We start from the raw sequence: 72,089 nt of genomic DNA on the forward strand, positions 1-72,089 counted from the left end.
CATTATAAATTTTATTGAAATCTACCGAGCGGTTTTTAAGTTACTGTGATCACCAGTTCAAAAAACATAGTTTTGAGAAAAACGCATTTAAAGTTTTTCTAGCCCCGAGTTATTGCCCGAGCACCCTTTGTTATTTACGGAATAACTCGAAAAGTATTTCTCGGATTCACTTCAAATTTTCACACAATATATTTAAGATATCATACTTTAAGAAAATATAAAAAATTCAATTTTTTGAAAATTCTGACAACCCCTAACCCCTTAATCTGGGTTGGGCATAGTGCATTAAATAATTAATGCAATAAGCGGATAATTAAAACACTGGAAAACTGAAGACTTGAAGATAAGAAAACCCTTATTTTAACCTCGACTAAAAAATTAGTGATAGTGTGATTTAGTGGTAGTGAAAAAAGCTCAACTCTGTTCTTAACCAAATATTTTGTACACGAGTCACTCGATCCACCCTAATGGCAATATTTGATGTATCTGCACTTGCTACGCATTGAAAATGCTTTCAATCCAATAATTGCTCAAAGCAATAGCTGCTGATTAATTATTAAATTGTACAGTTAAGTATGCCTGCAGTATAATTATTATTTTAATATGGATTGATTAATTTTTTTTTTCCTTTCATTTGCGTGAAGCGCATCAATAATGGATTACATGAAAGTAATTAGTTTAATAAAGTTTACCTCTTTTATTTTATTCTGAGTCAATATAGGAACTTAAATTTTACCTAGAAAATTATAGAATATTGGACAGTAATCCGAATTGCATTATAAGAAAAAAACTTGCATTGTTAGATGGTGTGTAGAGTTATTATGTGAACTTTTCTTACGAAGAGGTAAAAATTAATGGTGCATTATGATGCGATTGGCAAGATTGCATGTGCCCTAACAACATTAATTTGATCGCAGTGTGATAGAGAAATCCATTTTCGACGTTCATATCTTTCATTTAATTTATTAAAAAATTCTCTATCCAACCGCGATAATGAACATTTTTAGCAGCCTTCGTAATCTAGCAACTATTGACTACAGGGTTGCCCATATTCGACGGACCCGACGGATTTCGATGATTTTTTGAGCCCATTCCAATCCACGAGGCTTGTCCGCAGGCAACAATCTATGCGTCAATTGAATCTTATACGAGAATAAATGCAAATCAATAATTCCTTGTAAAGTGGCCCGAGCAATGCCCAACTGCTGAGAACGGCGATTTTGGGATGTCCTTGGCGACGCCTCTTTTGAGGAGCTTTTTCATGGCAGAAATACACAGAGGTTTGCCATTGCCTGCCGACGGCGACCGCTATTAGAAAAACGTTTTTCCTAATTTTGGTGTTTCACCGAGATTCGAACCTACGTTCTCTCTGTGAATTGCGAATGGTTGTCACGCCAACCCATTCGGCTACGGCGGTCGCCTATATGTATATATATGTACTCGTATATATTGACGATGTGGTCTTTGTCTCTACGTATTACATGCCCGTACTATATTCGGTTATAACCGAATCGGTCCTTATAGCGGGGAGTCTGGTTCTATAATCTGCCAATGAGAGAAGGCTGGCTAAGATGGTACGGATAGGCGATGCGAAGAGACGAAGACCACGTCGTCAAACTTACCGCCATGAACATAATTGACCCAACAATAACTAGAGGAAGGCCATAATCGACCTGGCTAAATACGATACGAAGCGACCTAAGAGAGCAGCACCTTGATGATATCAGGACACAGAACAAAATAACCATGAGCACAAGGAGAGAAAGATTTTGGAAAAAGTTTGAAACTTGGACTTATATGGTTTTTGTATGAGAATGAAATATTAAAACTAAATAAGAAACATTGACTCACTGAAGCTCTGTTTAATTACGCCCTTCTTTAAGAGTGGCAATAAAAATGACGTTGGAAATTATAAGCCTATTTCAATGCTGTCAACTATTTCCAAAATTTTTGAGCACGCGGTCAATGCAAAGCTGAGCTTTGCGGTTAAATCTTTAATTTGCCCTAATCATCATGGGTTTATTGCTAACAGATTTACAGTACCTAATCTGGCTGTTTTTAGTGAATACTGCATTGATTCTTTCTCGGCTGACTTCCAGGTCGACTGTATTTACACTGATTTTTCGGAAGCCTTCAACAAAGTTTCTCATAGAATCTTAGTTTAAGAATTAGCTTATTTTGACTTTCATTCTGCATTTCTGCAGTGGATAACCTCTTATTTAAGCAATAGACGCTGTGTTATAACAATTGATGGTATTTCATATACCCCCTTTGCTGCCACCTCTGGTGTTCCGCAAGGAAATGTCTTGATACCGCTTTTATTTGTGTTATTTATTAATGACATCAAAAGTGGTTTCTCAGCGATCAAGATTCAAGAGGATGCCATTAAACTCCAAGCCGATATGAATAGGCTTTACTTGTGGTGCCAGAATCACGAATTTCAATGAACTTATCTAAGTGCTTTCAAATATCTTACTCGAAAACATCTAACATTTCTGTGCACTAAGTACAGTATCTCGACATGTATCCTGCAGTGTGTTAGCGAGTCTAAGGAGCTTGGCGTTATTTTTGATAACAAATTTTCTTTTAATAACCATATAAATTATATTAAATACTTCAAAATGCTTTTCGATGTTGTGCTCCGTCAGACGGAACGCCAGTAAGTTCTCTGATCCCTATACCATTAAGTTACTCTATACATCTTTTGTTAGATCTCATTTAGAATATGCTGTTTTTATTCGGAGATAGTCAGCAAGCTATCAATAGAATCGAACGTGTCTAAAAAAGTATTTCTCAAATATGCCCTTCGGTCTCTGAATTTTATTGATCCCATGTCATCATATTCTGCTCGTCTCATGCTTACAAGTCTCAAGTCCTTAGACATTCGTAGGCCTATACTATGTCTGTCTTTTACTCATCATATTATTACTGGAGTAATTGACTGTCCCTACTTGTTGGAAAGGATTCGATTTAATGTTTCCCAGTGATCTCTTAGGCACTTCTACACTTTTTATGGGGGAAACTTTAAAACTAAGTATGCCAGTAATGCCTCCATTACTCGTACTTTACGGCAATTAAATTCCGTTCATAATTATGTTGTTCTCGATTTTTCGCTATCAAGAGTAGCATTTTTAAATCTCTTGAATTCTATATTATAAAGCTCGTAAAATTCAGAAAAATGCATGAAATTTTTATTTAAATCGATAGTACAGTCCATGTAATTTAATGTTTGAATTTTAATGTTTATTTCATGCAAATGTTGACCGCGACTGCGCTTCAAATGGTCCCTCCGCTTAGTTCAATTTTGGCATACTCTTTCCAATGTTTCGGCCGGTATCTCACATATAAACGCTTTAATGTTGTCTTCCAATGCGTTAATTGAAGCAGGCTTGTCTGAAAAGTGCTAAAATGAGCTTTAACATAGCCCCATAAAAAATAATCTAAAGGCGTTATATCGCACGATCTGGGTGGCCAATTGACAGGTCCCGAACGTGAAATAAAATGTTCATCGAACTCGCCTCTCAACAAGCCCATTGTTACGCGTGCTGTGTGGCATGTGGCACCGTCTTGCTGAAACCACATGTCATGCGAGTGAAGCTCTTGCATTTTTGGCAAAAAAAATTGGATATCATTTCACGGTAGCGCTCACCATTCACAGTTATGTTACGGTTCGCAGCATCTTTGAAGAAGTACTGTCCAATGATACCTCCAGCCCATAAACCGCAGCAAACTGCGACCTTTTCTGGATACATTGGTAGCTCTTGCAATTCTTCTGGCTGATCTTCACTCCAAAATCGGCAATTCCGCTTATTTACGTACCCATTGATCCAAAAATGAGCTTCGTCGCTGAAAACAATTTTTCAATAAAAAAGTAAATCTTAAACTTTCTTAACAGAACACGCATTTTTATAATACAATTGAATGATTTGCAAGCGTTGTTCATTTGTAAGACGATTCATGGTTCAATTATAGACCAAACTGAAGTTGTTTGACAGTGAAACAAAACACGAAGCGTGCGTCAGCTGTTTAAACCAACTGTTTAAAAAGATAATAGCTAAAAAATCACCCGTTAGTTGTTTTTAAATACATGTAATATATCAGTAGTTTAATTTAAGCAACTATTGTATCATAGTCTGTAAGGATTGTAATTCATAGACTTAATTAAATAAATAAATAAATAAATATTGGGTCTGGGAATAAGTTTCCGCCCTCGTTAAAGAGGTGTCGCTGATACTATTTTTGTGTTCGCTCTAGTAATATACTGGTGATTTGAAAGTGTATATGTGAGGCCTCGATCGCTGTAGTTGGCATTCGTTTGAAGCGCAAATATGCCTTTTTATCTGACGTCAAACATGTCCACGTTCGTCCCGAAAAAAACAGCATTTGCGGGAAGTCATGATTCATTATTACCTTTTAAAAAAAAAGTGCAGCTGAAACGTGTCGTTTATTGGTAAATTGTGATATTTGTAAATAAGTCGTTGTGCTAAAGTTATGAAACGCTTTATATATATTATTGCTTGTATTTAATATATTATTTTTATCATACGAATCAGAACAACACCTGGACTGGAGTTTTTTTTTTTACCTCATCTGCCGTAATTAGTTACAAAGTTGTTAAGCGGAAGCGCCGCCAAAACAAATTTACAACTCATTATGCAAGCGCAATTATATTAAAATAAGATATGTCTGAGCTTTTTTTATTTGATAATTTGCACATTCACACGTACATATGCATGTACTGCACTGGTTTATCGAATTTAAACATTTACTGCCGGCGCCTTAACAGAATAAAAATGTTGTCCAACTCAATGCTGTTATTTATATATACACATGTACGAGGTGTGGCTATTGAGTAACAAGAATGACGTTGCTATAGAAGAAGAAGTACTCAGTTGCCAAAGACAAAAGACAAACGACCGCCTACTGTTTAGCGTGAAGCTTTTCTCTTTCGCATGCAGTAGCTCTCGCTTCTGTAAACACAACAGTGCAGCCATAGCCTTTGCAAGCATTAGAGTTTCATTTGGTTTGTTTTCATTTGGCCATGAAAATGTTAAGTTTAACAATAAAGATGAGGAGGAAGAGTGTTTTTAATCGATATTCAAGGGGGTTCTGCACCTTAACTGGATTCTTGAAAGTCAAACTATTAGTCAACTTTATTGCCTTGACGTTCTTGTCGAACTACGCGAAAAATCGATTTTAAATATGAAAATTCAAGCCATAATTTCTCTAAGAAAATGCATCAGCATTGTCTGCGAAAAAGTTGCTAGCCAAGCACAGCATTTCCGCGTTGGGCCATCTTAGACTTATTCGCTGGGTTTTGGACATTAGGATTTCCGTATGTTTCCTAAGATTAATTATGCAATAAAAGTATTAACATTTAAGTACGTTGAAGCTGTGGAAGTAAGTGAAGTAGGAAGAGGTGAAGTATTAAGCTAGCAGGCAACTGCATTGCCGCACTGTTTCGGATAATGGTAGATTCTCTTAGGGCATTCTAGGTATAGAAGATCGTATATGGCTTATTCTGCTTTTTGATTAGCCGGATAATCGCTTTAACAATTTTTGCCGAGTTTAACAAGGCGCGCCAGTTGTTTCTTTCTCGTGTTAACCGGCGCCAGTTGGTCAGATCAAGTGAAGCCAAGCCCTTCTTCACCTCACTTCCTCTTCCTTTGCTACCACCAGCTGGTACCACATCGAATACTTTCAGAGCCGGAGCGTGTATATCCATTCGGACGACATGACCTAGTAACGGTGCCGCTGGATCTGTATTCGCTGCACTATGTCCATGTCGTCATAAAGCTTATAGCTCATTATTCCATCGCCTACGATACTCGCTGTCACCAATCAAAATTTATGAAGTACAAATAAAATAATTTTCAGCAACATTCTCCATATTCAATAGCCTCACCTCGTACACACGCTAATGCATCTTTACGCACATGCAAACACACGTAAGTTCTTGCCCTGCAGGGAAATCCACAAGTACCGAACTGGCACTAAATTTAGAAGCAACGCATTCCTTCTCTCTTCCTCAAAACCAAATCGTGAGGTCTGCTCTGTCTTTGCTTGAGAAGTGTCAACTGTCCCCCGTTGTAAATTTTTTTCGATAGCTCAAAACTATAATCACTACATAATCCGGATTAAGGCCGTCGTTTGTCAATGCTATGTTATTAGATTTTCCCTGCAGTGTACCACTGCACTTATGTATGAGTAGGTTAGGGTGGAAAACAATATTTTGTCTAGAAGCTGTCTCCTAAATTGGCAGACAAAAATGAAACACCTATGTTTTTTAATAGTTTTAATATTTTTTATTTAATTTAAGTTTGCCCGTTCCAAAACGCTTTGAAATTTGCCATGGAATTCCCCTTGGTAAAACGCAATTTTCTGTAAATTCGGTGAAAATGTTTTAACTTACCTGCAACGACGTCTACAAAATTATACCCTAAGATTTATTTAAAAATATTTATCTAAACTATTTTTTATAGGGACCCTGAAAAAATATATAATATATATTCTTTTTTATAATAATTTTCAACATTTTTAAAGTTTTTGAGAGGCAATTTTTTGGGCTCTCCTAAGGTCTATGCATTTGCGAATATAACTGAGAAATATGTACGATTTCATGTAAACACTTGTTTTGACCGAAAATGCCAATTGGTGAGAATTTTTGCGCTAAGTAAGCGATTTCGTATATGTTTCTCCTTTCCCCTTTTTTGTTATTTGCTTTTGTTCTTTTCTTATTTTTTATTTATTTTTTGTTGCTTGTTTTGTTTCTTTGCAGTCAGTAACTTTTTAAAATACGTTTTAACTTTTGCGCATCGCCATCTGTTTATTGCTGATACAGGAAACTTGTTTCAGAGACAATTACCGTTTTATGCGTCGATAATCCATTTCTGTACAATACACACATACACACATATATACATATGTATAATTAATTAAATACAACAATTTAAGGCTCACACAACAATAACATTCGCATTCTGTGGATTTTTTCCCAAAGCTCTTTCTCCATTACAGTTGTTATTGTGAGTCACACTTTTTAATCGCCAACACGGAAGGAGGAGTAATGACTTTAAGCCAAAACAAAATTCAGTGTACGCACGAGTTTATACGAAGTGTTGCTATTCACTAACAAAAATGACGCTGTAGAACAATTTTTTTTATTTTTTATTTGTATATTAGTATCCTCCTCCTCTGTTCGAGACACTAATGGAAGTGATCTTCAGTCAGCTACTGGAAACTGATTTCTTATTCAAAGCGTCAACGGGCTCATTTCCTCTTAAATGGTGGGAACAGATGGAAGTCGCACAGCTTAAAATCTAGCGAATGAAGTGGTGGGTCTATTACAGGAATGCTGCACTTAGTTAGAAACCTCTCAGTAGATAATTCGGAATGGTGGAAGGCCAGTGAATATGACCAATGCGAAAAACAATAATCCTTCTTATCTCTACTGTTACATTTATCATTTTTTCGACAAAAAACAAAAAAAAAAAAAGAATACCAAGGAAAACTATTGTTTAGATTTCAGAAGGTTTCTTTTTGCACAGATGGCATTCGTGCATGTTCGTGTAGTTCTCCTAGAGACGCACCAGTCTCATTAATTAAGAGGCTATTCGAAATTCAATAGACCAGTTCTCTTTTGCAGGCTCACCAAAGGCCATACAAAACAAGTTATCAACGATTGCGAATACACGGAACTCACACGACACTGGGAGGCAGGAAAATTCAGTACAACGGCAGTCAAAACAATTTCCACTTCCTCGCCAAAGCGTGTCAAGTAAGCTCCTAAAACTGGATAAAGGAGACTTGCGAACTCACTCTGGATACTATACTGGACACTCTAGTCTTCGTTATCATTTCAGGAAACTAGGATAAATAGAAACAAGCGTCTGTAATTTTTGCGTGCTGGGCGTTGAAACACCAGAGTACATCCTCTCCTAATGAGTTGTTCCGATAAGATGAAGACTCAGGCACTTAAGAGATGTGACTCTAAATTTATTGATAATATGAAGCCGAAGCCCTATGAAACGCTTAAACCCATTAGAATCCTTCAATTATAGGCTCCCAGTCCACATCAGAAATCGCAATAAAACTGAGTGAATAACTCCTGAAAGAATTGCCTTTGTGTTACCGGCAAATACTTTTACGTTCAAAAAATCTTTTCCTTTTAAAAAATTTAAAGCGACCAAACAGATCATCGAGTCACCTTACCCACAAATTTCACTATTTTTTAGTCCACTATGTAGCAAGTTGCAATACCCTACTAGCACTGCATGCGATCAATATCGGTAATTCCAGAACGTTCAGAAAATTATTTACATACAATCTCACGGTAACCAATGCCTCTGATGTCCCGCATGGGACGTTAAAAGATCACTGTTTTTCTGTCTCATGCTTGGAAATGAAGCGGGATTTTTGCTTTTAAAGCATTTGTAGCGAGAATAAGGAAACTTGGTCATAGTTGGAATGACAATGATCGTAACACAGTTGGCTTTTAACACAGTTGGCTGGCAGCGTATACTAGAAGCCCTTATGAAATAAGGGGCGCCTAGTTATATTATCAATATAATTGTTTTTCGGGCCGTAAACTGAGATTTAAAACCGGCAAAGGCATTGAGGGGTACAACGTTACAACAGGGGTCCTCCAAGGATCAATTTTAGGCCCACTACTATGGAATCATATGTATGACGGTGTTCTAAGAATTAATATGTCTCCTGGGATAAAATTCATTGGATTCGCGGATGATATTGTGGTGGTAATAGTAGCAAAATTCATCCAAGATATTAAGAGGATCGCCAGCGAATCAGTAAGTAGGAATAAACCTTGATTGACGTTCATGAACATGGAATTAGCTGAACACAAAAGTGGTGTGCTTCTAATAACCAGCAGGAGGCCAGTAGAATTTATGAAACTAATTGTTGTAAATGTATCAATCAAAATATTAAATACCTAGGGAGGATGATTGATAGTCATTTAAACTTTAATAGAATAGAATATGCTGTGAAGAAGGCATCGAATGTGCAGTCTTGTCTGGCTCGAACAATACCAAACAGCGGTGAGCCTAGCCATAGCAAAAGAATACTAAAGTATATATCATAGAAGAGTTTTCAGCTCTATCCTTTCGTACGCGACACCGATCAGCGCTGAAGCATTGAACATAAATGGCTACTCAAGAAAACTAGTAGCCGTCTATCGGCTAAGGGCTTCGCGAACTATCCGTGGGCTCCGTAAAATGTCTGATGGTACTTCCTTTGTCGTTACACAGTGTATTTAGAAAACACCTCCACAGAGTTAGCCATGACAGCTCCCTTAACTGCGCAATCTAAACGGAGGGGGAAAAAGATCTTGATCCACCCCAGAGCGAGAAAATATTGTTCGATAGATTTTATGTTAAAATTAGCTGATAACTGGAAAAGAATCTGCGTACGAGTGGCACATATTCATAATGATCTAAGACGCGCAGAGTTTCGTAGGCATCAAAAGTAACTAGAAGTCTTTGAGCTAGCCAGCCCCGTGAGGTTATAACTTTTTGGCTGTTCCGCGGGTAGACGGGTAGATTGTGGAGCGGTGTTTAGTACATAGGTGTAGCTGTGAATCTACAAGTCGTGCACATTGATATCCGGTATATCAGTATGAGAGTTTCCTAGTCACGGGCGTTATCCCAAAAAAAAAACGATCTGGAGTTGGAGTAAAAATGCTGAATTTATTTTACGCTTTTGCACTACATTTTAAGAGGAGGTACGCGAGAATTATATAAGTCCTGCTTCTTATTATAGAAATCCCTTTTTTCTTGCATAAAATCTTTTTTCACATATATTTCTTAACGGTGACAAAATTAGGAGAGGATTGGGGAGCGAATAATGATTTCCTTCCAAATCGTTAGAAGAAAACTGTGCCTACACTGCGATAGCCAGTTTAATTGAAAACATTTTGAATTTACCGGGAACTAGCGCTTCAGTAGAACGGGTATTTTGAAGCGTCATCAAGTCGTGGATTGATTAACATAACCCGCGAAATAGTTGACCATAGTGGGATTTTCCGTTTTTCCAGTCAAAAATGATGGCACGCCTATATATTTGTATGTACCTCGGTTGCTATGAAATGAAAAATTGCTTTCATATTCTTGTTTTCCCCACACAGATCACAGTATTTCTTGCATTTGCTTTTTAATTTTTATGTGGAAGCAAGTTGTACTTAGAAAAATTACATTTTCTGACTTAGTTGAAGCTCCAGTGAATGATTCAATGCCAGCTGACTCAATAAAGAACCTATGAATATGCATGCATTGGGCGGTGGAGAACTGTATTGGGGAAACACCAGCGCACAAACATACAATGCTCTGCCAATATATGCATGTGGATATGCACATCATAAGCGTGTGCAATTTCCAATGAACCGCTGCTGATCAAGTACGTACTTTTCTTGCTTGGATTGAGAGAAATAAAGGCAAAGGTTGATTAAAATGAAGAGCAATTATGCTTTCGCAAATATCAGCTTGCAGAATTGTGCGAAAAGTAGTGAATTGCAAATATGAGCGCATGCAGGCATATTCACATGCCCATACACATACATATATATGTATGTATGTAAGTATGTCGACTCGCACCAAATTGCACCAGAAATATATTTTACACATATTGAACTTTTTTATTATTTCTCATCAACAAAATAATTAACAAGTCGTTGCTACAAACACTTGCCTGCCATTTCCTTCGTATAGACAGGTTATCGCATTAAAATCAATAACCTGAATACCGGTTAAATTTATTGAAAGCATAGTAAAAAATTCAAAAGTAAACAAGTAACGAACTCATGACTTTCATATGGTGCCCGTAAATGCAAACACAAAGTATTCGTATCTATTTGCATTAGGGTGCCCCTCAAGCAGAAAAAAGTTATACGTTTTGCACCGGAAATATGAAATTTTGGAAAAAAAATCGATACTGTTTTTACATTAGAATTATAAAATTTCGAAAAAAGATTTTTTTTCCACTTCATTACATCTGTCAACTTTTGTCACTTAGTAATTTTTACAATATAGAGTGGGCCATGCAAAATTTGCTTTTTGAATCGGCTATAAAAAAACTAATCCATATTTTTTCAAACTTTTTTTTTATTTTGAAGATTGAACATTGTCATTTATGAATAAGAAATAATATCGTTCAAATGACTGCCACGACTGGTTTTACAGTAGGCCATTCGATCAACCAAATTTTTAAGCACATTTTCGATTGTTTGGGCTCCAAGCATCAATCGTCTCTGGATGGTTCGCATAACATTTGTCATTAACGGCTCGCCACAAAAAATAGTTCAACGGGCTTAAATCAAAAACCGTAGCCAAAAGTTCGAGTGTAACTTTGGCAGTGTGACAAGTTGCACCGTCCTGTTGAGTTAAGTTTCGATGGGCATCATACCATAAACCGTATCAAACTGTCAACTTTTGTGAATGCATTGATGATACTATCTAGTTCTGGTCCGTATATTTCATTAACAGTTAAAATGCTGACGCAGGAACTGACAATTGACACTTCTTAAGCCATCGCCATGTTAACAATATCAGTGACGAGCATTTACAGAAAAAACTTAAAAACAACAGAAGACGAGCTTTTTCAGCCGCAAGCAAAGCAAACTGGTAGAAAGTAGTTCAGAACTAGTGGGCTACAGGGTTTGCATGTATGATAATTTTACTGAATTTTCCTATCATTACTTTTGACACATAAAATCCGCATGCAAACAGACTGAATATTTATATATATTTGTTCTAAAATATATACGTATTTATAAGGCTTATTAAGAACATACAAAACGTTCTCCGCATGCCTCAACCGATTGCTGAGCTTCAAGATACTTTAAGCAACGATTAATTTAAACTGCGATCATCAATATTTATTTTTTAAATTGTTTAGTACAGAAGATATTTATTATTTAGTATAGAAGATGTAAAGCAAAATCCTAACTAAAATTAGAATTTGTAAATTGAATTGAATTAAAGGAGCAAATAGGAAAAAATATATATCGCTGACAGCATTAAAATCTAAGGTACTGAAGAACTTATGCAAGTAAACAGGGCGGAATATCAGGCCGGGGATATTTTACAATTCCTCTTGAATAATTCTATAACATAGGCCTAAAATACATTCAGAGACTTTTTTAATTTTAGGGGGATCATCCCACTACTGGTAAGGAGATTTAAATAAAATTAAAGCACTTCCTTCAAGTGACTTGGGACGCGGCTTTGCTAGATGGACTGAATTATTATTCACTGAGGTGGAACAAAGTTTTAAACTTATTTGAAATGAATCGTTAACTCAGCGAACAGTTTGAGAGCCACTGAATGTATAAACGTCAGCTAGCGCAAGCAAACAGTAAAATAATAATACGAACGTAGAAGAGATAAAAAAACTGGTGGGCGCGCAACAACAAAACGCAGGTGCTTGCAAGAGGCAAAAAATTTTAATGAATTGAAAGTAATGCACCGCAGTTAAGATTATCTTCTTAGAAGTGAAAAATAATTAAGCAAATACTTTTAGTATCTCTGATGCTTTAATTGATAGGAAATTATTTTTAATAATCACAAAATTAGTTTGGCACTTTTTAGCAATAAAAAATGGAAAGGGGAGATGATGATATGTCTCTCGGAGTCTATTCTAGATAGATAGGAGTCTAACCCGTTTTCGTATCAAGAACAAAAATGTGTCAGTGCAACACGCAATTCACGAGACAGCAAAAGCTCTTCATTTGCAATAAGTGGGTGATTGGTCTCCGATTACGCGATTTATGGACGAGAATCGGTAAAGGTGGTTAAGAGCTCTCGATGAGTATCGTTTTTTGAAGTGTCGGTATACCGTCTGATCTAGTGATTGCCATATGTATTTGTGGATTGCGTGTGTCTATTTAAAGAAATGCCTATGAGGGCATACTATCTCCAGCGGATGTTTACGTGTGAGGCTCATTGCAGTGTAGAAGCAAGAAAAGCCAAAGAGGTAAACGTTTACTTTCGAGCACAAGCCATGAATGCCATTACCGGACCCCAACATTGAGAAGTCAACAATTCATGAGATCATAGAAACCCTAGCCGGTGGCTGGGCGAGCTTCAATATATAAAAGTTAGGCAGCAGTGGAGAGTAAACAGCATACTGTGCGGCGCCCTACTAATTCTTCTTCTTTGCTTATAAATATGATCTCACCACGGAGTGACTGTTTTAATTTATTGAATAGCCAGAGGTCACGCGGAACTAAATCAAATGAATATGGTGGCTGTAAAATGGCTTAGGGCAAATTTTCAGAAAAAATTTTCAGGATGGACCATGAATTACATAGGGCTGTGAAAACTTACTTAAAAAAAACATAAAAACCGGACTAGTAAGCTAGAAAGGGCTTTGGCATCCTAAAAACGAATCCGCTCTTGAAAATAAAGTATTTTTATTCACGTCACCCAAAGTGCGTAAATAGCCTTTTTTGAATCATTGCATATTTTTCATAACGGATGATCAGATTGGAGGTACTTTTTCCAATAGGGTTTTTTTTTGACAGATCACGCGTCACTAGTGTCAAACTATATTAAATACATAATTTTTTTCAGTATTCATTCACATTTAATCACGGAAAGACTAACGTCCCAACAAAAAATCGTCCAATTGTATTACGAAAATCGACGTTCAGGCACTCAGGCCAACTTATGGGGTAAATAACCGTCCTACCGAACCCGTAATTCAGCTAGCCATCAGCAAAATTGAGATTAGACCACATACAGCCCGAAGTGAAGATAATTATTCCCCTGTAAATTAGAGAGAGAGCGGCTTCGGTAGTCTAGCGTAAGTGCACTAGCCTGCCATCCCAGAGGTTGTGGGCTCGAATCCCACGTGAAGCACGGTCCTCATACTTTTCTAAAATTCCCTGATTATAAAAAAAATTCTCATTCCTCAAACCCAAAAAGTTATCCTTTCCATCCTAACTCCCGCACAATAGTCATTATTTGCGTTGTGGATGCTAAAACAAGCAAAAAAAAACAAAAAAAATACACAATTATACAATGCATCAAAGGCGCTAGCAAGAGGAAGCGGACAACAGCGGTAATAGCGCTGACCCACCAAATTTAGCGAAGTCCTCAGCCATCTGTGCGATCCTTCTGGCAGAAAAATGTGAAACACAGATGACGCTCCAAGTAGTAAGAAGGCGTTGTTCCTAAGCAACGACAGGTGGGCATTCCCACTATTTAGGACTGGTGGCGGCAGGCTAATCACCTACCCTATCAGAAATCAAATAGATTAACGAAACCAACAAGAGCCTTGTCGAGGCCCTGTGAGGGGGAAAAAATGAGAGTTTTGCCGAAGACCCGGAAGAATCGATTCGGCACCGTTCTCAAAATCTTGGCCTATCTTATGGCACTAATTGACAGTTTTACACAAAGATCTTGTTTTTAAAGAATATAAAATACAGCCAGTTAAAGATTTGAAGCCTGCCGATCTTCCAAAGCGTCATTATTTCAGTCGATAAGCTCTTGAAAAATGCGCCGAAAATCCGCATTTTGCAGCCCGAATTTTGTTCAGCGATGAGGCCCATTTTTGGCTAAATGGTTGCGTCAATAAGTGAAATTGCCATATTTTTGCTGAAGAGCAACCCAAAGCGATTCAAGAAAATAATGGAAAACGCTATCGCGCCATGATTAACGACTTGTTGATGCCGAAAATTGAAGCCCGTGATCTCTAAAACATTTGGGTCCAAAAAGACGGCGCTATTTGCCATACAGCCCCTGAAACAATGGATTTATTGCGTCGTCGTCGTCGTCGTCTAGATGAGCAATTTATCTCTCGCCACCTTTGGACTTTTATCTGTGGGAGTACTCAAAGTTCAAATGCTTTTTGGATAAACCAGCTTGGATTGAGGCATTGGAAGCCAACATTACGAAAAGGTATTCACGAGATACCGACCGAAGTCTTCCAGCGAGACATTCAAATTTGGTGTTTACGGTTGGCCGAATTACAGCACAGTTGCGGCCAACATTTGAAAGGGATTATCTTTAAAACATAAATGTCATGAATGGTTCTAACCAAAAATAATAAAGACTGCCCAATCAATTTGAATTTTCGTTGTTTTATTTTAATTAAAATCGGATACTTGTAAATTGATCACCCTATATTTATAACTTCTATACAAATTTAATTACCCACCGTAGCGTGGCCATTATTTGGCTGCAATAAAATCGACACTGAATCATAATTTGATTTGCCAAAAATTACACTTGCATATACTCGTACAATTCTTGTTGTTATGGTCAGATTTTGCTGCAGACTAGAATTGTGCACAAATTAACACGATGCTGCTGATTACCTACGTGATTTATTTGTAGATTCACTTAGCTCCAAAAAAAAAGCGCGAAATCTTTTTCTACTGAAAATTATTAAATTATATAATAAAAGTCAAATAAAAGCCACGCAAAAGCACTAGAATTAAAATCAGAAAATATGAAGTAATAAATTTTGGTTATAACAACACAGGAAGCATTAAATCAAGAGAACACTTTTGCAAAAGGCGACGAAAATATTTGCTGTGTACTGTAAAAGTGGCAAAGTTTTCCACTTGAGCGACTTGCGGAAAATTATTACGATTAACTACAACCGACTAACTTTTTTGCAAGCATAAACGAATGAGTTTAATGGAGCCGCGAATATATGTATATGTATAGGTAAATTTGTATATGTGTATGTGTGAATGTGTGAATGTGTGAGCAATGAAATTCGGTTGTTATGCGATAGTTAAATTTGCATATCGAAGCTCTGACCTTAGCACTAATTGAAGGAGACTACCGGCGGGGTTCAGGTGAAAAAAAAACAAAAAAGCAAATACAAAAAAGCAACACCAAGCAAAAAACAAAAAACAAGCAAAACCAGTACAAAAAAAAATAAAAAGGAAGCTAAAGTAGTCTATCGAAAAATAGCATAAAAACCAGGGCTAATTTTAAGTGCTAATACAGAATTGCTTTACATTAATTTGATTAAAAAATTGTTTGTAAACAGCGAACGGTTGGCCCCTTTTTATGAAATAGAAAAGTAAGTAAATCCAGCTGTCATGCTTTGATTGCGGCGCGTGAAGTAGCCAACCTTTGTCAAATTGCGCTTATCAGCAGTGTAGCGATGGCACTGGTGGTGGTCGTGGTGGTGCTGGTAGTGGAAATGAGTGCCGTAATTCGGCGCCAGCACTTCAACAGTCACTGCGTAATTCCATGTAAGGGCTTATGAGAGATCAGTGTTGATAATTGTAGAGGATTAACATAGCATTGAGAGCTGAAGTGCTAGCAAATATCAACCAAGTAACTGGGTTAGGGTAAGAGTGGGAGCAAAAAACACCGTCATGCTGGGTTGAGTACCGGGACATAAAAGTAATGACGACAACGAATAGGCAGATTGTTTAGCAAAATTGGGCGTTACGTCAAAATTACTCTCAAATTCAATTCAATCAAAATTACATCCACGGTTTTACCAAACCGCAATTCACACAGCACTTAGTGAGAAGTTCAGGTCAGAGGCAAGAAAATATTTACTTCCTTCTACAGGAGCATCACGAAAACTCTTAAATCTAGATGGAGAAGCCTTATTAACTCTCACTGGGCATTGTAGACTTCGTTATCAGTTCAGATAACTAGGATTAATAGATTCAAGCGCCTATCGTTTTTCGAGCTGGGAGATGAGGCACCAGTGTACAGCCTTTGCATATGTGCAGCACTCACAACATGAAGACTCCTTCACGTAGGTGGTGTGACTCTTAATTGAATCCACTGGGAACATATTAGTTTGGGGAAAAATAAATGCATTATTTTCTCGGTAGATGGCTGTAGTGATCGATACTTCGTACAGTATCGATCAAACATTTTAAAGTTTATGCTCGTTGTCCAGGTGACATTTCACATTAAAAAAAATCGTTTGCTGTTTTTTGTTTATTCCATTCAGTTGTGAGTTACTGGATGTTAACAATGGAGTTCAATAAAAAGAAAATTCAAATTCGAATCTCAGTGAAACACCAAAATTAAGAAAAACATTTTTGTAATAGAGGTCGCCCCTCGGCCGGCAATGGTAAACCTTCGAGCGTATTTCTGCCATGAAAAAGCTCCTCTGCCGTTCGGAAGCGGCTTAAAACTGTAGGTCCCTCCATTTGTGGAACAATATCAAGACGCACGCCACAAAGAGGAGAAGAAGCAGGGCCGCACACGCAAAAAGGGTGTACGCGCCAATTATAAAAAAGGGTGGTTAAGTTTTAAGGGCCGGTATTGACTTTGAATAACATGCAATTTTTTTAGGAAATTATTGTCATTTCTCTATATTATGATAATATTGGTACGGCTCAATTATGTATGGAACAAAATATCGGCCAAATGGCCGCCGCGGCTTCGGTGGCACACCTCCAAAGACCACCAAATGCAAATAGTTCCTTTTCTAAAGGATAGTTCCTCTATCTTCAAATTTAACCACCCTTTATATAAAGAGAAAATTCGGTACATTTTACAGTTTTCCTTTGATTAAGGCGAAAATGCAAGCCAGCCCGCTGAAATGGTGAATGGTGCCAATACTGTAAAAGCCACTGACGTCCGATTTTAGTTTCGTCGATTCCGTTCAGGTACAGAAAATGTCGAAAATTTCGATAAAACCACAGAAATAATCAAAGTTGACCGGCATGTTAGTAGTCATAGCATCGTCTAGGAGCTAAAGATCGACCATAAAACAATTTTAAGCCATTTGCGCAAAGCTAGATTCCAAAAGAAACTCCATCAAAAACATGATGGATCGAAATTCCAGCTGCGATGCCTTAGCCAAACGGAACGAAATCGTCCCATTTCTTAAGCGGATGGTGCCTGGGCATGAGAAGTGCGTCACATACGACAATATTGTGCGAAAACGGTCGTGGTTAAAGCGTGATGAAGCAGCTCAAACGGTGACCAAACCAAGACTAACGGCCACGAAGGTTCTACTGTGTATTTGGTGAGACTTTACAGGAATCATATATTATGAGTTCCTTCCGTATGGCCAAACACTGAATTCAGAGCTCTACTCTCAACAATTGGGCCGTTTGAAGTAAGCGATTGACCAGAAACGACCAGAGTTCACCAAAGGAAGAGGTGTTGTGTAGTGACTCGCCAAAAACTGGGGGAGCTTTGTTGGCAAATTTTAAGGCATCTCCCATATAGACCGGACCTGGCACCAAGCGATTGCCACATATTTCTCTCACTACACAACTTCCTGAGTGGTAAGAAATTGGGACCAACAGAAGATTGGGAAAACCGATTAGTAGAGTTTTTTGCCAATAAAGACCAAGACTTCTATGAGAGAGGTATTATGAAGCTACCTTTAAAATGACAACAAATTATGCAACAAAACGATGCATATTAGACCCAAATCAGAAACATCTCAAATAGAGTTTTGAATTTCTCGCAAAAATAATGGATTTCAATTTATTAAAAGCCTTCAATTAAAGACTCGCGATCAAGCACAATAAACCACATCAGATATCGCAGTGCATTATGGTCCAAAAAAGCCACAACAACAATAGCAACAACAACAACGAATGCAACTTCAGCCTTTTAATCATAATGGACGCAGGTGCATAAAATTAAGTTGTTGGGCTGCTAGAGAACTGGCAACATTCTACTCATATATTTTCTTAAACCATATCGATTTTTCCATTTACCATTCGGAATTCACAGAGAGGTCGTTGGTTCGAATCTCGGTGAAAGCAAAATTAATAAAAACATTTTTCTAATAGCGGTCGCCCCTCGGCAGGCAATGGCAAACCTCCGAGTGTATTTCTGCCATGAAAAAGCTCCTCATAAAAATATCTGCCGTTCGGAGTCGGCTTGAAACTGTAGGTCCCTCCATTTGTGGAACAACATCAAGACGCACACCACAAATAGGAGGAGAACCTCGGCCAAACACCTAACAGAAGTGTACGCGCCAATTATTTATTTTTTTTTTTATTTTTATATCGATTTTTTGGCAATCAATCGCTAAGGCACTGGGTAAGGTTGAAATGGTTGCCCATAGAGAGGGCACACTTGGACCAAAATCAAAAATGCATCCTTCGTAATACCATTGCAAGGGAGGCTGTAAAGAAAGGAAGAAGGTGGAGGAAGGACAACCGAACGATACTGATTTACGCTGGTGTTAGCCGCTTCGTACTACTGACCAAATTCATCAGGTTTTTATTATCAATGCCTGATATATTAGCGGGCGTAGCAGAGAGGTGAGAGCCACGATACTTAGAACAGTTGACACGAAGCCCACTTCTCCAAAAGAAGACCACAGGTAGTGAACGGTAGCCCACTCCTCTCGTTGCGAGGGGTAACTAACTGGCCCCCTGTCGGGCCAGCACATCCGCCTCGCAGTTTCCTGCAGTGTCGCTATGACCAGGTACCCAGATGAGCTTGATATCGAATAATTCAGATGAGATCAAAAGTGAAGTCAGGTATTCCCCAACTTGTTTCGAGTGCACTCTTCTTGCCATTTGGCTGTCGGGGTAGATATTAACCTCCGCGACAGTTATTACACAAGTAAGCAGTCAATCAGCTACTTTTTTAATTGCCGCTACCTCTGCTTGGAATCCCCTGCAGAGTTCCAGTAACCTCAACTTGAGTCTGATGGGTAGGTACTTACAGAATACATCTCCGCCAACTCTTCTATCAAATTTCGAGCCATCTGTGAACAGGTTCACCAGATTCTGCCTCCAAATACTGCACTCTTCTCTTCAAGGAATGCGAGTGGAGAGTATCATGCTCGGACTAAGCAAAGTTGCGCATTGATAAGTTGCCGAAGTAATGAACTCAAGGTTCCTAAGGATACTTGAGTGTCCGTAATTGAAGTCAAGCTTGTAGCCGGAGCCTCTTACCTTGATTGTGGCACGTATAACCGCAGCTTTGCCTGCAATGTCTTCAGGTCCCACATCTAGCATTGCATTAAGCGCTCGAGTAGAAGTAGTCTCACTGATTCCAATGAGGACTGACCTGAGGGATTCCTTCCAGCTTCTTCACCGATGCTATTCTACCAGACAACGATTCCAAACAACAGAACTGGCTTTATAATGGTATTATAGAGCTAAAACACAACTTTAGGCGAGAGTCCCTGTTCTTGCTTTCCTTATCTTCTCCTCAATGTTGGGCTTCCATGTTAGGTTACTGTCAAGGATTATACTAAGAACTTCACCTTATCAGAAAGCTCTAATGGAGCGTCCTCTATTGAGGAGAGTTGAGCTTTGGATAATTGGCTCTAGGAGATTATAATTAAACGAGTCAGATTTTTGCAAAAATTGTTCCTCAAAATTATTGACCCAAGCGCTTTGATTGCAGTCTGACTGTCTCTGCAAACAAGGAAAGTCTTGAATAGCGTGGTTTATCGTCCTTATCTGCTTTGATGTGGCGCCAATTGCATAGATCTCGGTTTGAAAAACACTCTCAGTGAAATGTACTTCTTCTACACTCTCCCACAATGAGAGAGCGTTGCTCGTGTGAAAGTAAATAAAACCATACATTTTAACATATCTAATGCTCCTAATGCCGATATATTTGGCAACACAGCAGAATACCGCAAAATTTCAATGCAGTGTCATTTGATGTAGATTAAATTCATAATTTTTTCATGCCAATCGATCACCGAGTACTTAGTGGAGGATTTTAAGTACTGGAATTCCGCTAAACAGTTGATAACAGCTGATATTAATTGTGATTTAAAGTTGCAGTCAACTTTTATTTTACGAGGGTCATTTGAGAAGTTCGTGCAAAGTCAGAGAGATTGCACTACTGGCACATATCGAGGTTATGTTTAGTTAGTAGCATCTCTTGGAAGAACGAACACCAAATTTTAGCCATATCGACTTATTTTTTTGTGCTTGGTTTTCCTTTTTATCGAGGAAGTCGAGTGTTTGCCTTTTCCATCACGACAACGCACCAATTCACGTCTCAGAAGTTGTGGTCGCAAAATTACTGGAAATAGGATTCCAACTCATTTCACATCCCTCCTATTCTCCAGACTTGGCTCACTTGGACTACTAATTTTTTCCCAATTTGAGGAAATGGCGGGCGTGAAAAAGGTTTTATTCAAACGAGGCGATGATTACAGAAAGAAACAGCGATTTTTCAGACTTGGACAAATCCTATTATTCGGAAGAAACTAACAAACTAGAACAGGGTTGGACGAAGGGTATACGTCTAAACGGAAACTATGACAAGAAATAAAAAAAAAGGTTTACCTCAAACAAATATGTAGTTTTTATTTTTGCACGGACCGTTCAAACGACCCTCGTAATTATAAATATTCGTGAATAGTCAGCAAGACAGCGTAAGTGGGCATATTCTTATGGTCATCATCAATTAGCAATGGAGATCAATTCACTGAAAGGAGCAGTTAAATTTAAATATTTTAGAATGAGTCAGATTAACTGTGATTTCCTTTTTTTATAATACTAAGAAATTGCGCTAGTAATGGAACCATTGAAATCTAACATAGAGCTTCACTTGCCAGCAGGTGCTACTTTGAACTCGAGTATTTTCACGTAAAGCTGAGTTATTTAAAATTCGGAGTTGAGCAGCAGCCAGAACCAGCCAGAATACTTGAACGTCCCGAGGTCCACATTTCAGTTTAAGGATTTCGTTAGGTCTCATAAACTATTCGGTTGGGGAATAAGTTCGTAGCGTTTTTACGAAGACTTTTATTTAAACAAAGAACAATAATTACATCAATAAGTTAATCAATTGAATATTCGCCGTTGCTGTTTACAACCTCTTCCCACCTCTCGACCAATTTGTTGATGCCGTTCCATTAAAAATCGCCTGGTCTGGGTCAAAGAAGTTGTTGAGCCAGTTTTTAAGGTCCTCTTTGTTATCGAAGGCAACTCTTTTCATATGGTTTGGCAGGGAGCGGAAAAGATGGTAATAGGTCGTTGCAAGGTGAATGCTAAAGGACCTCCCATTCGAGCTCTTGGAGTGCGGCTTTCACGACTTGTGCAAGATGGGGCCTGGCGCAGTCGTGAAGGAGTAAGGCTTGACCGTCTCGATCAGGTCTTTTCCATCGAATAGCCTCATTCACGTGGTGTAGCTAGGCAATATAGAGCTCCTTTTTGACCGTGGCTGTCTTTTCGAGCATTTCCCAGTACACCATGCCCTTCCAGGCCTACCAAACATATATCATGAGCTTCTTTCGATGAAGAACCGGCTTGACTCTTAGCTTTGGCGTATCCCCGGGAGCCACCCACTGCTTTCTTTGCTTTATATTGATATATAGGCGCCATTTCTCATCTCCCGTGACCATTCGATAGAAAAAACGCTGTTGATGGCCACATTTGTTTTAATAACTGTTTGTTATTAAATTTTTGAGAATATTAAAAAAATTAAAATCTAAAATTTAAAAAGTTAAAAAGTTAAAAAAAAATTTTCAGTTAAAAAATTCATAAAAAAAATAAACACGCCACGTTATTAATAGCCACATTCTTAAGTTGTTGCTATTAAATTTTTGAAAATATTAAAATTTAAAACTTTAAACTTAAACAATTAAAAACAAATAATACTAATAATACTAATAAAAGTAAAAAATATAAGAACGCCACATTATTAATAGCATGATTAGTTTTTATGACTTTTTACTATTAAATTTTTAAAAATATTAAAAAAAATTATAATTAAAAAGGAAGTTTTTTTTAGTATTTTTAAAAATAAAAGTAAAAAAAAAATTTTTTAGTATTTTTAAAAATTTAATAGTAAAAAGTCAAAAAACATTTCCTTTTTAATTTTAATTTTTTTTTAATATTTATATAAAAACGCCACATTATTAATAGTCACATTTTGCTTTTATAACTTTTTGCTATTAAATTTTTAAAAGTATTAAAAAATTTTAATTTAAAAACTAAAACAAAAAGTTTTTCAATATGAAAACCAAATACACTGACCTCAAACGGATTTGCCAGGTGTTATAGTGACAACAAGAACATTACGTTTTTTTTCTTTTTCAGTAATGTCAAAGTAAAATGTCAACTATGAAGGAGTATACACAAATATACTCGTATTTAGCCAAAAATAATATAAAAATATAAGTTCGCGTTATATCGGAACAGATTTACACAATTTCATATTTCACTGCAATTCCAATTCCACAACACTGCCTACCTCAGCCCACACAGTTGTTAGAACATAGTGCATTTATGTAACACAAATAAGAATGATGAGATCAATAAACAGCTACAGAAAATCTGACTTAATTCATTGTTACCAGAGAAAGAGCTAAAAATTCAAAAATCGCATGTGCTGATCTGGAAACCACATCTGGTCAGACAACCACACACATTTGAAGATAAACAGACGATTAAATGCAGTATTTACCCAGTTGCATGACGCATAGCTTCACGTTAATTGACATCTGTTACGTCACGCAAAAATCCATTCCATACCAAGCGTCTGATCGTTGGCATTTGGAATCCGAGGTTAGTGAAAGCAATCGCAGCTAAATGGCGAGCAGTTGATTGCAAAGTAAACTTCCAATCAATTATAAGGAGAAAAAACAAAACAAAAAAAAAGCAAAATAAAACGCAATGCAAATTAAAGCAAAACAATGACCAACCCTACCTTTCGTGCGCCATACGCATAAAAAAAACTTACCAGACGTTCTTACTGATATTCATAATTTTGTTTGCTTTTTTTATAGTGACGGGATTTTCTACTCTCGCAAGCAGCAAACGGCCGGCCGCTCTGGAATTCACAACGCAGCTCCAACTCAGCTGATTCGTGCTTCCATGTTAAGCAATTAGTTTGCTGGTAGAATATTTGCTTTTATTTTTATTTTGCTCTTCTCTGCTCTGCTCCATTTGCTTTACCTTTTGCGCGGCTTGTGTGTTTATTTTATTAGCTTTTTTGATCAATAAAAGTTACGCCAGTAACAGTGCATAAGCTGTCGCGTCAGTTATACGATACATAATTGCCAAAATTAGCTAACTACGGTGCGGGCTCGCTCGACGAGAGCGAGAGTGAGCGAAAGACAACAAACAGTGCTTTGGAGCATGCAGAACAAAACCGAGACGCGCTCAATGTTCGTAACGATCGCCCCAACGCTGCCACCACCGCTGCCGGCAGCGCGCAGCTGAGAAACGACGGTAGCTCGACTAACTTGAAAGCACGGAAAATATAAAAACTTTCAACGGGATCATAAGATTTTCAGTTAATTTTTGAAATTTGTAAACGTCGGTTGACGCGTATAAAAGCGAAAAGCGCGTAAAAGGATCAGAGTTCTTAATAACTTCAATAAATAAATGTCAATATAGTTTAAAGCAGTATTATTTACGTACTTTCGATAATTCTTTGGACAACGTCAGCTCGATCGGACTTACTGGGATTTTTGCAGCAGATCTAATACTTAGATTGCTAACAAAACAAAAGAAAACAGTGGATATTTTTTAAATAAAAAATATCATTAAAATTTACTTTAATATACATAGATAATAAAAAAAAACCCAACAAAATGCAAAAAATTAGCAATGCAAAAATAATCAATGGCCTCCTGTTGATTGCGTGCATAGTCCAAGGTAATTGAGTAAAAGAAGGAAGTATAAACATTGATATCTTTCGAGCTGTATAAAGTTATCCAAGACTAAAAATTTGGTATTTAAAGTGTAAAATGCAGTTATCGTGTAAAACAGAACTTAAAGATCTTTGAAGCAAAGTAAGGAATGTAGTGCTAAGACTTGGTTAGTAAGTGTAAAAAAATTCTACGGTGCAAAAAGGAAGCTACAGAGTAAATGATCAGTCATTTTAAATAATAAAAAAAAATATCTTACCTCTCTGCATACCTAAACATTTTAAAACTCAACTAAATAGGCAATTCTCGTATTAGGTAATTTATGATGCCGAAAGAATTCAACAGCCAGAGCAATTAAATGCCGTTTTGATAAAAAATAACTCTCCTCTCCTCTTGAAAATACTAGAAAAGTGGACTCAACTGGACACTTTATCATTCACTGTGTCGCACATACTAAGAAACGAAAGCGCGAAACTTGCTGAGGCACTGAAAAACGAATGTACGATTTCTTACGAGAAAATTACCTATGCACTAAACCTGCTGTTATTGTTGTTGTAGCAGTATAAACATTCCCCACACATACAAGTATATATGAGGAATCCTGCTGAAATGACAGTTCTTGGTCGAATATAGGTCCAGGTTGTTCCGATTACGTAAAACCGACTGTCGTGGAAATGACGCACTGAACCTCTGTGTATATGCCCACCAGGTTCGAAGACTCGCACAATTATTTATGCATAAACAATAGAGATGGAAAAGAGTGAGAATCTATTGACGTGCGAATGTTCTTGGTGTGGAAGAATGTTTTTCAGTGTAACTTTTATAAAAAACAAATTAATTACTTATAATAATTTGCTCATTAAAATTTATTAAACTTAAGAAAGCTTTGTTCTGAAGCGAATCCCGGCATCCGTTGGTAACATTACATACATTACGAAATACGGAGCCCAACAACTGTCGGTCAATATTGTCGTTCCTATGTAGATATTAAGCCGCCCATAGACAGACTGATTTATACATCAATATCAGATCATACAACTGTGGTTTGCGATTTTTTCATTTCAGAGCGAAGTTAAGCAACTTAGCACGTGCTGAAAAGTTCCGGGCTTACCAAATAAAACACGTCTTTTTGTTTGTTCAAAATTAGCTTTATAACACATCAATCTTTTGTACAACGATGTATCTTTTGCCTCAAAATGGGTCTCAGTTTCAGCGATAAGCGATAACCTCTTCATTCGAGCGAAATTTCTTACCAGCGAGCAATATTTTTGGGTCTGCGAACAGCCAGTAATCGCTGAGAGCCAAATCTGGGAAATGCGGTGGATGTGGGAGCAATTCGAAGTTCTATTCATGTAGTTTTGCCATTGTTTGGATTGAGTTATGAACGGTGCGTTGTCTTGATGACACAAAGGCAGTGAATAAACGCGGCGCCCACTTTGAACAGAGCTTTCTCCTAGTCTCATGCCAAAACGTTCTTCTGATATCTTTACGATGTCAGCTAACTCACGCAACTTCACTTTTCGATCATTCAAAACGACTTTATGGATTTTTTTGATATTTTTTGCTGTTACCGCCTATTTTGGACGTCCGCTGCGTTGGACATCACCGGTATTTCCACATACCATGAAGTCAACAAGCTGTTGCTTCTAATGGAGTGGACTCCCCATAACACTTTTCAACCCATTGCTTCGCTTGAACGGTATTTTCCCCCATCAAGAGGCAGTGTAAAATGAAACCACGAAATTCTTTTTGCTCCATTATTTTGAAAAAAAAAAATATAGTGTGACTCTTAGCACAATAATTCATAAACTAATGAATTGAATATCATGAAATTTTAGCAGCTGTCTTTTTAAGTTTAGTACTAACAGCAAAGAAAGGTGAATGCAATAAAACTAGTGCCATCTGTGTACTAGGTCCGGAACTTTTCAGCCCATGTGTTACATGATCATTCTTCTGACTTCTTTGTTGGTAACGTGCATATATTTTTAATTACCTTTTCAACTTTTCACACAAATGAAAGTGCTGGGTAGGTTATCGACATACATCTCTGACCGAAATCTTAGAAACGCAGTACCAAATATTAGCAAAAAAATATTTTGACTTTTTTATGTAAGAAAATGCGAAACACCGTCAGGGGCAAAAATGCACGAAAAAATTTTACTTTTATTTTGTTTGAATGTACAAAATTTTCTTCATGTGAGAAAATGTGAGATATCATCATGGGGAAAAAAAATCAAAAATCTACGACAATTTTAAGCAACTTAAAACTTATACTTTATTAGACCAAAATTCAATGGGCTATTAAACTTCTTGTTCAATTTCTTCATTAAAATTCTGATTAAAAAGTGAGGAACGTTAAAATAACTTAGTCGAATCTTTATAAGTTTTATGCGATGTTTAAAACTTTTATGTACAGTGCACTCTCTTTTAAGTGAACACCTAAAGGCCTGAAAAAAGTGTACGCTTATGGGAGTTGTCCGCTTGAGAGAAGTGTCTGTTCGAAGAGAGTGCACTGTATATAAAATTTTTCGGAGAACGAACTATGTTTTTATAAAAAATTTAACGAAATCTAAAAAAAAAGAATATAAATGTGAAGAAATGGAAATTAGTAAAAAATACATATTTATTCAGTAGTTTTCCGATTCAACGCACATTTGCTTCTACGAAAGCCGCATGTGACGCACAACCAAATGTTTTCTACTGAGTGCCTTGAATGAACCACAATTTGAAGCAACCAACCAAGCTCATACAGCAACTAAAAGAAATAAAGTTCTAGTCAGCCTATCGAACAACGTGCAAAATATTTGTTTTTCAATTTTCATTTTTCTCCTTTCCTACAAAATATTTATTTTTCAAGTGAAACAATAATTCTAAGCCAAATTAAACAAGCAAAAACCATTTAAAGGTAGCTGTTACACCAGAGTTATTTCCACAATTGCTTTTGTTTGCTTTTATCTTTCGCGCTTATTAGCGCTTTATTTTCGGTCAATAAGTCAGACAGCCAGTTATGTAGGTTGAATTGTTTGTTTTGCTACAATACTAATTTTAATAGAACACATGTGTATGAATTTTACAAAAGTGCTTAGTAGTATTTTAAACGAATTAATAAGAAAATTAAATATTTATTGAGTACTCGATTAAACTCGATAAATGTCAATCACCAAAACAAACAAAAATGGTCCAAAATCAACTCGATTTTTGAACCACTTTAAAGCAGTACTTTATTATACCACAATTAAATGGGCTGTATGGGCCGTTATGGCCCAGCTACATCCACAAACAAACGTCAACATTGATAAATATGAAACGAAGGGATGCCAGGCTCACGGCGGTGCTAACTCGCTTCCGACCCATAGGAGAGCAAGCAGCCAAAATGGGTATTTCTTACAAATTCTACTGCCATAGTTATAATCAACCGGATAAAAACGAGAATATCTTCAACTTCCTATGCAAATGCCTTGTCCTATGGAAGGCGAGGATGTTAGCCCTTGACAAACCGCTTTTTGAAAACCTCGAAGAGCTGGCTGGTATTGACGTTAACAACCTTATAAGGTTTCTCAATCGAACAGACTGCATTTTATTTGCATAAAATTTCAAATTTGGGTTTATTTAGTTTTTATAGTAAAATAGACTATAATATCGTAATCGGCATTTTTTTTAATTTTTTTTTTTCTAATTAAAAAAATTTTAATTTTTGAAAAATTTTTCAATTAAAAAAATTTAATTTTAATGAAAAATTTTTCAATTAAACTAATTTTATTTTTAATGAAAAAAATGTTTTTTTATTTGCACAAAATTTCAATCTAGGATTTAATTTATTTTTGTAGTATAAGAAACTAATATTATCATAATCGATATTTTTCCATTTTTTGCACATTAAAAATTTTCAAAATTTAATGGAAAAGTTTTAACTTTGTTTTTAGTTGCACAAAATTTCGAACCTGGATTTGATTTGTTTTTGTAGTAGAATAAACTGTAATACGATAATCGATATTTCTTAAATTTTTTTCGGATTAAAAATTTTCAAATTTTAATGAATTTTTTTTTTTTTTAATTTCACTAAGTTTGAAACATTGATATTTATAGTTTTGTATATTAGTAGAATAAACTTTAATATCATAATCGAAGTTTTTTCAATTTTTTTTTTTCTAATTGAAAAATTTCAAATTTTAATGGAAAATTTTTGAATTTTAATTTTTATTTGCACAATATTTCAAATTTGGATTGAATTTGTTTTTATAGTAGAATAAACTCTAATTACATAAAAAAATTAATAAAATTAAATGAAAAAAATAAGTAGTAAAAATTTGTCAATAAGCCCCTTACTACAATTATGAAACGCGCTGTATACATCATATAATTGGCGCGTAGATCCTTTATTAGATGTTTGGCCTAGCTTCTTCTTCCATTTATGGTGCCTCCACGGCTTGACGTTTTCCCCCACAACGGAGCGACCTACAGTCTTATGGCGCCTCCGAATGCCATATTCTTTTTCATGAGAAGCTTTTACGTGGCAAAAGTACTCTTGGAGACAATGGCAAACCTGCCGAGGAGCGTCCGCTATTTAAAAAAATCTAGAGAACAACCGAACTCCAATTGCCAAATTCGTAGCTGTGTTTACCGGTCATCTGATGATCGGCACACACGCGGAAAAGCTAGCTTTTAACCCCCATGGCAGAGTTTGTGAGGGCCTCACAGAGACGGAGGCAGTTGACTGTTGTCTGTTGTCTGGGTGCTACTTTCTCCGGCCACCTGTGCAATGCGCCCACCTAAATCCTATCAATTTTCTCCATTACATGAATACCTCTGGTTGACTGTAGATATCTGCCCGTTGGAAGTCTTATAATGATATCAAAACGGCCACTTTAGTGCTATTTGGAGAGCGCCAGACTTGACCATTTCACCTACCTAAGCGAACTCCAGCTTCGACTTTGGCTTCGGTCAAATTCGGGCGCAAATGTTAAGTTCGGTTTTGGTTAGGCCAAGGGGCGGCTGAGTTTTGCCAATAAATTTATGACGCCATAAAGCAAAGACATCTTATAAATTTCCTTTCCACTACAATAAACTGCCCGCGTTAATTTTTCACTAAACCTACATTTCAACCGACCAGTTATGCAATTAATTAACACTACGCTAATTTTTGATACGCTCCACAGCGGTCCCCGCCTGCAACACCCCAATGATCAACAAAATTTTCGAAAAGTGTTTATTACAGAAGAAAATAATTCAGCGTTAATTTTCAAGTCGGTAATAGTGACAAAAATAGGGGAAAAAATCTTTCAAATAATGAAAATATAAAATGTTGTAGCAATCATCATTCGAAGAAAATCATTAGAGAGCTTTTGCGAATACACTTCACCGTTTAGGGGCGATTCGCAACAACAATTATAATTAATAATAATTTTATTCTGTGAACAAACAGTAAACTGTTAATTGAATGTCAGATTATCAACTCAGTGACTGGCGTATGAAAGTTAACTGAATTATGTACATTCGCATACATACGTACACACATACAAGCATAGATGCCAGTGGCTGTTCATGCATACGGCTTTGTATTTAATTTATTATAAGTGCATACTCGTTTGCATATTTGCCCAAGAACTTAGATACTTGGAAATTGGCATATGATCTGTCAAATACACTTACACATACACACATACATATGTATATATATGCATATTTACATAGCCGCTTATATCACATGATTAACTCTTCAGCGACCAAGCTAATTAACATATGGAAATAAATAAATGTGTAGGTACGTGCGAAAACGAATTGGATATTTCCTTGTCGGGAAACACGTGCAAGAAACAAACAAGACTTTCAGCACACAGCGCACAACACACGAAAACAAACCGGTTCCGCTTGATTAATTTAAGAGTAAATTCTATTTTCATTATTATTATTATTTTCTCTTTTTTTTGATTATTTTTTTTTTCTTTTTTTTCGTTTGGTTTTTTATGCGAAATTTTAATCGACACGACTGGCGCTGCACCTTTTGTAGAAAGTCGGGATGCAAAAACCCACAACAAATCCTAATAAAAACAATATAAACAGGTTTAGGCTAAGCTTCGTCTGCAATTTTTCATGAGCATCTTCAATATTCATTGCACGCATTTAAAAATAATTATTGATTTATTTTATTCGTGAACGAAAACACCCAATCCACATGCAAAATCGGTTGCTGAATTTGAAAAGGTGCATATTTTTTTTCTCTCAAGTAGTTTTCGAGATATCGCCAAGTAAGCGTTTTGGGTATAAAGATAGTTCCAATAAGTTCATTGTGTCGAGAGAAAAAGTTAACCATGGAAAATAAATGATATTTGAAATTTAAGATAATTAAATTTCCTATCCTTCATTTATGCTTCATTTTTCATCAAAATTTAACCGTTTTCAAGATACAGTCAAACTTCTATAATTCCATAATTCGCATCACCATTATCCAATGAAAATGGTCGAAGTCTCCAGAGTTGTAGAATATTATTATGATGTTTTTTAAGCTAACTTCTTAACTTCTTTAGAAACATACAGCGCCACACAAAAGTATTCGGATTATTCTATCTACGTTGTAAAATCTCAGTAACTCCCTTCATTTTTTTGTATTGTTATAATAATATATAAATATATTTAAAAAACCTGCAAACATACAGTGGCTCACAAAAGTATTCGAAAATACTTTTTCTAGGTTACAAAATGTCAGAAACTGCTTTCATTTTTTATTGATTGTTATAATAAAATATATATAAATTTTTTTAAGAAACTGCAAATATACAGTGCCACACAAAAGTATTCGGATTATCTTTCTACGTTGTAAAATATTAGTAACTTCCATAATTTTTTTGTATTGTTATAATAAAATATAAAATATAATAATATATAAATATATTTAAAAAAACCTGCAAACATACAGTGCCTCACAAAAGTATTCGAAAATATTTTTTCTAGGTTACAAAATATCAGAAACTGCTTTCATTTTTTATTGATTGTTATAATAAAATATATATAAATTTTTTTAAGAAACTGCAAACATAGAATGCCTCAAACAAGTATTCGGAAATATTTTTTTAACGTTATAAAATATCAGAAACTGCTTTCATTTTTTATTGATTGTTATAATAAAATATAAACATAATATATATTTTTTTAAGAAGCTGCAAACATACAGTGCCTCACAGAAGTATTCGGAAATAATTTTTTAACGTTATAAAATATCAGAAACTCTTTTCATTTTTTATCTATTGCTCCAAAACTAATTCAGTTATTTCATTGTGGTCTTCTTCTTTCGGAATGGCGCGTTAACATTGGCGGTTCATTGTGGTCTACGCCTTAAATTAAATATAAAATTTTTTTTCAAACAAAAGCATAAGTAAATAATGCCTTAACTTAAAAAGTATGTGAAATCATGTCACAAAAGTATCAGAAAAACAATTCCGGACATTCCAGACATTCATATAATTCATGGTATTTTTAACTAATATCCAGCAGCGTATCTTTTCATTTTGATAACTTCGCTTTATCTATTCCGCATTGAAAGAGCCAACTTTCACGTTTTCAAAGCTAATATCTCTGCCCATTCTATGAGTTTCGCTGCTTTAAGGCTGTCCCTTGACGTAATTTCGTGTTACCGAATGGTACGCTTAAAACCTGTCCACAAGTGCTCGATCGGTTTTAGATCCGGCGACTGAGGTGGTGCTTCCAAAACATTGGAGTGTCATATAATATTCAAAGCTTCGTACTGTAAGCTGTATGCTTTGGGTCCAAGTAAAAGTTACAATGCATTAAAATAATCAGAAATTAGTGACAGCAAACCTAATTTCCTTTTGAAGTTTTCATTAAAAAGAGATTCTAATTTGTTCAAAGCCTTATGGGACCATCAGGGGTAGAGTCAATAGCACTGCGTATTTAAAGAACCGATAACATGGATTTAAAGTATTTCTCTAAGCCCAAATTTCTTAATAAATTTTAGTATTTGCCTTCCTTTATTGAGATATGTCCCTCCTCTGGTAAAATATGTTTAATCGGGGGCTTGTGCTGCTTTTGTATCAGTGCTGGTTTCATCTTCATCCCTACTGAACCTGTAAATTCCAATGGTGTATATTCCCAGATTAGTAAGATGAGGATTCAATGTACAATAACGTCCCGTTAGAACTCCTGTGACTATTCTAAAATTATTCCAATTTAATTCCATACAATGAATTCTGACAATATTTAAACCGATTTAGGTTAAAGCTACCTATTATTAATTGTAATTGCGATAAATTGCGGTAGATTGACGTAGTTTGGTCTTCTTTATCTTTCCTCAACTTCCTGAATAAGAGAGGAGAAATTACCTTTTCGTAAGCCACAAAATTGCTCTGAGTCTAAAAAGGCGGCCGCCGTAGCCGAATGGGTTGGTGCATGACTACCATTCGGAATTCACAGAGAGAACGTAGGTTCGAATCTCGGTGAAACACCAAAATTAAGAAAAACATTTTTCTAATAGCGGTCGGCCCTCGTCAGGCAATGGCAAACCTCCGAGTGTGTTTCTGCCATTAAAAAGCTCCTCATAAAAAATATCTGCCGTTCGGAGTCGGCTTGAAACAGTAGGAGGAGTCCAAACACCTAAAAAGGGTGTACGCGCCAATTATATTATATATACTCGTATATATAAATGGATGGGCCTGGCTAATTTATCTGTCATTTTGTTCCAAGTAATTCCTATATGCCCTGGAGCCCATAGGATACGGACCTGGTTATTTTGGCCTAAGAGAAAATTTAAGATATAAATGAAGAACAAAAAAACTGAGTATAAAAATACTCATTTTTGCTTTGACGTCTCTTGAGTCACGAGTTGAACCAGTATTGGGCAAGTGGCTAACCCAGAATCGATTTTTGTGATATCACTAGTTGATTTTCCTAGTAACAAATTACTTAGTATAATAAATCGCTATTAACCGGCAGGAGCTAACTTTTTTCTATGTTATATAAGGTTTTCCAAACAGAGGTGTTATTTAGATATTGAAAGAAAAATGCTATGATCGGATGGTTACTTCATTATAAAGAGGAAGGTATGCCGTTAACAGTGGAAAATAACATCAGGCAAATGACCACCACGATCACGCTTACAGGACAATATCCTTTTCATGAAATTTTCCATAACCGAATTGCAAAGTAGCTGCCCTATGTCCTCGATAGTCTCACGAATTCCGTCTTTGAGGTCTTGAATCGACCCTGGGAAGGTGGTGTAGACCTTCTCTTTCGCGTGGCCCCAAAGAAATAAGTCACAAGGTGTTAAATCACAAGACCTCGGTGGCCGATTGTGATCACCTCTTCGTGAGGTAACATGGTCCGGAAACTTTTCTCGTAAAAGATCAACGGTTTCTTTGCTTGTGTGACACGTAGCGCCGTCTTGTTGAAAATAAACGTTGTCCAGATCAGTACCATCGAATTTCGGCCCCAAAAAATCGTTAATCACCACTCGATAGCGCAATCCATTCACCATTGGCGTTATTACCATGTTTCTTCAACTTTACCGACGCCCACTTTTAGGTAAACTGAGCTATGGCTTATTTTTTATTTCATTTTTTTTACCAATAACAACCGGTTCAACTGCTTATATTTAAATGCCTATTTAAAAACCATACAATCCTATGCAGGTACACACATACACACGTATGTAAGTAGTAAGTGATATATTCTCCAAATTTAGCACCTTTAATGAAACATACACATGCACATATGTATGCACATATGTGTGCAGTAAAAGCAGTTTGACATTCAATTCGGATTTGGCAATAAAATCCAGTAAAGCGGCATACAAGGCACTGCAATTGCTCGCCTGTGCTTTCTCGGAAATAAATACCCCCACTGCATTGCCATACAAACTGCAGCTTACATTGCGAATTGTGAACTTAGAGTATTTACAAGTATTTCGAATTACAGTTACAGTTACAAAGGCAAAACGAAAAATCACAAAACGAAAAATCTCACATTACAGAAATCGTAAGAATTATTTGAATAATAGAATGGATTGAATGTTGCCTACAACTTTTGATATAAATGTGCATGTATGTGTGTATGTGTATGTGTATGTATGTAAATACATATACACATCGATAATTACTTGCATAAATGTAAATGTATTATTTAAGCGTGGGGAAATTCTTTTTAAAAAACGCTCTGCCCAATGGAATAAATCATTTATTCTGAACTGTATAATTTTTCTACGTAAATTAATTACGATGTGGGAATGTAGTAAAGCAGAGAAATTATTATTTGCTCACAAACTTAGACGAATATTTTTAGTGTAAAATACTTATTAAATTTTATTGTTCTACTGCCTGTAATAAATTAAAAAAATGGAATTTTGAAGTCTAAAAGCCAAAAAAGAACTATAACTATTTAGTAAACACTTCATCTTAAACTTTACACTTTGTTGAGAAAAAATAATTACTGTAGCCATAAATTTTTCTGTCACAACACCTGGCACCGGTAGTTCGAGGCTACGCCAACGACAAATGAAATTTACAAACTCACGGATGGAACTCTGAAGCTAGAAATTAGGAGTTGGAGCAAGTTGAAACCAAAAACAGAGTCTAATATGGAGTTGAAATAACTTTGAACTAAAACGCAGTTATTAGGGGAAATGAACTGGCAGCATGCAAATTATGATGGCAAATATGTAGAACATTTCGTTGTTGTGTTACCCTGCTAACACTGGTTTACAAATAATGAATGCTTTTGTACCCAAACACCAGACCAATTCTCCCAATTCTTCCTGCTTACTTTACACCCTTGAAATTTGAAAAATTTAATTTAGTTTTATATTTATTTGTAGGCTTGAAGTAAACTGACAAAATCTAAAAAAAAATAATAATTTCGAAAAAATTTAGAATATTCAAGAAAATTAATAATTATGATGAAAAACATTTATAATTTTGAAAAAAAAAATTATAATTAAAAAAAAATTGTAATACTGAAAACAATTTGGGGTTTTGAAGAAAGTTTGTAGTGTTGAAAAACTTTATAATTAAAAAACAAAAGATTTTGAAGAAAATCTATAATTTTACATAAATTTATAATCGTGAAGAAAAATTTTAATTGAAAAAAATATATATATATTTTTGAAAAATTTAATTATTTTGAAGAAACTTGTAATTTTGAATTAACAACAATTGAACATTATAATTTTGAAGAAAATCTGGACTTTTGAAGAAAATTTACAATTTTGAAAAAAATTTATTAATTTATAGAATATTTATAATTTTGAGAAAAAAATTTATTTTTAAATAATGTACTTATAATTTAAAAAAAAAATTAATAATTTTGGAGAAAATTTATTAATTTGAAAAATATTTGGAATTTCGAAAAAAATTTATAGTTTTGAGAAAAATATATTAATTTATAGAAAATTTATACTTTTGAGAAATTTTTTTTTTTAAATAATGTATTATTGCCGCCGTAGCCGAATGGGTTGGTGCGTGATTACCATTCGGAATTCACAGAGAGGTCGTTGGTTCGAATCTCGGTGAAAGCAAAATTAATAAAAACATTTTTCTAATAGCGGTCGCCCCTCGGCAGGCAATGGCAAACCTCCGGGTGTATTTCTGCCATGAAAAAGCTCCTCATAAAAATATCTGCCGTTCGGAGTTGGCTTGAAACTGTAGATCCCTCCATTTGTGGAACAACATCAAGACGCACACCACAAATAGGAGGAGGAGCTCGGCCAAACACCTAACAGAAGTGTACGCGCCAATTATTTATTTTTTTTTTTTATTATTGTGAAAAAATTTTATAATTTGGGAGAAAATTTATTAATTCTAAAAAAATTTATTTTTCAAAAAAAATGTTTCGTTTTGAAAACGATTTATTAATTTATAGAAAATTTATAATTTCGAGAAAAAAAATTTTTTTTTAATAATTTATAATTTGAAAAAATTTAATAATTTTGGAGAAAATTTATTAATTTGAAAAATATTTGGAATTTTAAAAAAAATTTATAGTTTTGAAAAAAACTTATTAATTTAAAGAAAATATATAATTTTTAAAAAATTTATTTCTTTTTTTAATATTTTATAGTATATATAATGTTGCCAAAAATTTATTAATTCGAAAAAAATTTGCAATTTTGAAAAAAATGTATAGTTTTGAAAAAAATTTATTAATTTATAGAAAATTTATAATTTTAAGAGAATTTTCTTTTTTTAAATAATTTATACTTTTGAAAAACTTTAATAATTTTGGAGAAAATTTATTAATTCGAAAAAAAAATTGGAATTTTGAAAAAAAATAATTTATCATTTTTCAAAAAATTTATACTTTTGCAGAAAATTTATAACTTTGAAGAAAATTTGGAATTTTGAAGAAAATTTATAATTTTGAAAAGACATTCATAATTTTGAAAACCCATTTATAATTCCATAATATTGAAGAAAATTTATTTAAAAAAAAATTTTAATTTTGAAGAGAATTTGAAATTTTTGAAAACAAAACTATAATTTTGAAGATAAATTATAATATTGAAAAGTTTTAATTTTGAGAAAAAATTACTATTTTTTTAAATAATTCATAATTTTAAAAAATTGAGAAGTTTTAAAGAAAATTTATTAATAAAAAAAAATTTAGAATTTTCCAGAAAATCTGGAATTTCGAAGAAAATTTATTGATTTGAAAAAATTTATAATATTAAAGAAAATTTATAATTTTGATAAAATTTAATAATTTTGATAAAATTTAAAAATTTTGAAGAGAATTTTATAGTTTTAAAGAAAATTTATTATTTTGAAAGAAATTTGTTATTTTGAAGAAATTTTATAACATTGAAAAAAATGTATAATTTTGATTTTCATAATTATAATTTTATGTAATAATTATTTTGAAAAAAATTTGGAATTTTGAAGAAAATTTGTAATTTTGAAAACGCTTTATAACTTTGAAGAAAATTTGGAATACTGAAGAGAACTTATAATATTGAAAAAAAAATTATAATTTTGAAGAAAATTTATAATTATGAAAAAATATTTCTAATATCGGAAAAAATTTTAAAGAAATTTTTTATATTAGTTTTGAAAAAACTTTATAACTTTTAAGAAAATTTGGAATACTGAAGAGAAGAAGAAAATTTTGAGTTATGAAAAAATATTTACAATTTAAAAAAAAAATTAATTTTGAAGAAAAAATGTATGATAGTTTTGAGAAAAACTTTTAGTTCTGAAAATAATTTATTATTTTGAAAAAATTTGATAATTTTGAAGAAAACTTTTTGTGTCGAAAAAATGTGGAATTTTGAAAAAAAAAATTGTAATAAAAAATGTGTAATTTTCAGGTTTATTTATATAAAATCCATAAAAAGTTAGCTTAATGTTGTTCACGTTCTTATCGCAATTTTTAGCATAGTTAGGAATTGCAATCACCAGAACCCTCGTTTCGCTACGTTCATTGAAGAATACATTTTAAGTTATGGAACCCATTTACATGTGCACATATACGCAAATACATATAAAAAACTGTTATTTAATGTAACTACTCTAACCAACTTTCATTGATATTGAAATTCGTAAAACTACTAAAATACCTATTCAAGATCTCCTTAGCTTCAGCTTTACACACTTGCACTATGGCGTGAATATTTTTGTTCGAACTTTTTTTTATTTATTTGTTTAAGTTTTATTTATAATTATTTCAAAATTTTTCATAAAATTTTAAAATCGTTGTTTGTTGTTGCTGTTGATCTTTGTTCGACAATGAGCTATACTTTTATGTATGTATAACTAGAAATAATGAACCTATCATTTGGAGGCGGTGCTTATATAAAACAAAGAGCAAAGAGCACAGAGCGTCTGCCTCCCTCTGCCTATCTGTGCTGCCCGTAATTTCAAACCAATTCAGTTGTTTTTATTTAAGTGTACGAAAATTTAAATATATTACATAAAATTACGCTCACGAATGAGCAAGAGAGAGTGTATGTATGCGCATATCCAGCGGCGGACACTACCCCAAGCAAACTATGAGAAGGTTAAAGTTGGCGACTTTACATTTGTATGTTTGTTACATATTTACATATCGGCATAAATAAAACCAAGCAGTAATATAATTTAAAATATGAGTTGCATAAATTCCATTTAACGCAATAGAATGTCGCAACAGCGACCCATTTAACTACGTAATTACTTAAATTTACTAGAAAGTATTCCAACATTCTAATCTCTACATACATACATATATACATATGTACATACCCACAATATACTAAATTAAATGAATGAAATGTTTTTTAAATTTGATTAAAAAATAATAATTTTAATTAAATAAGAAACAAATGAATTTTCTAAACTTGTCAATAAGTCCTGTGCCGTAGTTATTTAACGAACTGTAGTATGCAGTACATACAAATGTAGATATGTTTACACCAGCAACCTTGCAATATTCTTTGTTCTTTATTAATGCAGCACAAAGAATATTTCATGCAAATATTTATCTCAGTGATTGTATTGCTTGCCTTTATTCTTTGTTTTATCAACGCTTTGAAGGCAAACAGAGTAAGAATGACAGTTGTTGAGGTTGTCATGAAGATAGTGAAGATCAACAAATGAAATGTCTGGAAAATAAATTCAGTTTATCATACTGACAAAGGAATACTACTAAATTCTTTAATGGAATTTAAATTTAAAAAAATGTAAAAACGGAAAAAAACGTTAAAAATTACATAAACAAAAAGTCGAAGCGCGAAGCTCAGAAATTTGCTGAAGGTTTTAAATTTTTTATTTAAAACTAGAGTTTCGCTATCTTCTCAAAAGCCTGCAGTAATTGGTTTTAGATGATGATGGAGCACTGATTATTTCAATTCTTGAAGGGGAAAGTTGTTGCGAAAAGTAAGAAAAGTGTAGTAGTTAGGAGTTCCATTTGTGGAACAACATCAAGACCTACACCACAAATTGGAGGAGGAGCTCCGCCAAACACATAACAAAAGTGTACGCGCCAATTATTTATTTATTTTATTTTTTATATTATTTTTAATTTTTTTTTATATCCACAAATTTAGTAACTTTACTCTTTCTTAACTCATTATGTAAGCTTTTGCAAAATTATTAAAGAAAAAATTCCCCTTTTTCAACTCTCATTTCTCTCATTCCGTTTCTCCTCTCCTAAAGCATGCCACGCTGCAACAGTAGCAAGCTCCACCGCTGACCGCCAGCTGGAGTGTTATGTTTGCGAGGATTGTGCCAAGATCACAAAAGAAACACCAGTCGAGGTATGTGACGCGGAATTCTTTGATAAACGCAGCACAACGCAAGAGCCTGTAACTGATCCAATGACAACCACACCGACCACAACTGAGATGACAACAGAGAGCACGACCACAGAATTGAGCACCACAACCACCACTGCAGAAACAACCACACAAGTCTCCACCACCGAGGGTGTGCCGACAGCGCCGACTGTTGGTCCCCTATCAAGCACCACTGCAGTACCCACACCACCCACTGTAGATGCTGCCTTTGCGTTAGCAGAAGAAGTAGGAAAAGCCGTCAATGCAAGCGCCGGCGAGAGCACAACAAATGCAACGAACAGTGCAAGCGACGGTATACCTCAAGCCTTAGCACTTGTTGCCGAAGACTACACATATCATTGCTTTAGCGTGCAAACGATGGGTGAGTATCAGCCACTTTGGTCAAACACTTAGCTAGTGGAACTTCTCCTTTAATTTTTTATATGCTTTTCTTTTCAGTTAACGGTAGTGTGTCGATGGACCGTGGCTGCTCGCGTGTCACTACCATGGAGAGTGTTTGTGGTCAATTGAAGGCGTTGAACAACGGCACAGAGTTGAGCAAATGCGTGCCCTGTTCGAATTCCATCTGCAATGGCAGCAGCGCGTTGGGCGTGTCAGTGGCCGCGTTGCTGTTTACGCTGGTGGCAGCGCTGTTGAGTCGGCAATAGAGTGGAGCGCAACATAAGTGTGGATTTGATGTCTGCTGCGCTTGAAGCCTGAATGCAATTTGTAATTATCGTCAATTGATATTTGAGAAGGGGAAAAGTGAAATGGGTGTGCAAGTTCAAAATGAAGCCAAAAATGTAAACAAAATGCAAAGAAAGCACACACGAAAAGAAAAACATTTAGTTTAGTTTATATCTGAAATTAAGTATGAAAATCATCAAGAAATCGAATCGAAATATTTAAATTTACTTATTTGTAATTCTACTAAAATTATTATTATGTTTGTTTGTATTATCTCTCGTATTGTACTTATTATGAGTGTAGTTGTTTTATTACTTTACTTAGGTTTATGTATTATTTTTACAAAATAAAAACGAAACTAAAGTTAAAAGTGATCCTGGAAGTAATTTATGTAACTGTATGAAGTTTCAGTACCTGAGCATAAACGGTACCAGAGGAAATCTATATAAAAATTTCAATTTGTATGGCCCCCTCTTCCAATATCCACCACTTTTAGCCGTAAGACAGATATTAACAATTTGTGTAACTGTATTAAATTTCACTATCTTAGCTTTTGTGGTTCTGGAGAGAAACGATTTGAAAATTTCAGTTTATATGGTAGGTACCACGCCCCCTTCTCCAATACCCACCAATTTTCACCATAAGTATAGTATACACAATTCATGTATTCGTGCCAAATTTCAGTTCTATAGCTTAATTGGTCTTAGAGATATGTACATATATTGGTTTACCCAGTTTGGTTCACATGTCAGACACCAAGTCCCCCATATATCGGGATTAACATTTCTGCACTAAAGCAAGGCAAGTCCTTCAAATCAGTACTCAATCTCAAATACTCAAAAGTGGTTTAAATATTTTAGTATGGCTTAATTATACAATGATAATAAGGCCTTTCAAGTTCGTTTTTATTTCTTAGCGGTATTTTTTCTAGTAAGTGTCTCCTTTGAGAGATGTCAAAAAAAATCTTAAATTTGCTAAAATGTGTTCAATTTCGTTTTCAAACCAAACAAAAATAATTGAAATCCGCTAGAAAAATGGTGGGCCTTTGAAAACTATTGTACAGGGTGATTCAATTCAACCAGAGATTTTCTTTTAGAAATAAAACTCAACAACAATTGTTTTTATTGATTTTTTTTTCATCATATTTTTTCGTATATGACAACACAGGTTGCGCATATCAAAATTTTCCATGATTACTTATTATTTACTATTCATAAATTGTAAAATCTCTCTCATACAAGGTGGCATAAAATTAATCATTCAATTTTATTTTTGAATATTTTTGTTTATTTAGACCATTACGCGCTACATTGATTGGCATACGACGCCATTAGCAAAGATTCCGACAGGATGATTAATTTTGCGCCACTTTGTACATGTTAGTAAACTGATAATTACCATTACAAAAAATGCGTTTAATTTGAATTTAAAGAAGAATTTCGAACTTGAAAGACTCTGTATTGTCCAGCGATCGAAATCGTCTAAGCAAACCAAACAGTGCGCGAAAATTTCCAAGAAACTTCATTAAGAAATATTCAATATTTACCTTTACGAGAAGTAAAGGTCGCCCCTTAGGCGATTAATGGACTGCATAGAAGAAGACCTACCAAAGCTCGAAGTTACCAACAGGAAATATCTAGCAAGAGACAGAGAGGCCTGGAATAATATCGCAGAGAAAGCTAAAACCCACAGCTGGTTGATGATGATGACTTTTATACCAAGATCGCTCGAAACTAAATGTAGAATCGCATAGCAGTCTGAACTTGGTGCATTTAAAGAAGAGCTTCATCATAGCATAAATTCTATTAACTTAAAAGTTCAAAAAGTATAACCTGATTATTAGCAGGTAATTCATTTTCTTGACTCTGTAGTAAACCTGGTCACACTTCGCTGTGCCTAAATCAATTTTGTGATAAAATATTTATGTATCTGCGTGTAGGTGAGATTAATTTCGAATTCAAGCCAAATCGAACCATAAATACGAATTTTAGAGATATATCGATCACAGTGCCACCTATCGGAAAATCCGAATTTTTTCTAACTGTTTTGAAGACAAACTTACCCTGTGAGATTGAACTCAACGGTTGGTTCCTTTTTCAGCTTACCAGTGGCAAGCATAAATTTTTATATATAAAATATAGATGGGACGATGAAGTACCAGAGTTGGAGATGGAGATCAGAGTTTAAATCATAGCCACAGAGTTTTGACTTCTGATGCTTTCCATTTAAATTCAACCGGGCTATTCGGGTCATGTTCTTCGATTTCGATGTAACTTAAATATGTTGCTCTCTGGTCAAAATAATGAGACACGTATTTTTTTGTTCGCCCGAAAAAATTTTTTTTCAAGAGTTATCGGCAATTTTGTTTTTCGCCTCAAACTCGATTTTTTTTAATTATATAAGAAATTTTTTTTTGTAAATGCCCATAACTTAGTCAAAAATGAACCGATTTTAATAATTTTGGGTTCAAAATGATCGTAATTACATACACAAGCGACTTCATGTAGAAACAATTGCAAAAAAGTAGTTGAAATTTTTTTATTTAGCAAAACAGAAAAAAAATTGAAATTTTTTCGAAATTCAATATTTCAAAAAGTGTATTTTTTTTTTTTATAACTTTTTCCAAATCAAAAGGACATCTCAAACTTTAATTGAGCTGCATGCCTAGTAGCTAAAATGAGTTGTTTTTGAGTAATGAATTTTTGAGTAAACACCCTGTTTCGCACTTTTTGTTTTTCGCAAAATAAAAAATTTTCAACTACTTTTTTGCAACTATTTCTATATGAAATCGCTCGTGTAAGTAATGACGATCATTTTGAACCCAAAATTATTAAAATCGGTTCATTTTTGACTAAGTTATGAGCATTTAAAAAAAAAAAATCTTATATTATTAAAAAAAATCGATTTTGAGCCGAAAAACAAAATTGCCGATAAAGCTAGAAAAAAATTTTTTTTGGGCGAAAAAAAAAATACGACCAGAGAGCAACATATTTGAGTTACATCGAAATCGAAGAACATGTCCCGAAAAGCCCTTTTGAATTGAAATGGAAAGAATCTATATAAGAAATTTTTTTTTAATTGCTCATAGCTTAGTCAAAAATAAGCCGATTTGAATGATTCTGGGTTCAAAATAATCGTAATAACTTACATAAGCGATTTCATGGAGAAATAGTCGCAAAAAGTAGTTGAAAATTTTTTCTTTTGCAAAAAACAAAAACTGCGAAACAGGGTGTTTACTCAAAAATTCATTACTCAAAAACAACTCATTTTAGCTACTAGGCATGCAGCTCAATTAAAGTTTGAGATGTCCTTTTGATTTGGAAAAAGTTATAAAAAAAAAAAAAACACTTTTTGAAATATTGAATTTCGAAAAAATTTCAATTTTTTTTCTTTTTTGCTAAATAAAAAAATTTCAACTACTTTTTTGCAATTGTTTCTACATGAAGTCGCTTGTGTATGTAATTACGATCATTTTGAACCCAAAATTATTAAAATCGGTTCATTTTTGACTAAGTTATGGGCATTTAAAAAAAAAAATTTCTTATATAATTAAAAAAAATCGAGTTTGAGGCGAAAAACAAAATTGCCGATAACTCTTGAAAAAAAATTTTTTCGGGCGAACAAAAAAATACGTGTCTCATTATTTTGACCAGAGAGCAACATATTTAAGTTACATCGAAATCGAAGAACATGACCCGAATAGCCCGGTTGAATTTAAATGGAAAGCATCTTCTATAAAACGCTGCGCTAAGGATTTCAAAAAGTTTTATGTTACCAAAGCGCCCTGTACTTTAAATTTAGCCAATTACCGGGTGTACAAAACTCATTTAGAAATTTATAATGGAACTCGTCAAGAAATCTGCGCATAAAATCAGCTTATGCAGGAAGCTTATGAGTTTTGGCTATGCGTCATAGTCGTTGAAAGATTCCTAGTGCATTTCCTATTCTTGGTAGAGTAAATGTTTTTACTTAATGAGTGTAACTTGCATATTTTCAAAAAACGTTCAAAAAATTTTAAGGCCCATGGCCCAATAAAAGCTTGCTTTTCATTCTACAACTGGCAAAAATGAATAAAAATGCACTGAAAGAGAACGAAGCATTTTTTAAAATGATTATTTATACAATTTTACCCTTAATGCAATCCACATTACCATTACTCAGGGTACATAAAATACGATTCTGCATTAGTTTTAAATATCAACAAAAGTCTCCTCAATTCAAATATGGATTCTTATACAGTAAAAAAAGAAATAGCGCTAAATATTACATATTTTTACGTTCTTATAGACCTTACTTCGTTTGCTGGGTAACAACAATAGCTAAGATAATATTAACAAGTAAGTTTAGCATACTTTTAGGGCGTAGCATATTTTTTACAACTGTTTATTTGTGTGTTCACATATCCACACACCTATTTACTCTTACGAACAAGAACAAAAAAGTTTCATTACCATTACTGTTGTACAGAAGAGTAAGGCAACGATAAAGCGAGAGCAGAAAGTGAATTTGCTGATAAGACGTATAAAATTTCCGATAGGGGTTTGGTGCAGCACTAAAAATGTGACGTCAGTAACTAAATCTTATCTTTGAAGCCATTTATGAATGGAGAAAATTTTTAACACAATTCTCACGGGTGTGCGGATAGCACATTAGATCGCGAAAATGCACAGCGTCATAACATTCGCCAGTAATGCCACACCGAAAGAAACATTGCATGGGTATTTTTTAAACAAAAATTGATCATTTTCAGTTTCCACACCACCATTGAGGCTAGTATTTAATGCGCGGTTGCCTAGTACGCTTTATCACCCGTATACAAGGATGTTAGATTTACAAGGCTTAGCCTATAAACATGGCGAAAAACAAAATAGTGAGAGGAACTTCGGCTGCTACGTCATAGCGGGATTCGCCAACAAAAAGATAAACGGTAACTTCACATGTATTCACACACTCGTCCAACCAGTCGTTGTGTAGAAAGCAACGAAGCAACACGAGTAATTTTTTTTTTTCGTCTAACACTAACACAATCAGCCGAAATCTGCACGATAAGTTCACACATATTCGCATACCCGTCCCATACTCACACACTTGTCCAATCAGACGTTGTTCAGACAGCAACGAGGTGACAAAGTGTTAATTGTTTTTTTTTTACACAAACTGATTCATTACCCCACTACGTCAAATTCGCTGAGAGCCGATTAACAGTCTGATATTGTCAACCACATTAGAAACATTTTCTCCATGACCCGTATACACCTTGATAATAATAAAAAAATAAAAACAAACAGTATAAAATATATAAATAAGCAAAAAATTCAAAATTTTATATTTACATGAAATTAGTCAAAATTAAAATCCAAAAGTAATAAAATAATATAATAATAACTAAAATAAATAAAAATATTGCAATTTTTTAATATACCATAAAATTTGGGTAACATAAAAAAAATAATTTAAACAACAACCCTAATAAGTTAAAGCAGACAACCTTTAATTTATTATTTAAAATTAATTATTGTTTAATTGATTACTTAAAAACAGTAAAATAGATACTTCTAACTCAAATTCAATTCCCTTACCTACCCTTTTCAACCATAAACTATATATTTATATGTATAAAAATTTACAGACATAAACCAACACACAGTTTTCAATAAAATTACATGTACATAACTTGTATGGCTAAAATAGCAAAATGGCTATTTTTGAGAGCCAGTTCCCTAGGATGAAAATTTTTATAGGTTAGGTTAAGTTAACTTGCCTGACCAGCGTTGCTAGCAAACTATATGCAGAAGCGCTGTTTCGAATATAAACGAGGCTTTCTTAACCCTTTCCTTTACCTTCGACTGTCTGACTGTTGTGAACGGCCCCCAGGTATCTCGTGAATGGTTTAGCGGTAAGCGCCAACGATGATAGAATACAAGGCTGTGCCTTCTGAATTCGCTGTGTCGTCAGAGCTGATGAATAAACGAACAAGACGAAGGAGAATTACTTGTTTGTGAAGAGGAAGAGTTGGCGAAAGTAATGGAAACAACCCAACAAGATATTATACGCACCCACACACACACACGCTTTTTTGACACGGCGTCTTCCATCTATGTGGTGGCAAAAGAGCCATTGGCCGAGAAGAGGACGGCATGTGCTATCAATATACTATTTATCGTGATGAAAAGAATTGGAAAGGTGTGTCCATTAATAAACCGTTATCCGGCTCTCCGCGAATCTGAAATAATCAGCTGATTGGCTGATGTAATTGGGGTATTGAGTTCACGAAAAAATCAACGCAGCCCCCTCTCATGGTGAAAAGATTGTTAGAGGTATACTACCTACTAGACCGTTATTCGGCTTGAAGCGAATTTAACATATACAAAAATTAGCTTTAGGCTAGTGAAGCACAAAACGAATGACGAAGAATTCAAAGCCCCACTCAAATTTTTTTTTTCACCATACCTAACGAGCAAACCTGCTATCATCTTTGGACCCCACTCATATTGCTTCATTACCGGCTGAACAACGACTGATTGAACAAGTATGTGAATACGTGTCAAATGAGCGAGCAAAATTCTCCTCTCGAGTATTCGATATCATAGCAGCCGAAGTTTACTCGTTCAATTTACTTTTTCAGACTAAACCTTATACTGGAAACTGTTAGTGCGTATTGCATACTTATAAGCTGCGATATGGCATCACTTCAACAAAATGGGGTTGTCAATTGATCGCCTACTATATAAAGGGTGGTTAAGTTTCAAGGGCCGGTGTTGATTTTGAATAAAATACAATTTTTTTACGAAATTATTGTCATTTCTCTTTATTATGATAATATTGGTATGGCTCAAAATATCGGGCAAATGGCGTCGGCCTCCATCCGATGGTCCAAATTTTCGATGACGTTGAGGCTTTAGCTCTTGAATTGTTCCTGGCTTATCAACGTACACTTTTTCTTTCAAATAACCTCAAAGAAAGAAGTACAACGGTGTCAAATCACATGTTCTTGGCGGTCAATTGACCTCGCCGCGACGTGAGATTATTCGGCCATCAAATTTTTCGCGCAAAAGAGCCATTGTTTCGTTAGCTGTGTGACAAGTGGCACCATCCAGTTGAAACCACATATCGTCCACACCCATATCTTACAATTCGGGCCATAAAAAGTTCGTTATCATCTCTCGATAGCGAACACCATTCACAGTAGCTACCTGACCGGCCTCATTTTGGAAAAAATACGGCCCAATGATGCCGCCGGCCCATAAACCGCACCAAACAGTCACTCTTTGTGGGTGCATTGGTTTTTCGGCAATCACTCTTGGATTATCATTCGCCCAAATGAGGCAATTCTGCTTATTGACGAATCCACTGAGGTGAAAATGTGTCTCATCACTGAAGATGATTTTCTGTGATATGCATTTTGATTCGAACGCCCGTTTTCATAATAAGCCTGAATAAGTTTAACGCGTTGCTCGATTGTGTATCTTTCCATGGTTCAAAATGAGTTAGTCTGAAACTGAAAAATGTCTAATGAAATGTAGAAAAAACTTAACGTTTAGGTGTGGTTTACATTCAATATCGGCCCGTAAAATTTAATCACCCTTTATAATTTTATTTGACTAGTTTGTTTTACGTTTTTGGTGCAATGAGTAGCAAAAAAACTGATTATACAGAAAAAAACATTGTTTGAAAATTTGACGCACCAAATGGTCTTCATCAACTATTGTCCATTTTATTCATTGCTCTGTTTTTATCTCTTATTTCAATAAAAAAATGTCTACATCTTTAAAAAAACACCCGTTCCCTCAAGTTCGAAACATATGTAATTACTTACTTATTGGCTTTAATGGCTCCCTGAATTAAATATGTCATTCATCGCGTGGTCGCTGATAGCGCACACATACACGCGCCTGCCACTCAGTAGACAGCGAACAAGTGGCTGGGCAGGCGTCTGTATTGCCCACTTACTTGTCCAAAGCGCTTAGGCCGGATATGCAATTTAGGACATGTATTACACATTCAAGTGTTTATAGTAGATAATGAACTTTGATTTTGCTAGGTGCGTATGTGTGTGTGTGTGTGGTATGCAGGTTGAGTGAAGTACCATTGCCATATTTTGTTTTTCGCAGTAAATAATAAACTTTTATTAGTTCGAATGCATTGCCATACGTAAATTACTTTATTACCTTAATGATTATTGGAGGTTTTGGACGCTGACTCATCGCTGATGAATGCACTCGAGGGGGTAGAGACTGAAAGGCTGTTCAATTTTTGCTCTTCGCTCGCGATTGTTCATTGTTTTGTGTAGAATAAACAGCTAAACGTAATTTGGAAACACCAACGGCTGATAGCCATAACAATTTGGACATAACAATTTAATTTAGATATAGGCAGCTAGGAAAAGTAATAGAAGCAAAAGCAATAGGTGACTTATGCCGTTGTTTACTTTTTAATAAACCATTCAATTTCTCTCACCTGTGTTCTACACCCTCTATTCCAAAAGAAATCCACACATTTTATAAAAATCAGCAACCAGTGCATGATTTGTGAAAAATAGATTTTATTAATCAATACTACTTAGTCTTGCCATAAATTATGTAATAAAATTTACAATACATCCGGCCATAACGAATTCGCAGAAATAAGCTCCATAATTTTTGCTTTTTTTCATATACATTGTCTACTCATAAATTACACTCAGTTTCGTCTCAAATTCCGTTTGTTAACAATGGAGTAGAGAGCTAAGGAAAATCGCATTGCAGTGATATTTACGAATTGCTGAAAAAACTTAATATTTCGAGAATGTTCGCTTACCGCATGATCGGTCGTTTTACTCAAACGCCTGCAGTGACAGCCAGAAAAGGAAGTGGTCGTCCTCGCGTGATTCGAACCAGTATAGCCACAAAAGCCGTTCGAGAAAGAATTCGCAAAAATCCCCATAGAAAGTAGAAAATCATGTCCAGAGAAACGAGTGCATCGATCAGATCCCCGTCAAAACTAACTAGAGGTGATCTCTACATGAAAGCCTTCCGGGGCATATTCGCTCAACGGGTCATATTTTGACAACACGCTTGAAGAGAATGGTTCCATATGTAGAAGTCCACGCAAGTGGGGAAAGTTACTGGTCCCCATTCACTTGTGAGTGGCCCGGACGATCCTTCTGCATATGGATCAAGAAGCTCACAACTCCCGGGATTAGCCCAAGTATCCTCTGGGTAGCTTCAGAACACCCGTTCGGAAGTGAGCTAGCATGAGAAGACGAAGCATTCCAGGATAGCAGGTTGCGCGCTGGACTTGGGACCTGCCACTTAAAAATACCCCCCAATGAAAAGATCTACAAAGCCTGGGATGAGAACTACCTATACTGAAGGAGACCCCTGCAAACAAACTAAGGATTACGATTTGAGAGCATGCACCTGGAATGTCCGGTCCCTTAAGGGGGAAGGTGTCTCTGCTCGGCTGGTTGACGTCCTCGTAAGAGCAAAGGCTGACATCACTGCCATCCAAGAGATGCAATGGACGGGACAAGGCAAGAAAAGCGTAGAACCTTGCGACGTCTACTACAGTTGCCATGTAAAGGAGCGCGAATTCGGTGTTGGATTTGTTATGGGAGAGAGACTTCGTCGCCAAGTACTGTCGCTCACTCCGGTGGACGAGCGCCTCGCAATAATCCGCTTCAAAGCGCGATTTTTTAACATCTCGTTATTTTGCGCCCACGCCTCGACGGAAGAGAGGGACGATGCGGCCAAAGATTCTTTTTTTGTGAGCACCTGGAAAGGTCCTATGAGCGCGGCCCCCGCCACGACATACAAATCGTGATTGGCGACTTCAACGCCAGAGGGAAATTTTGGTCCCTGCACAACGAAACATCCAGTAACGGACAGAGGCTGATCGACTTCGCTGGGGCCCGAAACATGGTAGTCTGCAGCACCAGATTCCAGCATAAAAAGATACATCAAGCTATCTGGCTATCTCCTGATCGAACATTTCTCGTTCTCTACGTACCGCCGCCGAAAAAGAAATCGGATTCCGGCGAACCCGAAAAAACAGTTGGTACGACGAGGAATGTCATACTGCCGCAGAAAGAAAGAATGCTGCCTATAGAGCCACAGAGCGCTAAAAAGGAAGAGAGACGTATTATCCGAAAAAAGAAACGAGAGGCTTAAATACGTGAGCACGAGAAGTTTGAGATGCTGGCCAATAGGAACAACGCCCGAAAATTCTACCATAAAGTTCGGCGGCTTACAGAAGGTTTCAAAACCGGGGCGTTTTCCTGTAAGAACAAAGCATACTTAAATTATGGAGGGAACACTTCTCGAACTAAATAGTGATAGCTGCGCATGTCACAGAGAATGTGAACATCCCGATACCCCAATCGCCGACGACGTAATTGTCGTTCCGCTACCCGACCATGACGAGGTGAGAATAGCGATAACGCGGCAAAGGAACAACAAAGCCGCGGGAGTCGTTGGACTTCCGACTGAGCTATTCAAACATGATGGCGAGGAGCTGGTCCATGCATCAGCTCCCATGCAAAATATGGATATAACGAAAGCATAACTACCGATAGGAATTTAATCCATAAGAAGAGTGATCCTGCAATCTGTGCCAATTATCGCGGGATTAGTCTTCTGAATATCGCCTAAAGGTTCTAACGAGCGTATTGTGTGAAAGGCTGAAGCCCACCGTCAACCAACTGATTGGACCTTATCAGTGTGGCTTTAGACCTGGAAAGTCTACCATCGGCCAAATATTCACAATACGCCAAATCTTGGAAAAGACCCATGAAAGGAGAATCGAGACACACCATTTTTTCATCGATTTCGAAGCTGCATTCGACAGTACAGGCCGTTAGAATTGGGAAGAACCTCTCCGAGCCGTTTGAAGCCAACCGAGGTTTCAGACAGGGTGACTCGCTATCGTGTGACTTCTTTAACCTGATATTGGAGAGGATCGTACGAACCGTAGAACTTATTCGCCCAGGTACAATAATTTATAAGAGCGAACAATTGTTGGCGTATGCCAATGATATTGACATCATCGGCCTTAACAACCCCGCTGTTAATTCTGCTTTCTCCAAACTGGATTAAGAGGCAAAGTGAATGGGTCTGGTGGCAAACGAGGACAAAACGAAGTACCTCCTGTCATCAAACAAACAGTCGGCGCACTCGCGTATCGCGTCACTGCTGACTATAGCTATTTCGAGGTTGTAAAAGACTTCGTATACTTTGGAACCAGCATTAGCACCGAAACAAGGTCAGCCTTGAAATCCAACGTAGAATCTCTCTTGCCAACAAGTGCTACTCGACGAACAAAACTAACACTTTTGAAGGCTCTCATCAGGTCCGTCCTAGTGTATGGCGCAGAAGCGTGGACAATGACAATATCCGATGAGGCGTCACTTGGAGCGTTTGAGAGAAAGATTCTGCGGAAGAGTATTGTACCTTTGCACGTTGGAAACGCTGAATATCGCAGACGATGGAACGATGAGCTGTATAAGATTTACGACGACATAGATATAGCGCAGCGAATAAAGGTCGAGCGGCTACGTTGGCTGGGTCATGTCGCCCGAATGGATACAAACGCTCCGGCTCTGAAAGTATTCGACGCGGTACCAGCTGGTGGTAGCAGAGGAAGAGGAAGACCTCCTTTGCGTTGGTGGAGGAGGACTTGGCTTCACTTGGTGTGTCCAACTGGCGCCGGTTAGCACGAGAAAGAAACGACTGATACGCTTTGTTACTCGTAAACTCGGCCAATTAAGAAGAAGACGCTTGAAGAATATTAGAATCAACTTGCAAGCAGCTTCTTCGATGGCACGTAGTCAATGGCCCTGAAAATGTTATTTTCACAGATGAGAACTGTTCACTGTCGAAGAAGTTTTTAATATTAAAACTGGCAAAATCTATGCTAAAACATCTAAAGACGCAAGAAATGCTGTTCCAAGGGTTCAGCATGCTACCAACCAGCTTCCACAATGGTTTGACGGGGAGTGTTCTGCAAAGGCATTACATTTCTTCATTTCTGCGAAAAATGGGTTAAGATCGGGGCAAAAGTGTACGGGGAGGATGTATTAGAAGGCATGGTGAGCAGTCTCTTCAATGGATCTTCAAGCAAAATTCCGCTCTAGCCCATAAGACAAAAACCACCCAGCAGTGGCTAGAAAAACAATATTTCTGGGTTCATAGCCGCAAAAGATTGACCGTCTAGAAGTGCAGATCTGAATTCATTGTACTACAGTTTGTGGTGAGAGCTGGAAAACATGGCATGTCGAAGACCTCACAGAAATTTGGAGAGTTTCAAAAAATGTTTGTTTCGAGCAATGATGTCAATATCCATGGAAACCGCGCGTACTGCAATAGCCGAATGGCCTAATCGTTTGAAGACTTGTGCAAAAGCAAATCGTCACAATTTCGAATGAAAATTAAAATTTTGCTGTTTTGATATTTATATGATTACATAAAACTAACTTCATTGAAAAAAGAATTATAATTTAATATCTATAACGGACTTAACTTGTAGCAGAACTTATGGCAATAAAAAAATCTTGCAGAATTTCATTTAGTTTCTATTATTTTTCTATCAGTATATCGATAATAAAATGCATGTGCATGACACCCAGAAATACTATATGGCATATGTATGTATGTAAATATATGTATGTGACTGACAGTACTGACTACAAAGAGCCAAAATTATACTATGCACTCTAACAACTGATTGGTAACACTTTATCGGCGTTGTTTAGCTTATCGTTCTAATTCCCTGTTAAACAAGCAAATTTGCACCTCCGGTTTTCTAGAAATATAAAATAATCTTACATTTGAACGATAACTTTATCTGTGCAAGCTTTTTTATCGATTATTTCTGGAAAATAGGTGGGACCATTGAAGAAAAATTGGCACGTTACTAATCTTATCTAATATTTAATGTGACCACAGGCAACAATCAATAACTGCCGAAGTTGATTTCAGAAAGATTTGAGTTATATGGATATGTTATTGTATATTAATACCAACAAAGGTTGTAGTGAGCAATCTCTCGTAAATTATCAATCAAACATTTTGAAGTTTATGCTCGTTGTCAAGGTGATATTTCGCGTTAAAAAACTCGTTTGCTGTTTTTTATTTTTTCCATTCAGTTGCGAGTTCCAGGGTGTTAACAGCAGCAGACAACAAAGAGAAAATTCGATACATTTCACAGTTTTCCTTTGATAAAGGCAAAAATATAAGCCACGCTGAAATTGTGAATGGTGTTTATGATGTCGTTACTGTAACAACTAGGAATTTTGGTTTCGCCGATTGCGTTCAGGCATTTCTTATGTTAAAGATGCACCTTGCACAGGCAGGCCTGCTATCAAAAATGTCGATAAAACCACAGTCATAATCGAAGTTGGCCGGCTGTTATTAGTCGTGCAAGAGCCAAAGGGCGAGCATAAAAGAGTTTTAATTTAAACCTTTGGCGCTAAAATTTTACAAAACATTTTATAAAGGATGGTTAAATTTCAAGGGCCGATGTTGAATGTGAACCACACCTAAAGATCAAGCTTTTTTCTGCATTTCATTTGACATTTTTCAATTTCAGACTAATGCAATTTGAACCATGGAAAGATACACAATAGAGCAACGCGTTAACGTTATTCAGGCTTATTATGAAAACGGGCGTTCAAATCAAAATGCATATCGCGTACTTCGTGATTCAGTGATGAGGCACATTTTCACCTTAGTGGATTCGTCAATAAGCAGAATTGCCGCATTTGGGCGAATGATAATCAAAGAGTGATTGCCGGAAAACCAATGCACCCACAAAGAGTGACTGTTTGGTGCGGTTTATGGGCCGGCGGCATCATTAGGCCGTATTTTTTCCAAAATGAGGCCAGTCAGGCAGTTACTGTGAATGGTGTTCGCTATCGAGAGATGATAACGAACTTTTTATGCCCCGAATTGGAAGATATGGATGTGGACGATATGTGGTTTCCACAGGACGGTGCCACTTGTCACACAGCTAACGAAACAATGGCTCTTTTGCGCGAAAAATTTGATGGCCGAATAATCTCATGTCCCGGCGATGTCACTTGGCCGCCAAGATCATGTGATTTGACACCGTTGGACTTCTTTATTTGAGGTTATTTGAATGAAAAGGTGTACGTCAATAAGCCAGCAATAATTCAAGAGCTAAAGAATGAGATAATTCGGCACATTAACGGCAGAACCTCAATTATGCCTCAACGTCATCGAAAATTTGGACCATCGGATGGAGGTGTGCCGCCGAGGCCGCGGCCGCCATATGGCCGATATTTTGTTCCATACGTAATTGAGCCGTACCAATATTATCATAATAAAGAGAAATGGTAATAATTTCCTAAGAAAATGTATTTTATTCAAAATCAACACCGGCCCTTAAAACTTAACCACCTTTTTTATAATTTATTTTTTATTAAGCTATTGATAAACTTTACTTAACGTATGGGTAAAGTGCTTTTTCTCGAAAGTATGATTTTCGACTTAATCGGTGATTGTTTGTAACCCCACTTTTAATTTGTTTAATTGTTTTTTAATATTTTATTGTACATACATACCTTTAAACAATAAATGGTGGCGCCATTCTGAAAATATTTTGATAATTTGATTTTAAAAATATATTAATACTCACATTCCAATAGTTAATGCATCGGTAATTGTGTATCATTTGCGCCTTAAGAGTGATATAGTAACATTTTGTTTGGTAACTCAATAAAGTTTTATATATCAAATAATTAAAATTAAGATTTAAAATCAGATGGTAATGCCTTTCAAAACTATTATTGGAATAGAGCTATATTTATGTAAATCACACCTAAAGGTTTTTTTTTCATCATTCATTTTTTTTTCAATAAATATATTTTTATAATCAATTTCATAATTCATTTCCAAAAAAATATATTAGGTGGCAACATAAACTAAAATATTTTGAATTTGCTAAAGCTTGTTTAAACACATTTCGCTTGATATCTATATCTTAATATTGAAGTGCAATGTATTATTAATTGCGAATTTTACAAAAAATTTCAGATGGCAGCATTAAAAATTGGTTTTGGAATGGATATGGAAATGCATACAAATATTTTCCTCGAGTTTTGCTATTTTCAATAAACTACTACTTTATAAGGTAAACAGGTGGCAGCCCCCCGCTTAAATGAGACATCTACGACCCACAGACTTTTCCAAATTTTAAAATCAGAGTAGTAGTAGCGCTCACCGAAATGGTGGTTGCAGGAGCAATTTAAAAAAAAATGGTTCAATGAACCACCGCACAGTGGGAGAAATTTTTAAATTCAGAATTCTCCAAATTTTGTTTGTTTTATTGAAAATTTATTTCCTAACGGGGCCTTTTCTGGTTTCGTTTTTGTTTTGTTTCAAATATTCGCATATCTGTGAGCTTTCGAATTTAACACATGTTTTAACAATTGCAATAATTACTATTTACCTATTTTTAAGTGCAATTTTGTTGAACTGAAAAACTTAAATATAAAATTTTTTAATAAGATTTGCGACTTAATTATTATAATTTGGTATGTGTTAAATAAAAAAAAAAGTCATTGTAGTCTGTTAATATATGTTTTAGATCTTTACACTGGAAAAAGAAATTGTCCTATATCAAAGTGTTTTTATATACGTAATCCAATGTTCCGTAGAAAATGAGTATGGTGGATTCGATGGGACTCGATTCAATGTTTGTATAATATGTTGTGGTCTACGTCTTGTCAAAAAATTGGCTGTAAGTATTTGCAAGTTACTGATTTTTTTCCTTTTTTAGATACTATGGCAGAGTCTAAACGCACCCTTTTTTTAATATGGCATAGTGAACCAGTACCAACAAAAAAATTTCTAATGGTTGAAAATCATATATTTTCTAACGTCATTGATCGCTCAAAGTATAGTGCAAACTCGCAAAATTCAAAAACAATTAAGAAATTTCATAAGCAAACTTGTAGAAAAGTGGAAAGAATGTCATAGGGTTATGTCAGTGTTCGAAGAGCGAAATAAGAAATGGTTGGATGAAAATATAATTTTTTCTAAGCCAACTGTTGATCACCGTATACAAAAACCTTTTTCAGAGTGTACAATGAAAACTAAAAAAAAAAAATCCATCAATTGTTAACGAAACACCTAGCCAAGAGTTAATGGTAGCGGCAAGCGTAAGTCTTTACAAAGCTGGAAAAAGAAATGCTTCACAGGTTGTTTCAAAATTGTCTGCAGAAAGTTCGACTGCTTCGAAAATGCTTAAGTCTGTAAACTCTGAACAAAAAACCCCAATTCCGTATACACCTGAGGAAGCTTTATATCTTTATATAGATGGCGGATTATTAAAAAAGGTCGTACAAAATAATGCAATATGGTGCCAAAGAACGAAACTGCAATATTTATCCAAGCTACGATATTTTACTTAAGGCTAAAACAGAGTGTTACCCCAGTGACTTACACGTAACTGAACTTTCAGCGGAAGTTGCTCTGCAAAGTCTTGTAGACCATACTATTGCACGTATAGTACAAGGATTTTCAAAATCTTTTGAAAGTGTTTTGACTGTAGGCAATATTAATGACAGCATAAAAGCAATATTTAAATGGGGCTGTGACGGCAGCAGTGGTCACTCCACTTACCGTCAACGTTTTAGTGCTTCTGATTGTGAAATAACTGATGAGTATTTATTTGCTGTATGTATTGTGCCTTTACAAATTAAAAAAGGAGGCGCTGTTCTATGGCAAAATAATAGGCCTTCTTCAACTCGGTTCTGCAGACCCATTAAAATAATTTTTGAAAAAGAGTCAGCGGAGTTAGTTAAGGTTGAGATTGATAATATTATAAGGCAAATTGTAAGCATTGTTCCGACAAAGTTGAGTTTTTTCGAAGTAATACATTTAACAATGATTGATGGGAAAGTTTTTAACACTTTAGCGGGCTCATCATCGCTGGCCTGTGGAATTTGTGGAGCAACACCAAAATTCATGAATAATCTAAATAATGTTCAATTGAGACAACCACAGGAGCACTTGTATGAGTACGGATTGTCAACACTTCATGCTTGGATACAGTGCTTTGAGTGTATAATTCATATCGCCTATAGAATACCCATACAAAATTGGCAAATTCGTGAAGAAAATAAAGAAATCGCTCAGCAAACCAAAAGAAAGATTCAACTTGAGCTAAAAGAAAAAATAGGTATATTGGTGGGCATTCCCATGAAAGGATCAGGCAATACAAACACTGGGAATACTGCAAGGATATTTTTCCAGCATCTAATTTTAGCCTCTACAGTAACTGGCGTAAAAGTAGAACTTATAAAAAGGCTTGGTATAATTTTGCGTACTATGGCATGTGGGTATGCAGTTAACATAGAGGCTTTTCGCATATATGCTTATTATTTATTTCCGAATATCCTTGGTTTTATATGCCTCCATCTGTACATAAAATATTAATACACGGAGCAGATATTATTGAAAAAGTTTCGCTACCAATAGGAATGATGTCAGAAGAGGCACTTGAGGCAAGAAATAAAGATTTTCGCAGTTATAGACTGACCCATACGGGAAAAAACTCAAGGTTGAATACAATGGAAGACTTAATACACGAACTTTTAGTTTCTTCAGATCCTATTGTTACATCTAAGTCTAAAAGCACCTCCAAGTACTCCAAAAATTACATTGAAATAGATGATGAGGTCAAAAACCTTCTTTTACATATAAATGATCTACCTGACGGCAGTAATTCTGAGAGCTCCGACTCTGAATAGTTTTTTTTTCTAATAAAACATAAAAACATAGAAATAAATAATTAACACATATTTTTAGAATAAAGTAATGTATTTTTTCATTGTATTTAAGAAGCTATTTAGAAAGCGCCGCTAGATTGACCATTTCTCCCCCTGTGCGTCGCGATGAAAATACGCTTTGTCAGGAAAGATGAATTTTCGTGCAAAATCCTTGTTCATATTGAGCTGCTTTAAGGCTTTCGATTGCTTCGTCAATTGGATCTTGCAAGGGTGAACGTTGGTGCGTAAGCAATTCATTTCGTTGCACGAAGATGCGATACTGATTTTTTTTGAAAATGAAAATAAAAATATATGCACCAACCTGTATGTACGTTTATGTTCACACAATTAAGCCACTTTAACTTTCTACACTATTCGCAATATTTTTAATTTTTTCTATTTATGTTTTTATTATAAACATATCAACAATATAAAATATACAATACAACACTCTTTGCTGACACGGCAACTGGTTACTAATAAACTGACGAGCAGTACAATTTCGGTAACATAAAGACAATTTTGTAGAGTCCCTTTCATAGTCCTTTTCTTAAATTGAAAGCCACCATGCCATATTATGTGGTTTAATTCGGTGGAGACATCGGGTTAGGCCTGAGGTGTTGAGGCGCTCGCTAGCTTCCTCATTCACGTGCCTTTGAAATCTGAGGGAGTGAGGTTGTGCTTGCTTTTTAATTTCTTCAGCGAGCGTAGAGCTCTTGAGCTCACGATGAATATCCTTATTGCGCACGAACCAAGGGGAGTTGAAAATATCTCGAAGGATTTTATACTTGAGTCGTTAAAGTTTATTTACATTACTTTAACTACGCAACCCTATAATTGCGCGCAATAGGAGCACAAAGGTTTTGTAATTTGGTTATATAAATATAGCTAATCTGTTATATATGGGGAGCTTTGACCGTCGTCCAATTTACCATTTCATTTTTCAAGTTAAACTTCTTAGGCGTCTATGGACGAGCGAAAAAAGAGAGTAAAACTCCAATTTGAATTTTCGTTCCGCGAGAGAGAAAAAAGATATAACGTAGAGGAAAAGAAGAGAGAGAGCAATACCTTTTAAGGGGTGGGCCATGTAAAATTTGCTTTTTGAATCGGCTATAAAAAAAAACTAATCAATATTTTTTTAAACTTTTTTTTTATTTTGAAGATTGAACATTGTCATTTATGAATGAAAAATAATATCGTTGAAATGACTGCCACGACTGGCTTTACAGTAGACCATTCGATCAACCCAATCACAGCTCCGAGGCGGCCAATTGATATCGGAATTCAAAAACGGTAGCCAAAAGTTCGAGTGTAACTTTGGCAGTGTGACAAGTTGCACCGTCCTGTTGAAACCAAATGTCGTCCATGTCATCCTCTTCAATTTTTGGAAACAACTCGTTGAGCATGTCACGGTAACGCTCGCCATTTACTGTAACCGCGGCTCCTCGCTCATTTTTGAAAAAAAATGCCCCGATGATGCCGCCAGACCAAAAACCGCACCAAACAGTGACCCAGTTGTGGATGCATTTGCTTCTCTAGAGAAACGTGTGGATGTTCTGAGCCCCAAATCCGACAATTTTGCTTATTGACGTAGCAGCCGATGTGAAAATCAGAAAAGAAGAAGAAGACTCACCACTTTGGAAATAGGTTTTCAATATTTCCCAATTTTGTTTAAGGGTATAGCGTCCCATTTCGTAAAGGTCAAACCTTTAAGTAAATTATGAACACATTTGACATGTCATTTGTGTTACCATTCTCAAAAAAATAGGTGGTTCAAAAAGCAAACGCTATATGGCCCACCCAGTATATATCGTAGTTACACTTTAGGCTATTTTTCCTGAGTTTTTCCTTGTGGTTGTTAATTTCTAGTGAGAAATAACACTGCCTACGTTTTGGCGCTTGCTTATTGTTGCAAACTTGTAGGAAATATATATTTGATGCCAACTTTTGGGCGTTATATTTCCTTGGAGGCTTCGCTGTGGGGCGTTTTTTGTAAATTTTGTCTGTTTATATTCTCTGCAAATGTTGTGAATTTATTTAGATTTATATTCTTTCTGTCTCTCTCTCTCTCTCTCATTCTCTCTCGGGTCTCTCAATCTTTCTTTGTCTGCCTTGAAAGTTTCACTTCTGTTGTGTGTACTACGCTACACGCACTTTTTTTTATTATCTTCAGTTGGGTTTCATCCCGTTTAAGTTATATATGCTCCTTTCATCCAAGCTTAGCATCGAGCGTTATGTTTTTCATGCTAAATTTGTTTTGTTAATTTTTTATAAAAATGTAATTAGAAAAATTTAGTATAGACTTAAAAAAATCAAAGTCCTAAACTTAATACAAAATTCATGGCAATTCAGCAAAAGACATACCTACAGGTTCGAAAATCGTTTATATGGCAGAAATTGCTCAGCATCATATTTCAAGGCGATTTTTGAGTGACTTCAAACTTTGTTTTAATTGCTAAAAATAAATGATCTATAAATTTGCATACCCAAAAGTTTTCTACAGATTCTAATTAAACAGTTGAAAATTTTGATGTCAATTTTTCGATTATTAACATTTATATCTAAATAGTCAACTCCATGGAAAAATGTAGGCGCCGCCGTAGCGTTGGTGCGTGACTACCATTCGGAAGTGCGTAAATTCGAATCTCCGTGCATGAAGATTAAAGGATAGAAGAAGTTTTTTTTTAGCGGTCGCCTCTCGGCAGGCAATGGCAAACCTCTGAGTGTATTTCTGCCATGAAAAGCTTCTCATAAAAAACCATTTGCCCTACGGAGTCGACTTGAAATTGTAGGTCCCTCTATTTGGGGAACAACATTAAGACGCATGCCACAAATAGCACTAAGAGCTCGGCCTAATACCTAACAGAAGAGTACGCGCCAATTATTAATTGATTGATTAATGAAAAAAAAACTTAAGAATGGAAAATTTGTCAAAGACATTTTTAATGACTCCTTTATAAGGAAGTTCGTTTAGTCCATTTGAACCAATAATAGTTAAGTATTTTTAACAGCTGTGCAAAGATTGTAAAGAAATAATAGTTGGTTATAAAATTTAATCAAACGTAATTTCATTAAGTAAATTGAAATCTTGTCTTCGATTCTCGGAATCATAGTTATGTATGTATGTATGTATACACATTCAAACATGCACTGCTTTACTGCAAGGTTTTATTAACTCAAAATAAATCTTACACCAAAGATAGCATTCAAGTTAAGACCTTTTTCTTAATAACTGCTAGAAAAAACTACAAATTTAAAGTGCATTTTTAATACACTTGCAGTAAAGAGGGGATTTCTGCGTGTGGATTCGAACAGAATTGAAATTCGATATTTATTGTCTATGTATATATGTATGTATGTATGTATGTATGTAAGTATGAGTGCATGCAATTGCTCTTGGCCTTTAAATGATTATTTGCACAATGATTAGCCTGCTAAACATTTGCTTTCCTTATATTATGTCAGCTAGGTGAATAAATGTATGTATGTATTGGTATGTATGTATATTAGGCCGGGTCGATTTGTGGGAAGGCAAAAAAATCGCCCATTACTCTGTGAAAATCATATTCTAGGGATCAAAATAAGACACTTTGCCGAAGGAACCATACCTCTAAAACGAATTCTGATGTCCCCGAATTTGGGTCGAACGAAAAATCCCACTTGGACCCATTTAGAGTGCTCCAACCGAGTCCAAATGTATGATCGACCCCCACTGCCTTTGGACGGCCGATCCATCCATGCCAGTAGCACCCCCCCTGGAACTCCCCTGGTGGGTTCCCCATACAATAATTTCAAAATATTACCATTTTTGGCCTTTACTTGAGAAAAGAAACTAAAATGTTCGACCCAAATTGGGGGACATCAGAATTCGTTTTAGAGTTATGGTTCCTTCGGCAAAGTTTCTTATTTTGATCCCTAGAATATGATTTTCACAGAGCAATGGGCGATTTTTTTGCCTCCCCACAAATCGACCCGGCCTAATGTATGTATTTATATGCATATTTATTGTGCCTTTATGTTTACTTAGCATGAGTGGCAAAGCAAGTTTATAACCTTTTTTTAAGATCCCGCACAATTTATTGCAATGGGTGTTTCCTGAAGGCTTAGACCTTTTTTCGCATAAAACACAAAATCAATCAATGGCATGACTAATATTTAAGCTAATAAAAAATTTACTGTTATTTTATTATTTAACCAGTAGAGATAGCCGTTAAACTATTACTAGCTTTGATATGTCTTTTAACGTTTTTCGCCTGCCGAAGTTGCTCCCACAATTTTGTTTTTCACCATAGCTCATGACCAACCCTGGTAATCTAATATATCACCCTTGAAATTCTTTACTTGCGGCAGGGCTGTTGAAAAAGGTCATTACTTTGTTCAACTATTCTCAAGGCCGGCAATGGCTGTGTGCAAAATTAGCCGTTATTTAAATACTTTAACAAATTCCACTTTACTTTAAACCTAAATACAAATTTTAAAGGGTAAATCAACTATATTTTCAATACAAGTAAATACATCGGCCCGAGACTTTAACAAGCAATTATTCGTGGCCACACTACAATTATTCGTGGGCGCCGTAGCCGAGCCGGTTGGTGCGAAACTACCATTCGGAATTCAGAGAGAACGTAGATTCGAGTCTTGGTGAAAGACCAAAATGAAGAAAAAAACAAATTAAATTTTCTAATAGCGGTCGCCCCTCGGCAGGCAATGGCAAACGTCCGAGTGTATTTCTGCCATAAAAAAGCTCCTCATAAAAAATAACTGCCGTTCGGAGTCGGCTTGAAACTATAGGTCCCTCCATTTGTGGAACAACATCAAGGCGCACGCCACAAATAGTAGGAGGAGCTCGACCAAACCTCCAAACAGGACATACGCATCAATTATATACATATATATATAATTCTTCTTCTTCCGGTCCTCAATCTCTCGCGGGACGTAGGGCATCACCCACGCTTGCGCACCATTTTGTTCGATTCTTGGCAATGTACTTTGATCCGCTCCAGCTCTTCCCGGTGCTTCTAGCCTCCCTTTCCACTGTTCGTCTCCAGGTTTTCCTTAGTGCGTGCGACAAGCATTCGCAAGAGGATTCCACTCCTGTGCCTTTCGGGTGATGCATTTTTCGTAATTGCGTAGACTATGACCAACCATACAGCAAAACCGAAACTTGAAAAACCTCAAGTTGTGCGAGCGTTAAGGTTGTTACTGCACCACAAAGAAGAGAGCATACCAAAGGCGGCTCTTGCTTATGTTAAAGTGTTAAGCAAACTTTCCACTGGAGCATCCGTAATATTTACTAAAATTTTTGTGACCTGTAATATTTGAGATCAGGAGGATTCTCGACCACTCTGGAGAGAAGGGAAATGGAAAAGCGAATGAGTGTGCAAGGAAAGGCTCTAAGCTCGATCTCCAGCGAGTGGTAAAGGGCACTAGCCTTCCTCTAAACGAACTGTACGCTGCCATTGACTTGAGCGTAATCGCGAAAACCAATAGAAGCTGTCTCCGACTACTAACTGCAGGGTCTCCAAAGCGCTCTGGCCAAAACTAAATCTTAAAAGGACAAAATGTCTGCTTGAATTCAAGAGATCAACCACCAGCGTACTCACAAGTGTTATAATGGGTCACTGCACTATTGGCACCCTAGCCAGTAAAATGGCCTTCTGCAGGAGTTATAAGGATGAAGAAGAAATTGAGTCGGTACAACACTCCATGTCCTGTGAATGTGCTGCATTTGAAAGCAGCTTGGCGATTATTTCTTTGAACACCTGGGAAATTTGCAAAATGCCTCACTGGAGGGAGTAGTTACTACTTAAAAAGGTCTAAGTGGTTTACGCAACTTAGTTAGAGGATGAAAATCAAATGCAGGCATCACAATGGACCTTAAGACCACCGAGTGTCTTGTCTTAGGCAAGCAACCTGGCCAGCCAAACCTTACCTAAATGTTTGAGATTAATTGAGCAAACGTCCCTTTGTGTTAATAAATATTTTCAGGCAAAGGGCCACCTCGTCTGTGTTTTACGAAAAACATCATATGGTTTACTTTTTATATCACAATCACCCTTATCTTCCTAAAAACGCGCCGATCGTTGGCGATCGAAAACTATCACTGGCTTATCCGTATATACCCGTAACTCGACTTGTCACCAGAAAACTTGCAATTGTATTTACTACCAAGAAGTAAAACGCAAGAGCAGGGTAGCCAATTGCAAGGCCGGTTTCTTGAGATGGCTCTCTTAATAGAAGTTGGTCTCACTAGAGTGACGATCTTACGTAATACTCAGCATTTTTCTTAGCCTTTTTACTACCTTTTGCATACTTCGACAATTGGTTTTGAGGGGAGAACCAAAAAGTAGCGAATCGTCTGCCTATAGCGCTAGTATTTCCTGATGAATTTTAGTTCCGTTCCCAGTAAGCAGGGACTTTTTGGATTGCAATGGGCATTGAGAGTGTCGTGAGAACGGTTCTCGTCCCAAATATTTCCTTATTCTTACATCCATTTAGCCAGAAATAAGTCGAGCCCTATTTCCAAAATAAAATATAATCCATGTTACTCGTGGATGATGTAGCTTTCGAATGGTGAAAGAATTTTTAAAATCGGTCCAGTAGTTTTTGAGCCTATTCATTACAAACAAACAAAGTTTTCCTCTTTATAATATTAGTATAGAAGTATAGATATAGAAGTATAGATAACTAAAAAGGTTTATGGAACACTATTACTATCGCACTCGCTTTGTGTTGCATATTCTGTAATGCCAGGGAGCGATTTTACCTGAAGTGATACAATTATTTTGGACATTGCCGTTGATTCTTCTAAAATTTAGCTTGAGTGTAGGCTGAAAATTCTTAATAAAATTGAGAGTTATTTAATGATGAAAAATTTGGTGAAATATCTTCGGTTCATTTTACGATTTACAAACAACAAAAAAAAATTTTTTAATTTTGTATACTTTTTAAAAAGATTTTTTTTGGTGACAAAATTTGGAATAGAAGTTTTTAAAGTAAAATTAAAAAAAAATTATAATTTTTTCGGTTAATTTATGCTTTTAAAAAAGATTTTTTTTGGAGAAAAAATTTTGAATAGAAGTTTTTAAAGTAAAATTAAAAAAAATTATAATTTTTTAGGTTAATTTATGCTCTTAAAAAAGATTCTTTTTGGGGAAAAAATTTGGAATAGAAGTTTTTAAAGTAAAATTAAAAAAAAAATTATATTTTTTTAGATTAATTTATGCCTTTTAAAAACATTTTTTGGGAAAAAATTTGGAATAGAAGTTTTTAAAGTAAATTAAAAAAAATATATATAATTTTTTAGGTATTATCCTTTTTAAAAAGCTTTTTCTTGGCGAAAAAATTTGGAATATGATTTTTTAAGGTGAAATACCCTGCCTTCATTTTAAGAAAAATATAATAACTTTTTAGATTAATTTATCTTTTAAAAAAGTATTTTTTTTAGCGGAAAAATCTGGGATATTTATATACAATAATATATATATATTGGGTTTATTTTAAGATTTAAAAAAAAAATTATAGTTTTTAAGTTAATTTATTTTTTTTAAATGAGTTTTTTGCCGAAAAATTTTGGCATAGAAGTTTTTAGGGTGAAATATCTGAGAATTAAAAAAGAATTTTTTTTTAATTTTTTAGGTTAATTTATGCTTTTTTTAAAGAATTTGTGGGCAAACAAATTTGTTATATAATTTTTTAATGTGAAATAGGTTTGGCAGCCGCATCGCACATAGAGACAACGATGCCACTTAGACCACGGAATGGGTCCGTTGTGAGCTATTTTCCGTTGTTGAAATATCTTCCGTTCATTTTGAGATTAAAAAAAAAAATAATTTTTTAAGTTAATTTATCTTTTTTAAAAATTTTGAAATAGATGCTTTCAAGGTGAAATATCTAAGAATTAAAAACAAAATATTTTTTTTTAATTTTTTAGGTTAATTTATACTTTTTAAAAATAATTTTTGGGCGAAAAAAATTTGGTATAGAATTTTTTAAGGAATTTGGAATTTTATTTAACTAGTGAAAAATACCAAGAATCTGCTTACTACTGCCCGAAGGGACGCTTCCATCGATTTGCAAACAGACATAATAGACGAATTTGCGAGTATGCACGAAAGCCCTTCGTTGAAGCAGTATTTGACACTCATTTGCTGTACGTATTTGAATATGTTACTCGAAAAGTTATAGGAATCATCGACAAAGATGATTTCACGGTAGAAAATTAAATTTGACTTTGTTATGTAAACTTTTACAGAAATACTAAACAGTCATGAAAAGGTGGCGCTACTTGAACAGCTGATTTTATAGATATTTCAATTGGAAATTCCATATGTCTAAAAAGAACACCCGTTATTTGTATGTTTTATTAATAGTAGTTATACTAGTGATATCATTTTATTATTAGTGGTTATTATTAAACTTTTCACTTCCGGTACGCGGGGCTTTTGTCAACTTGAGCCAATAAAAAAAAACAAAAACAATGAAGTACCAGGGGTACAATAAGTCTAGAATATACTTACATACTTATATGTGTGTGGGAAATTGTATTGGTGGGAAATTAAGAAGGTGGAACTAAGTGCTAGTGCTCAATGCCCATCCTGTTCTTTAGTAGGCGAAGTATGTTTGTTTTGTTTTGTCGAACAACTTATCGTCTTATATGGAAATTGATATTTAAGCTTAAATGGATGTATGCATTGGAGGGATACCGGAAGAAAGCTTACCTAAATGAACTTGAGTCGAATTCGTTGAAGCATTAGATCCCTGATGAAGCTTTTTTGCCCTTTTGCGTACTCGCAGAGTAGGTGCTGAAAGCCAAGCCGAGCATAAGAACGGTGAAGCCGCGCAGTGAATCAAATCAATTAAATTATCAATTATTAAGTTAAGAAGGCGTTCGGCACTATCAAATGAGACGCAATATGGCTGGCACTGAGTAGAAAGGGAGTTCCCCCCAAGATAATCCGCCTCATCAAAGCCCTTTACGAGAACTCCGAACTGGCAGTGCCTCCCAAAGGCAATATCAGCGATCCATTCACTACCAACCCCCCTTCTCTTCGCCATCGTCCTTCATGACGTCATGAGCCAACTGACCCTGCACAAAAAAGGCATCGTATGCTGTTTTACCAGACATCTTGAGGACCTGGACTCCACATCTGCCTCCTCTCTCACAAATTCTCTGACATGCAAGCAAAGGCGAAGACTAGTCGCGCTGGCACGCACTGTCGAACTGGAGGTCAACATCGCCAAGACCAAAGATATGAGAGTTAACCACAATAACGCAAGGCAGATATTAGTTGAATGAAGAAGTAGAATGCTCGGTGGAATTTGTCGAAAGCTTCTGCTTCCTCGGCTGCATTACCATGGCAGATGAAGACGTTAACTGCAGGCTAAACAAAGCCAGGGCAGCGACGTTTGGGCGAATGCATACCGTATGGGGGAGTTCGCAAATCTCCAGGCGCACTGTGGAGATTAATGCACGAGGAACCCATCCTTAGGAAAATCAAACGCAGAAAGTGACGATGGATAGATCACACATTGAAAAAACCACCAGATAGCATCACGAGAATGGCGCTGGACTGGAACACGCAAGAGCGCAAAGGTCGCGGTCGACCAAAAAACACTTGGACAAGGTTGATGTTACCGACATCTCATGCGACGGTGCGAAAACAACAGCACAGAACCGTGTACGATGGAAGAGTCTTGTCGAGGCCCAATACTGCCGAGAGGAGTGAACAAGGAAAACAAAATGTTTAGTTATTGATATCATCGGCCTTAACAACCGCGCTGTTACTTCTGCCTTCTCCAAACTGGATAAAGAGGCAAAGCGAATGGGTCTGGTGGTGAACGAGGACAGAACGAAGTCCCATATGTCATCAAACAAACATTCGGCGCACTCGCGTATCAGCACCCACCCCACTGTTGACAGTTTTGATTTCGAGGTTGAAAGAGACTTCGTTAATGTAGGAACCAGCATAAACACCGATGATAATGGCAGCCTTGAAATCCAAGTAAAATCTCTCTTGCCAACAAGTGCTACTTTGGACTAAGTAGGCAATCGAGTAGTAAAGTCCTCACTCGACGAACAAAGCTAACACTTTTTAAGGGTCTCATCATGTCCGTCCTAACATATGGCGCAGAAGCGTGGACAATGATAATATCCGACGAGGCGTCACGCGGAGTTCTTAGAGTGAGAGGAAGATTCTACAGAAGATTTTTGAACTTTTGCACATTGGAGCCGCTGAATATCGAAAACGATGGAACGATGAGCTTTACGACGACGTAGACATAACGCATCCGAATAAATATCCAGCTGCTACGATGGATACAAACGCTCTGACTCTGAAAGTATTCGACCCGGCACCAACTGGTGTTAGTAGAGAAAAAGGAAGGCCTCCTCTGCGTTGGAAAAATCAGGTGGAGAAGGGCTTGGCTTCATTCGGTGTGTCCAACTGACGCCGGTTAGCACGAGAAAGAAACAACTGGCTCGATAGAGCTTCAAGCAGTAGATTCAGTTTTTGTTGACTCGGCCCAATAAAGGTAGGTGAAATGGTTAAAGTGCCAGTCTGGCACTCCTCAAGTAGCACTAAACGGCCCAATATACGCGGCGCTATTCGACAATAGTGCCTCGAATATTTGCCTCGAACTCTCTCGAAATGATCGACTTGTATTGAAGGATTTGACGTAGTTCCAGGGCAAATAATTCAGCGGAGTCAATTTGCATGATCGCGCTGACTAGTTGAGGAACGCTCGCAGTGAAATGCCCCAGTCGTAAAATTTCTACTTCGCTACTTCGAACGTTGCGTCGCTTGTATGGCAAGTAGTGCCACAGCTTAGATTTAGCGAAGCTTGGATTTTTATAAAGTCGGTTAGCATTCTCCATATTCGAGAGCCATAGACGGTAACGGTATTTCTCTTGTGGATTGTGCTCGCTCCAATCACGGTAATTTTGCTGATGAGCCAAAAATCGTACTCTTGCGAGAAGCTGAATCCGGTTGTCCATTTCTGAAAGAAACAAAGTCGCATAAGCAGAAGAGTTAAGTGAAATTTTTTCTTGCCTTTCAGTTTGAAAAAAAAAAATGCTATCTTAATCGAGTTTTAGTTGAAAACCTTCTGCTCTCAAACACCTCCGCATGAATAAATCTCGCGTGTCTCGAACAGCAGCTCGTTATAGTAAAAATGCGCTCAAAGTGGCAGCACATGATACCTTTTTCCTTGAACAGAATTACTACTAACTTCAGCAGAATAGGACGGACTATGGGGATGAACTGACGATATATATCGGCGCTTGAGTCAATCACTCCCTGCAGGAGCAAGTGGAAGACAATAGTTTGTATTATAAGTATCGGACTATTGCACATTTTTCGATATTAAGTTCCTCTAAAACCACTTATGAATACAGCGGGAGAGGTGGATACTAAGGATGGCGTAAAGTCTATATACGTCCACCTGGTACCTGAGCACACGAGCCTGTTGTGTCAGTAGACATAAGCGCGACTCCGCCTTGAGAAATGTTCAAGCAGTTCCTGAGTGAAAATTAGCGCAGGAATGTCATAGTGTTAGTGGAAGCATGCCCCACACATCACTGGTGTGAGAGCACTTTTGATAATGTTTCTGGAACTTTAATTTAAACCTCCTTTCAAAAACAAAAAATATTTTTAACATTTTTAAAATACGTATTGTAGATGCATAGTTTCTTTTCTAATGAATAAAATTTTTTAGTAAATATTTTTGAAAACCACCGAGTTTGTGCATATGGACTTGGGTCGCTAGCGCAATGACTAATGTTTTATTTATACGGATTTTAAAGTACTATAGTGGATTTATAAAATATGTAAAATATTTCAAGAGAGTGATAAGCGAAAGTACTGCAAGAGAAGGTAAAAAAAACAGTATCAAATCAACTCACAAAACGGAGGGGAAAAATGAGTTCATGTGTGCAAGCGGCTGTTAAGCAGATCCAATTTTAATGCCACAAAAACAGTGCCAACAAAATATTTAAAATACGTAATAATCCGTAAATTTGAGATAGCATAGTGCAAATATTTATTACGTAAAACAATTAAACGATCCATTTTATTTCACATTGATTTGCACTAGCTTATTGTTTTTGTTTATGAGTTTAAAGGTAGTCGAATAACGCAACGATATTTTTGCCAATTTTGACAACTGTTTTTTTTATTTTTGATATTCATTAATTTTTTACAAAAGTATAGCTTATTTCATGATGGAAAGAATACTGAGATGGCGCCTATCGTGGTCCCGTTACTTTGCTCTCAGCGAATTCGACAACGAGTTACGTGATTTTAGCTCCAGTATGGCCAGATTACCATTTTCGTAACTTGATTTAGCTTTTTGTTTTGTTATTTAGTCTCGGAGTTTTAGTTCTTTCTTCATGACATTTTTCTAGCCTGCTCTAATTAAAAGTAATGTTTATAATTTTGTAAATACATTGTACATTTTGTATACATTTTTTATTAATTATTTAAGGGGTTAGGGGTAGTCAGAACTTTCAAAAAATCGATTTTTTTTTTTTGCATTTTCTTAAAGTATAATGTTTTAAAAATATTGTGTAAAAATTTAAAGTGAATCCGACAAATACTTTTCAAGTTATTCAACAATTAACAAAGGGCGCTCGGCCGCTCCGGAGCCGATAGCAAAACTTTAAATGCGTTTTTCTCAAAACTATGTTTTTCAAACTGGTGAACACTGTAACTTAAAAACCGCTACGTAGATTTCAATAAAATTTATACAGCTTTTGAAAAACATAAAAAACTTGTGCCTGATCGAAGGATTTTTTTTTTCAAAAATTTCGATTTTTTTTTAACAATTAACTGTTGGTTTTTTGCTCTAAAATCTGGAAAAAATTTTCTGAGGCCGCCATTTTGTTCATTTTGAAAAAAAAAAAAGCTTCGATCAGGCACAAGATTATCTATTAATAAAACTAATTTTTCTTGTCCGATTGGTTTTAGATGAATCTGCAAGGACTTGTGATGTTCACCGCAAGGGACTTCTGGAGAAACGGGCTTCACACAAACAGCGATAACTTTTGCAATTATTAATTTTTTTTTTTTTTTGAAATTTTGGTGAAGTCAAGTTAAAACATGATGTTTTTATGCTATGTTTTTATTTTTGTTAAATAAATTAATTAAGTAGCAAAAAAAATTCGTGAAAATCATCATTTTTTCGGGCCTCTGACTACCCCTAACCCCTTAAATAATTCACTCAGTTTTATTTAGCTTTCCTTTTTTTAACATCTGGTGGTATTGCCCGCGATTGCAGGTGTTGTTTGTGTTCTTCTGCTTTCGGCAGTCAAATCTCTCTCTCGCTACTGCAGTGTTGCCTAGCTTTGGATATAAAAACGCACTAAAATGCCCATTTAAAGAAAATAACACAACACATTTTTATTGAATCACTTAAAGAACTTTGCATGCGTGACAAATTGTCTTTAGAATGTGGGTTTTTTTTTAAATAAATGTCTTATGCTTATGTACAATTTAATTTAGCGAGACTCTTTTGTTAAGGGAACGACTTATTTGCTATATTTGAGGTTATGTAACTAGATAAGGTACTCTTTTTGTAAAAATGTAAGTATGGTTTCTTTAGTACTTTCTGGTATTTTGTTGCTTATTTTTACAATGAATACACCTCTTGATGCCCTAGGTCCCACTAAGGATTGATGGTCGGAAGAAACGATTACACCTCTATGGTTTTAATCCGCATTCAATAAATTCACACGCCTTTTAAAATGTGTAAAAAGTTTTCAATCTTAAGAAGAGTTGAGAGAGGGACATTTAATATTCTTGCAAAACCTTAAAAGGAGTAAAAAATTAAATTCGCACTTTCAAAATC

General features: G+C 35.7%; 1 protein-coding gene across 1 annotated transcript; it reads left to right on the forward strand.

Annotated features, from left to right (window-relative positions):
* Positions 1-24,168: 24,168 nt before the first annotated feature.
* LOC129248859 (uncharacterized) lies at positions 24,169-40,789 on the forward strand. Its single transcript, XM_054888471.1, has 3 exons — positions 24,169-24,547; positions 39,672-40,172; positions 40,250-40,789. The coding sequence occupies exons 1-3, from the start codon at positions 24,484-24,486 to the stop codon at positions 40,456-40,458; spliced, it is 774 nt and encodes a 257-aa protein (XP_054744446.1). The 5' UTR covers positions 24,169-24,483; the 3' UTR covers positions 40,459-40,789.
* The last annotated feature ends 31,300 nt before the right edge of the window (positions 40,790-72,089 follow it).

Source organism: Anastrepha obliqua, chromosome 5, assembly GCF_027943255.1.
Source record: "Anastrepha obliqua isolate idAnaObli1 chromosome 5, idAnaObli1_1.0, whole genome shotgun sequence".
NCBI classification, from domain to species: domain Eukaryota; kingdom Metazoa; phylum Arthropoda; class Insecta; order Diptera; family Tephritidae; genus Anastrepha; species Anastrepha obliqua.

What these genes read in the sequence shown, in the direction of transcription:
- LOC129248859 (XM_054888471.1), top strand. Translation starts at nt 24,484, where the DNA reads ATGCAAAAAATTAGCAATGCAAAAATAATCAATGGCCTCCTGTTGATT. An exon ending in GATTGCGTGCATAGTCCAAG is followed by an intron (nt 24,548 to 39,671) that starts GTAATTGAGTAA and finishes CCTCTCCTAAAG; the next exon opens with CATGCCACGCTGCAACAGTA. An exon ending in CTTTAGCGTGCAAACGATGG is followed by an intron (nt 40,173 to 40,249) that starts GTGAGTATCAGC and finishes TTTTCTTTTCAG; the next exon opens with TTAACGGTAGTGTGTCGATG.